Source organism: Zingiber officinale, chromosome 2B (genome assembly GCF_018446385.1).
Source record: "Zingiber officinale cultivar Zhangliang chromosome 2B, Zo_v1.1, whole genome shotgun sequence".
NCBI lineage: Eukaryota > Viridiplantae > Streptophyta > Magnoliopsida > Zingiberales > Zingiberaceae > Zingiber > Zingiber officinale.
Genome location: NC_055989.1, coordinates 102,320,005 through 102,391,358, shown reverse-complemented (window position 1 = coordinate 102,391,358; position 71,354 = coordinate 102,320,005). Strand labels below are relative to the sequence as shown.

The 71,354-nt window shown below is 36.8% G+C and overlaps 7 protein-coding genes across 15 annotated transcripts in view; 6 read left to right on the top strand and 1 right to left on the bottom strand.

Moving 5' to 3' along the window:
* LOC122046562 (25.3 kDa vesicle transport protein-like) overlaps window positions 1-2,139 on the top strand; it is a 4,969-nt gene extending 2,830 nt beyond the window's left edge. The window contains exons 5-6 of the mRNA XM_042607320.1: window positions 690-766; window positions 1,801-2,139. Of these exons, the coding sequence (XP_042463254.1) occupies window positions 690-766; window positions 1,801-1,884 (161 nt within the window). The 3' untranslated portion in view covers window positions 1,885-2,139. The remainder of the gene's footprint in view (window positions 1-689; window positions 767-1,800) is intronic.
* Window positions 2,140-23,303: 21,164 nt separating this feature from the next.
* On the top strand, window positions 23,304-28,509 carry LOC122046559 (WPP domain-associated protein-like). 3 transcript variants are annotated; one of them, XR_006130306.1, is made up of 6 exons: window positions 23,304-23,501; window positions 24,397-26,463; window positions 27,242-27,368; window positions 27,612-27,801; window positions 27,980-28,051; window positions 28,244-28,509. XR_006130306.1 is itself a non-coding variant. In XM_042607310.1 (6 exons), exons 2-5 carry the CDS (start codon window positions 24,401-24,403, stop codon window positions 28,031-28,033), a joined length of 2,346 nt encoding a protein of 781 aa, XP_042463244.1. In that variant the 5' UTR covers window positions 23,305-23,501; window positions 24,397-24,400; the 3' UTR covers window positions 28,034-28,051; window positions 28,244-28,509. The 3 variants fall into 3 exon arrangements, 2 of the variants coding, with proteins under 2 accessions (XP_042463245.1, XP_042463244.1); XM_042607310.1 differs by having other exon boundaries at window positions 23,305-23,501; window positions 27,612-27,713; XM_042607311.1 differs by lacking the exons at window positions 27,612-27,801; window positions 27,980-28,051; window positions 28,244-28,509 and having other exon boundaries at window positions 27,235-27,349.
* Window positions 28,510-29,084: 575 nt separating this feature from the next.
* Window positions 29,085-36,569, bottom strand: LOC122046561 (NAC domain-containing protein 21/22-like). 5 transcript variants are annotated; one of them, XM_042607318.1, is made up of 6 exons: window positions 32,682-34,739; window positions 32,133-32,350; window positions 31,755-31,945; window positions 30,717-30,824; window positions 30,337-30,617; window positions 29,085-29,966 (listed from the first exon to the last, which is right to left on the bottom strand). In XM_042607318.1, the coding sequence occupies exons 3-6, from the start codon at window positions 31,936-31,938 to the stop codon at window positions 29,523-29,525; spliced, it is 1,017 nt and encodes a 338-aa protein (XP_042463252.1). In that variant the 5' UTR covers window positions 31,939-31,945; window positions 32,133-32,350; window positions 32,682-34,739; the 3' UTR covers window positions 29,085-29,522. The 5 variants fall into 5 exon arrangements, with proteins under 5 accessions (XP_042463252.1, XP_042463253.1, XP_042463251.1 ...); XM_042607319.1 differs by lacking the exons at window positions 32,133-32,350; window positions 32,682-34,739 and adding an exon at window positions 34,751-36,569; XM_042607317.1 differs by having other exon boundaries at window positions 32,133-34,739.
* Window positions 36,570-36,978: 409 nt separating this feature from the next.
* Window positions 36,979-40,879, top strand: LOC122046560. 2 transcript variants are annotated; one of them, XM_042607313.1, is made up of 2 exons: window positions 36,979-38,272; window positions 40,460-40,879. In XM_042607313.1, exons 1-2 carry the CDS (start codon window positions 37,073-37,075, stop codon window positions 40,475-40,477), a joined length of 1,218 nt encoding a protein of 405 aa, XP_042463247.1. In that variant the 5' UTR covers window positions 36,979-37,072; the 3' UTR covers window positions 40,478-40,879. The 2 variants fall into 2 exon arrangements, with proteins under 2 accessions (XP_042463247.1, XP_042463246.1); XM_042607312.1 differs by lacking the exon at window positions 40,460-40,879 and adding an exon at window positions 39,146-40,436.
* Window positions 40,880-41,339: 460 nt separating this feature from the next.
* Window positions 41,340-44,525, top strand: LOC122046556. 2 transcript variants are annotated; one of them, XM_042607308.1, is made up of 3 exons: window positions 41,340-41,700; window positions 42,825-44,194; window positions 44,398-44,525. In XM_042607308.1, the coding sequence occupies exon 2, from the start codon at window positions 42,904-42,906 to the stop codon at window positions 44,161-44,163; it is 1,260 nt and encodes a 419-aa protein (XP_042463242.1). In that variant the 5' UTR covers window positions 41,340-41,700; window positions 42,825-42,903; the 3' UTR covers window positions 44,164-44,194; window positions 44,398-44,525. The 2 variants fall into 2 exon arrangements, with proteins under 2 accessions (XP_042463242.1, XP_042463241.1); XM_042607307.1 differs by lacking the exon at window positions 44,398-44,525 and having other exon boundaries at window positions 42,825-44,302.
* On the top strand, window positions 44,523-45,651 carry LOC122046557 (photosystem I reaction center subunit III, chloroplastic-like). Its single transcript, XM_042607309.1, has 2 exons — window positions 44,523-45,292; window positions 45,474-45,651. Exon 1 carries the CDS (start codon window positions 44,581-44,583, stop codon window positions 45,271-45,273), a length of 693 nt encoding a protein of 230 aa, XP_042463243.1. The 5' UTR covers window positions 44,523-44,580; the 3' UTR covers window positions 45,274-45,292; window positions 45,474-45,651.
* A 24,028-nt stretch (window positions 45,652-69,679) lies between these two features.
* The window catches only part of LOC122048500, a 2,547-nt gene continuing 872 nt past the window's right edge, over window positions 69,680-71,354 (top strand). Inside the window, exons 1-4 of the mRNA XM_042610063.1 lie at window positions 69,680-70,201; window positions 70,288-70,513; window positions 70,585-71,050; window positions 71,166-71,354. The exon at window positions 71,166-71,354 is cut by the window's right edge and continues 166 nt beyond it. Of these exons, the coding sequence (XP_042465997.1) occupies window positions 69,680-70,201; window positions 70,288-70,513; window positions 70,585-71,050; window positions 71,166-71,354 (1,403 nt within the window). The remainder of the gene's footprint in view (window positions 70,202-70,287; window positions 70,514-70,584; window positions 71,051-71,165) is intronic.

Sequence of the window (71,354 nt, the reverse complement as noted above, 5' to 3'; positions counted from 1 at the left end):
TTTTCAACTTGTTTTTCCAACCAACCTGAGATGAACTAATAATATCTCTATTTGTCTTTACACTACTTTTTTTTTTTATGTTTTCTTTTTCTCTTTCCCATGAACTAAAACAGGTGCTGCCCCATCCTTGTTAGTTTATTGGCTAATATGCCTAAACCATTCCTTTTCCTCACCTTTTGAGATTCAGGGATAAACTTCAGTCTTGCCAAAGGACAGAAGCTTCTGCCTTGTTGATTAAGCTTGAAGCATTTTTGGACCAGTAAACCAAAATTTCTCATTTTTCTGAACTTAAATTTTCTAATTAGCATGCATCTGAACTCTACTACATCTTTGCAATATGATGCTGGAAGTTATTGGATAATAAGTCTGTTTTTTTTTTAAATGCAAGGGATAGGATAACCTAATCAAGAATAAAGAATTATACAAGATCATTCCAATGTTTTGATAATATGTTGTCATCAGAATTCAGAATCCTTGGCTTTGGCTCATAACAGGCATTTAATTATCCATTAACTATTTGTCAATTGATAACAATAAATCTTTTTGGCGTTCTGTTAATGTATATCTTTGCTTGCACTTCTTTGGTTGCCTGTATTGTTTTGAGCTTTGGAATATAAAGCAATATGTTTTCATGTTTTCTTAAGAAAAAAGATTTACTATTTATGTCCTAACTTATAGAATTGTTGCAGAGGTCAGTGAATTATCCAACCGGTTGACATCTGAGTCCCGAGTCTATGCTGATAAGGCTAAGGATCTAAATCGACAGGTAAGCATACATAAGCCTATTTAAGTTGTGTTTCTTTTTATATGTTTATCTATGCAATTTGAATTTGAAGGTCTAGCTACAGACCTCAAAACTTTTTTGGGGCAACAATAAGAATAAAATATTGTCGATCTGTTCCCTATAACAATCCTGATTGAGTAGATGGATTAATGATATTTTTGAAGGGCTTGAGAAGTAAAGGAAAAAAAAGAACCATGCTTTGCATGAAATATGCCCTAGACAAATAAAGGTTATACTGTAGTTTTAGCAGCTCAGCATCGGATAAATTTTCATGTTCAAGGTGCAAGAATAATATAAGAGACCCAAATCCCCATCCCATGTATTAACTTTCTAATGAAGGGGCTACAACTATCCTCAACCATTAGTCTCATGGTGCATTTGGTTTGATTCATGAAATAGAATTGTTAAGGAATGTAATAATTATTCCCAGGACATACTGTCGACTAAAAATAAAAGAAGAATATTTATTATTATTTTGGTTTATAAAATGACAAATGTTTATGTTTGATATGTAGTGATATTATAAGTGATACTGTAAGAGACATGGAAGTCTTTGCAAATAAAATACTTGTACCCGACCCAATTGACTCATTCTTCCCATCCCGCTCACCTTCCCTATCCAAACAGCCCATTCGGTTCATTTGGTTTACTCTTTTATAAAACTAGATAGGTATAGAATGATAATAAATGTTCTTTGGAGAATAGAGAGAAGTAGTTTTCTTGAAATAAGTTAAAGATTAGAATTGGTATTTATGTTTTTTTAATACCTATTTAATAGAAATTTATATGGAATGAAATAACTATTCATAGAAATCAAACGCCTAGCATCAATAAGAAAAACACAGGCAGCTGTCCCGTGTGAATACTGTAATATAATTTGCAATTTATTTGTTCCATAAAGTCTGATGAATGACATACAGCCATCAATGACAATGCATACTAAATAGATTGTAAATCCCTTCTCTCTCTCTTTTTTTTCGTCATCCACTGAATTTGAGTCTTGCTCCTTGACTCAGGCTTTGATTAGAAAATGGGCTCCGGTCGCCATTGTGCTTGGAGTCGTCATGCTCCTCTTCTGGATTAGAAAGAAGATTTGGTGAAATCTGATAATAGATTCTCTCTTATTGTCTCTGCATTATGGGCCAATTTCGCTGTGTTGACCATTTTGATAGATGTTCAGAACTTCAGACAGACTGTAAGATGTAAAAAGGGGTGGAATTTCTCAGGCCATTCAAGAAAAATCAGGTGCACTCATTTTTACCAGTTGCCAGAATCTTTAAACTCAACATTTATAGAGGTTCATACTACAACAATGCTGAAAATTTTGCGACGAATCCAAATGGAATATTGGTTCATTTGTGTTGTTTTCTTTTGGATATTGTGCAGCATCTTAATCTCCCATAAACAATGTAGAGCAATTTACTAGAAAAACCTTTACAAGTGATATTTATTAAAATGTCTTTTTAATAAAAACAAAAAAACAAATCGCATCTAGATGTGTTTTTCCCCAGATGTTTAACTTTGAGTTTGTTAAAATTGGTTGATCAACCAATTACCAAAAAAATCTTAAATTATTAAAATGTTATTATTTTTCTCTTTATATATGGGTGACGTATTTAATTTAATTTATCTAAATTAATATATGGATTAATTAAATTTTTATATACTCAAGTGGGATTGTTAAGTCGATCGAGACATTTGTTTGTGCATATTCTTTTTCCTTAAGGGGCGTTTACAAATTAATGATCATACTTGTGGCGTTGACTTTACAGAAAGTCAAGTTAGCAAAACGTTGATCACTTTACCGAGTTCTTAAAGTTCGATCCAAAACCGTTCAGGTCAAAACCAATTTAATTCACTCAAACAACATCTTCAAAACATTCGAGTTTGGGCTTCATCACGTTATTTAATTGTCGCAAAGCAGCATTAAGAAAGAAAATAAAAATTATATATTTTTAAATCTAAATCTTCCTTTGTAAGCTATTTTATAAATCAACTTGTGAGAAGTTATCCTATGCGTAGAACTCTTTTTATAAATGAAGTTGTATGATTGAAGGCAGATCAGTGGGCTATGAAGAAGACTGTTGAACCGCTAATTCGTCCTTTGTCGGCGAGATCTTTACAGTAAAGATTCATTTTCAATGTGTTAAATCTTCCACAAATCTGTGAGCAAATTCAGTATTGTTTGTCCTATACAAAAATGACAGTAGCAAACCGAAGCTTCTGATGTGCCTTGGCTTTTTCTGCTAGTGCCAAATCCAATCATTGAACCAACCACAGTGAATTCCAAATAAACCATTTCATTGCATTTTTCTCCCATGTTTCAGCAGCAGAAGCAAAACCAGTGTGGCTTGTCTCACACTTTTCCTCCTAAAGGCCATGCCACTCGACTGTAGTGGGCCCGCTATCTTTTTTTTTATTATTATTATTATTTTTTAAAAATTCTTTGGCAATCCACTCACTCCTAAACCAGTCAGGTGATATGGAGTTGTTCACTCGTGCACAAAGCACTGATCTGATGTTTGTCTAATGTAACAACAAAGGCATCTTTCTATATGTAACTCAAGGATACGCCTCTCGAAACGGTGCGATAATTAAAATATGAAATATTACCATATAAAATCTTAAGAGTTAGAACTCGGTACATTTGAGTATATCTTTCCTTATACTTTGGCTACCCAAACTAATGACTAATAGTCACTTATAATTTACCTCCTTCGTATTAGTCTAGGGAAGGGTTGACAAAGGCGCTGGGTTGAACGAATCACTTTTTTTTATCATATATATGTAACTCAAAGGTGTAACTCAATTATTTTTCCAAGTTATGATTCAGTGGTAATGATAGGATGTTCACATAGTCTTCTAAGTATTTATGATTTAATTTTTAACTACCGTATACTCTACTGTAGGATTAGATGATATATTCGAAATGCTGGATTGTTCAGTCATTCATTATGAATTATGAGTACTTTTAAATTTTTCCTAATGATCAAATAGTAAAATTTTCAGGTGTTGAATAGATTATTTTTAGGATTAATTATTTTGAAGAATTGGATATCTTGCACTAGCTTAAAAAAAAATTAACTCAAAAGTTGAATTTTATACCTTTCATTATGTTAAATAATTTAAATGAAGATTTGGTATTATTTAAGGATAATTTTTTTTAATTATTATTATTATTATTATTATTATTATTATTATTATTTTACAAATACGATAACTTTTTCATTATTATATGGTTCCTTAAGGCGTGTAGCGGCAATATGCCTTCTTAATTTTTCATACATCTAAGGGTATATATATTCAATAATTAAACCTCTAAATGAATTTTTTAATCCCAGTGTCACATTAAAAATAAAAAACCAACTATTTTTTCTATAATGAAAAAATCTCCTTATAATTTTTTTACCCTACATTACAAACATATATCTCTTTGTCTTATAAATCACAAATCACAATGCAATACCGTTTTATAATCAATTACAAATTCCATCTTCAACAGAAAAAACAAGTAGATTTGAATTTTCAAAATCACTCTTGAACTACAAACCTCAAACCTCACCTCTATAATTGTTCAAATTTTTTTATTAAGGTTTTTTGATTTTACAAACCTCTCACAAGACTTACATTGGAGATATTTTAAGAATCGAGTTTCAACTTTGACGAATTAATGGATATATATATATATATATATATATATATATATATATATATATATATATATATATATATATATATATATATATATATATATTTATTTATTTATTGACTAATATATAAATTGAATTATAAGGATGACCCATCTATGACGACAACAAGTAATTGACCATTAAGTATATATATATATATATGAGAGAGAGATATATTACATACATGTGCGTGCAGAACCATCCAAATCAGACTTAGGGCGCCTGGAATTGATCCAGGCGCTTGTTGGTGATATGGTCCAGGCGCTTGAAATGAATCAAGACGCCTAAACTCATTTAGTATATTTTTATTTTATTTTAGGATATATTATATGTATTTAAGGTTCAAAATTTTAGGATTTAGGGGTTGAGTTATAACAGGTTTGAGTCAATAAGATTTTTCCTCTAGGGTTCATACTTCCCTCTTAATTTATAGTGTTCCGGCTTAAAAATTTTAGATGTTAGGGTATATTATATATTTTATGATTTAAAATTTAAGAGTTGGGTTATAATGAGTTTAAGTTAATAAGATTTTCCTCTAGGATTAAGACTTCCCTCTTTGATTATAGTGTTCATGATAAATAATCTTATATGCTCACGAGGTATAATATATATGTATTTAGAATGTTTTAAAGATTTTTTTATTTTTAATTTTTTTAAAAAAAATAGAGTCAAGGTGCTTGGATTTATATATATATATATATATAATCATAACTTTAATTTTATATGTAATTTTCATGTCTAAAAAATTTTATTTTTACTTCCTATATGTATTTTTTTCTTTAACTTTATCATACAAATATTGTTATCTAATTACTCCTCATATTTTATAGATTAAAAAAAAATCTAAAATTGAGTATAATTCCTCAGTACATTAAATTAGAATCGAATATATTTTCTATTAAAATCACCTCTCATATTTATTTTAGAAATAAAAAAAAATCTAAAGATGAATATAATTCCGATTAAATTTAACATTTTAAATTAGAATCGAATATATTTTCTATCAAATTAAGTACCCCTTTTGTTCCGGTTTAACGTAATTCTTCTAAATTCAATACTATTCAAAGAAAATCTATTATATTTTTCATCTAATTAAGTACTAATTAAAGAGTATCTAATATTTTTTCTATCTAATTAAGATGTAAAAAGAGTCCTATTTAATTTAATAAAAAATATATTAGATTTTAATTTAATATCTTAAATTTAAGAAGAATTATTTATTTTAATTTTTTTATATCTAAAATTATGAAAAGGAATTAGATAAATTGATGTTGATTATGTTTAAATTAGAGAATAGAAATAAAATTTGACTGCATGCTAAATTTAAGTTATGATTTACGACTGCTTGTAAAATTTCCCTTGAAAAAAGCATCCGATTATTCCTTTATAATAATTGTTTTCGTATAAACTCTTCGTACCTCTGAATTTAATGCCTTTTTAGGTCAACGTAGTATATATAATAACTTGATTTTTTATATAAAATAATAAATATCTGAAATGGTGCAACATGAAAGGGCTTAATTTTTTTTCAGAAAATTTTCACTTTACTCCTAAAGTTTTTCTTTTGTTATAAATTTCCTTTAAAATTATTAAATTACATCTAAATCGAGCTACTAAACTCTTATTATAAGAGAATATGTAAGAACAATGGAAATAACCTCTTGTAAATAGTAAAGTTGATGTTTTGTGATAAAAAGTTACGGGTTCGAATCCTAGAAATAACCTCTTACAAAAAGTAAGATAAAACTACGTACAATGAATTCTTTCTTGAGACCCCGTATAACAAAAATTTCATGCACCGGACTATCTTTTTATTCAAGAATAATGGAAAATCAAGTTAAGAGTCAATATTTTTTATTCCTTTCCTCCTAAGACCTATGTGATTGTAAAATCTTGGCAAGATTAAATTTTGAAAAAAGGGACAATAATCAAAAGATAAACCTTTTTATTGAAATTATCGAAGGTATTTCTTTTTTTAATTGTTTATCAAAAAGATGTCCTATCTTATCAGCCTCTTATAAAATTACACAACTATCCTTAAGTGCAATATTTGAGTTTCCTCGGAAGAGTTTAGTGGTTAGCGCATGAGGTATTACCATAATGAGGTCTGAGGTTCGAATCTCGGCAAAGTCGAGGTAAATACCTGCCTTATATGCTAGTCACTATTCCAAAGGCTAGTAGCCGCCCGTGATTTACCTCCTCTATGTTGGCCTTGGGATAGGTTGGCGGGGGCGCTGGATGAACGTATTCGCCTTTTGCCACAATATTTGACTAGTTTTGATTTTTTAGCATATTGATTTTAATTTTTTGATAAATTGATTTCAACTTTAAACCCGGAATGGTTTGGATGATCTTGATCTGTTCAATAATATTTACATTGTAGCAGTTATATATGGTTTAATAACTGCTACAATAAAAATCATTCAAGTTATAGCAAGTATAATTTTATAGCTGCTAACAAATTTGAATTGTTTGCCTAACATTCACATTGCATTAGTTACGAAACCATAGTTATTATAATTCAGAATTGTCCTGTTCAACAACATTCACATCATAACTACAAACTGTAGCTGTTACAATTCGAACTTGTCATGTTCAACAATATTCATATTATAACAGTTATAAAATTATAAATATTACATCACGGACTTGTCCTATTCATACAATGGATAAATTGGTTCATGATTAATACGTGTTGTAAGGAATAATAATGCTGAAAATGTACCTACGGATAACCTTATTATTTTATAAGGGATTGATAGAGTGGGAACTCTTTTAATAAAAAAAGAAAGGGAGATGCTCATATATTCCAAATAATAGATGCTCTTTTATTATTATTTATATATATATATAGAACTGACAGATTTACTCCACCATGCGCTTAAAGCTTGTGTACCTATATTTACCTCTCTTTATATTTGTGAGGTTGACATTAGAGGTCGTTAAGGTAGCAGATCTACCTTTTTTTTAAAAGATTAGCACAAATAGTAGTGCAAATCAGTGTAAACCAACACCATGTTGGTACTGATTTGCGCAAACTAGTACTACGTTGGTACTTATTTGCGCAAACTAGTACTACGTTGGTACTGATTTGCACAAACTAGTACTACGTTGGTACTGATTTGCGCAAACTAGCACTATGTTGGTGTTGATCTTTAAAGATTCACACCAATAATGGTGCAAATCAGTGCAAAGTAGCACCACATCGGTGTTGGTTTGCCCACATTAGTATCACGTTGGCGTTGATCTTTAAAGACACTAGAAGAATTCTGACTTTTAGCGACGCATTTTAGCGTCGCCATTTGTACATACAACGCGGCACTAAACATTTTGTGACGCAAACACACATCGCCGATGTGAGTCACAATTGGTTTGTATGCAAAATGTCAATATGATCTTTGGCGACGCATTAAGGTACGCGTCGCCAAAGGTTACAACATTTTGCGACGCAAGTATTGGCGACACCTTCTTTTATGCGTCGCCAAAGGTGCTATCATTTCACAATACTAATATTGGCGATGCCTTCTTTTACATGTTGCCAAAAGGTTCTAACATATCGCGATGCATGAAATGCATCGCGAAATGTATTTTTGCAACATTTTTGTTTTAATTATTTGTGACGTATTCTATTCATTACAAAATATATTGCTCATTTAGTGACAACTTTATAACGTGTCTAAAATGGATCGCAAAAGTACAATTTACTATTAATTAGTCAAATATTTTTAAAACATGAACACAACTAGTCAAATATTGTCTAAAAGAATATAAATAGTGAAATATGCATTACATAATGTTACAAAATAAAAAAACTACATAGTCAATGATGAAGGCTGGGGAGGTGGTGGAGGAGATCGAATTGAAGTGCATGTTGGTGGAATGAGAGGCCAGGAATGACTCGTTGAAGCTAGCGCAATATTGCTTCAAATTTTTGATGTTGCTCACATATAGTCTGATTTTATTTATCAATCGTTTTTTGCATAGTTGCAAATTTTCCATATTAATCATGATGCTTTGAACTGATGTTTGTGGCTTTAGAACCACCCACTACAAATAGTTTAGGTAATGGACCTAAACCCTTCACGTAACGAGACTGTGAGCCTAAGACTTGCATCATGATATCGTCATCCTTTGACCGACATACATTATCAACAATAGAGGTGGATACTCCACTTTCTGACTGAGTCAATCGAAGATCTACCATTTCAGCCTAAAAAATATTTGTATGCAAAACAATGGATTAATGGATTTAATTTTTATAAATAAATATATCAATAATATGTAAAAAAATATAAACAAATTAATCACCAAATATACAAATAAATAACCAAATGCTATTTCATTTTACATTAATTCGATGAAGTGGAAGGAATTATATAAAATTTTTATCAACTAAATATACAGACAACACAATCAAAATACATTCAGATCAAATAACAAGTATTATGTTTAGATATTTATTAATCAGAATTCTTAAAACAAAACATTAAGAAACATGCAAACAATAGAAGCATTCGAACTCCTATTACGTAATTAGTTACATGAGTCTTAGCCAATTCTATGTTAACAACAGAAATTCCTTTTATAAGTCACTTCAGGCTTTGAAAGTACTTTAGAATAAGCATTTACTATCAATGTATCAACATAATGTATCATAATAAATGCAATTCAAAGTGCACATATATCAAATACACAATATGCTTCTCACTTTGGTAAAGAGACTCTCAAGGTGTATAAATATACATTACAAGACATACATACAAAAGACATTGACAAAGAATAGAACTGAATAGCATATGCAATAGTAATTAATGATGTATAAAAGCAAAACCGATAGTTTATGGACTAGGAGTGGCAACTGTTTATATATTATAAAAATGATCATTTTCATCTTCCTATTTATGTATAAAATAATAAAGTGTTTATGTATGAAATAACAAATAGGAAGTGTTGGAAACAAAAATGGAACAACGTTTATTAGCATGTGCCAATAGCCAACACATCAGGAATAGCTTGAAATGCATCATAAGGAATAAAAGGATAGAAAAGATACTTACATGTCTTCAATGCTCACCCTTGATAACATAGTAACAGATACTTACATGTTTTTGTGCAACCCAATCATGTTTCCATGGTCCTCCTTTGTGAATTTTTTTTCGAAGGTGTTGATCATACTCGGAAGCTCTTCCGTCATAGGATCAACCTTAAAAATGAAACAATTTATTATCATATAAATTGTCATAAGAAGTTTTATTTTCAAATAAAACTTACAACTTTGTAATAATGTTGAACCAAAGTCTTCGATCCATGGGCTCCTTCAAGTGGCCTATTAAACCGATTATTAGTATTCTTTTCGGATATTTCCTCAGTGATACGACGCATAAAGGTAGGACTTGGTCAAAGGGACGTGGCAGCCAAGAGTCAAGGGGATGTGACAGTCAGAAGTCAAGGGGACGTGACAGTCAGGAGTCAAGGGGACGAGATAGTCAGAAGTCAAGTGGATGTGGTAGTCAGAAGTCAAGGAGACATAACAGTCAGAAGTCAAGGGGACATGATGGTGAGTCAAGGGGGTCGGGATCGAGCTAACACTGGGTACGGAGTTCCACGCCAGAAACTAAGATAGGTTACTTAGGTAAAAGTCCCAGATCAGAAGTTTACTCAGAATGTTCGGTCGGGAGGTCGAATGGGCGCACTGGTTGAGGTGCTCTGGTAAAAAAGTCGGGAAAGTAACATCAAGAATAAGGAAGAGAGGAAAGGAACCAGTCAGGTCAGGATTTATAGACTGAAACTCCTGGGCTAGGCTATGCAGGGTAGGATTTACAGGTCAGGATTTACAGACTGAAACTCCTGGGCTAGGCTATGTAGGACAGGATTTACATGTCAGGATTTACAGACTGAGACTTCCGGATCAGGATATGCAGGGCAGGATTTACAGGTCAGGATTTACAGACTGAAACTCCCGGTCCAAGCTATGCAGGACAGGATTTACAGGTCAGGATTTACAGACTTCCCGGTCAGGCTATGCAAGACAGGATTTACAGGTCAGGATTTACAGACTGAGACTTCTGGGTCAGACTATGCAGGGCAAGATTTACAGGTTAGGATTTACAGACTGAGACTTCTGAGTCAGGCTATGCAGGGCAGAATTCACAGACCAGGGCTTACAGGTCAGGACATGTTAGTCAGGATAGATCGGTCAACCGGAGCTTTTCCCTGCAAGACGGTAGGTCACTACACGACAATTAAGCCAGAGAATCACAACTACCTGTCAGAGAATAACCACTGTGTGTCAGGGTATATTCCAATGATCCATGACTCATTACCAGAAGAACCTTCTTGTAACCTATGATAGGATGTCACGTGACACTTACTCCCAGATAAGGTCTGACACCCGATATTCCCTAACATTTGTCAGAGACCAGAAGTACGCATTGTCATATAAAATGGGGGTCCTCTCCCTTACGCAGGTACACTCTCTCACTTTTCGCATATGTCTTTTACTTTATGTAATTTTACTATTCTTCTGGGGAAAAAGTACCTGACTTGAGCGTCGGAGGGCCTGCTCCAGGGACTTTTTCCCTGATTCTTGGTCCCTAATGTGAGGGGGGCTTGTCTAAGTGTGATCAGGGAACTCCCGCTTCTGGACCCCCATCATCACTCCCTGTCAGCAGCCCGTGGAGCTTGACTGTGCAGCCTTGTCCTTGTGGAACATCTCCGTCGATTTCCGTCAACGCTAGTGACAGCATAGACGACCTCCGTCTGACTCAGATTCCAGACGAGATCACTCAACAATCACTAAGCTCATCTTTTCATATTCAAATTTATTATGCCAAAAAATTATAAATACATAAATTATTATATAATAAGAACACAATACATTAAAGAACATAATGTAATTTTCCAATCTTACATCAAGACAATCAAAGATGAGTTAGTTTTCAACCAAAGAGGCATCCTTCCAACCGTAATACAAGGAGATATTGTGTCTCGAACTATTTGAGCTATCAAGTTATTAAACTATTTTCCATTTTCTCCAAGATTACCCCCGATATGCTCTTCAAATTCAACCTTCAATTTATCTTTTTTTTTTTTTTTTGCTTTTTTAATGCCTTCTCGAGAACTCTACTATAAGATTGTTGTCTCCATGTTGTTTGTCTACCTCTTCCATCACCTCTTGATCCACCCTCATTAACACCTGAACTACTATCATTCAAACTAGACATCCTGTAAAAAAAGAAAGATTAATAACACGAATAAATGAATGCAATCATAAATCATGAATGAATGGACTATATATACAACATGAATAGAATAAACAAACATTAATTCATATAAATATATTTCTTACTTCTTCTGAAATTGTGCCATTAGTTTCAATATCAATATTATCATCATCGTCAATTTCAACAATAACGTCATCTTCTTCATCATATTCTTCTAATGTGTGATCTTCAAAATCGTCGTCATAAACTACAAAATCACTTATATTTTGCTACAAATGATCGATATTGATAACCTCGGTTGGTTCGATATCATCACGATAGAAGTTGACATTCTCTAACTCTGGTAATTCTACCACTAATTACAATGGTTGTGAATTAACTTCTTGCACTACATGAGCATTGGTAGTATTTCTGTAAACATTATTTTCAACTTCAATATTTGGATAGTCCCACACATTATGCGGGGCATAAACTTGCACAAATTTCCACATGGGGCCATTCTTGATATTAATCAAGTAATACACAGATTTCGCCTGCGAGATAAGTATAAATAGATCATTCTTGTACCATTCTGCCCCAGTATAGATGCTCGTGAATCTATTGTCTTCTTGAATTCTTCTTCTCCTAGGATCTATGTCAAACAATTTGCACTTGAATATCAATACTATACAATCTTTTAAATAACACAACTCTATAACGTCTTGAAGAACACAATAATATTTCTGCCCTCCTATGTCAAGTACAAGAATATCGCTATTTTGTGTGGTTCACCTAACATCTCGTTGTTCCACAAGAAATTTAACATCATTGATAATAACACCAGAGTATGAATACATACTAAAATTGGTTTAAGGAACTAGGGCGCTAAACACGCGAAAGCGCAGTGGAAAACATCTAGTTCATCCAGAAGATTCATGTGAAAGGAAATCATATACTAAGATTACATGAGAGGGAGTTATACCTTTGTTGCGTGCTCTTCGCAATCCCGACATCAACATTTCTTTAGATGCGGATCTTAGCGCAATCAAGTGACCGCGCCTATATGGTATCCACACGAACAAGCCTCGTTTGTGTCAAAAACTCACAAAGTGGAGAATGAAACAACCAAAGGTTGTACTAGTAATTCTTCTTGGGAGTTTCGACCAAGTGGAAGAGAGGAGGAGGAAGAAGAGCAAGAACACCAAAAACTCATCATGAAAATGAATCCAAAAATTTCTTTTTATAGATTCATGAAATTGCCTCATGCCTTAATGTCAATTGCCTTAATTGACATTAATATTTATCTTCATCCAATGAATCCAATGCATCCAATTCATGAGCAATTCAAATTGTTCACTCTTCATCAAATGCATCAAATGCATGAGTAATTCAAGTTGTACACTCCTCTTTCTTCATATATTCAAATTCATGAAATCATTTAATGAGTCCAACTCATTAATCATCAATCCAATTGACTCAATGAGTCTAATTCAAATTTGACTTAATCCAATAGTTGGATCCAATTGAGTCTAACTCAATGAGTCATATTTGAATTAGACTTATTCAATGATCCATCATATGAATCCATTTCCATTGACTTGTTCTTTGTGTGTGATCCAATAGGTTCTCGTAACGTTGATAATGTATCCAAATTAACATTTATATACATAAGCAATGAGTGAGATCTAGCAAGCTATCATTGCTACCCAAGTGATGAGAATGTCGAGATCCGACTTAACCTTTCCATGACTATTATCTTGTATGACTCAATCTTTCTATCCTTGATATCTAGATTGATCAATGAGGCATAGACCGTACTATCCTCTTATCAATCTTTGTGTTTCTTGATCTCTAAGTAGACACACACTCAATTAAATAAGCTCAATATCGCATATTGACTCATTTAAGCATGACCATGCATTCTTGTGTCCTACTAATCAAGGGACCCACATATATCACTTCCGTTATATGAAAGGGATAGATCTCATCTACATCACTCATATCCCTCGGCATAACTTATTGTATACTGAGTGATCGACTTTATGATCCACCCTGTTACAGGTGACGTTTGTTGATACCAAAGTATACAACTCCTTATGTAGAGAAGCGTAGTGACTTCAGGTCTAAGGACTATTCATACTAATAGTCACATGAGAATGTTTATGACACTCATATAACGATCCATGAAATATTCTCATGGTGGGTCATTCAGTATATATTCTCTAATATATACTCATGTGTCAAGCTGATATCTCATATTCATGACTTATGAGATTAAGTCATCCGTTGACCTATATACTAGTCTTAACGCATTAATATTGTCCTTGCATATTAATATTTGACTAAGAATAGTTAAGAGTAGTATTCTATGTATATCTACAATATCACTATCAATTCAACCATTTGATATGTTATAAATTAGAACCTCCTACTTTAGGACATTATTATACTTATTCATTCAACACTGAATTGAAGTAAATATAATAACCAACTATACCTCTATTAACAATGAAATATGATACAAAAGGAGCTCTTTACAATCATCTTATAATTGATATAGGGCTAATACTAACAATTGGATCTATTAGCTAATGCAAACAATTCATCTGTGGCCTCAGATGATCCAGCTACTCGCATTTCATTAACCTAAAGATTTTTTGGAGAAGTATTACATAGAAATTTTATTCGATTTCTAAGATTATTTAGAATTGAAGCATTTATCATACTTATGTAAACATGTCTTTTTACTTGCCTTATCCTTAAACCCCAATGGAAATTCAACTTCTTATTGTTGCTCCAAATTATGCACTTGGAGCACTCCCCTTGCTAGTAGACCATTTCGATGTTCTCTACATGATATTTAAAATAGTATTATAACTAAAAATATGCATTTAGGTAAAGGAAATACTTAAAAGAGTTATATATGACTTACTCAAGGTATTTTTCAACTTCTTGGCAATTATTTAGCACATATCACTTTGCCTTAATTAGTAACCAAGGTTCAAGAACTATGACCTCATTCTTGCCCAAAGGTCGACCAACATGCTTGAATATAGAAATAACTCAAGACGGGCAAGTGTTCAACCTATCATCATTTCATTCAGGGTGATTATATTGGATTTCAATATCTCGAAAATATATCGAGCAAAAGGTTAAAACCTCATTTACAATGTAAGCTTCGACAATTGACCCCTCTAGACATGCTTGATTGTTAACATATTGTTTGTAGATACTTATAGATCGTTCATTGGAATACATCCATCTAAAATACATAGAGCCACCCATCATTGCCTCTTATGGTAAATGAAGAATCAAGTGAACCATAATATCAAAAAACGCCGCAAGGAATATTCTTTCCAACTTGCACAAAATAAGAACAACATTTGTCTTAGACAATTTAAGATCACTCACATTTAATGTCTTGGCACATATTTGTTGAAAGAAATTACACAATTCAATAATAGTTTCATGAACTTCTTTGTTCAAGTATGGCCTGATTCTTGCCGGCAATAAACACTGGAGCAAAACATGACAATCATGAGACATATGTCCTAAAATTTTACCAGTGACCTCATTGACATTTTTTGCTAAGTTGGCGGCAAAACCATCCGGAAACTTAACTGATTTGATAAATTGACAGAATAATCTTCTCTCTTGAGAACTTAATGTATATGTTGTTGGTGACTTCTTTCATTTATTTCCATCTTTGTAGAGATGCAACTCTTTCTAATCCCCATGTCTTGAAGATCTAGTTTCATCTTTTCTATGTCTTTTGATTTTCCTTCTATATTCAACAATGTACTGAGAACATTATCACTTACATTCTTCTCGATGTGCATTACATCTAAGTTATGCTGAAGTGGTAAGTGTTGCCAATATTCAAGCTGGAAAAATATGCTCTTTTTTGACCAATTAAGCTTGATGGGAGAACGCTTGCTCTTTATACCTCCATATTGCTTACGTTTTCTAGGAATACCAACATGCACATGTTCTAACTGAGCTAGTATTTCTTCAATAGTTTTTTCTCTAGGAGAAAATCTCCTTTTCGTTTGACCATCAAATTATTTGCTTCGTCTCATTGGATCATTTAGAGGAAGAAAACATCCATGTCTAATATAAGCTATCTTACTCCTTATGCCTTTTGAAGGAGTTTCTTCATTACAAGTTAGACATGCTTTATATCCTTTTGTACTCCATCCATACATTAAAGCATACGCAGGGAAATCATTGATGGTCCATAAAACTATTGCATGCATTAAGAAAGTATCACTAATCACTGTATCTCGAGTATTCACACCTTCCCATAATTTTTTAACTCCTTTATAAGTGGCTGAAGGAACACATCCATGTCTTTTCCGGAGATGTCGGTCTAGGTATTAATAAAGACAACATCATGTTTTTATACTTCATACACTTCCAAGGTGGCATGTTATATGGAACAACTATAACAAGCCACATATTGTAAGCAATATTCATGCTGCCAAATGGATTGAAATCGTCTGTTGCCAAATCAAGATGCACATTTCTAGGATCCATGCCAAATACTGGAAATTTATCATCAAACATCTTCTAAGCAAATCATTCGCCGGGTGTCTTAAAATACTATTCTCTTTTGGCTGCTCAACATCATGTCATCTCATATCTTTTGCGGTATGCCTAGAACAATACAAATGCTTTAATCTAGGAGTTAAGAGAAAGTATCACATCACCTTTTTTGGTACATTTTTCTCTTTTATATTTTTGTCAACCCATCTACTCGAGCCACATATAGGACAATTCTTAAACCCAATATATTCTTTCCAAAAAAGAGCACAATCATGTTCACAGACATGGATTGACTCGTACTCTAGTCCAGTTCACGGAGCTTTCTCTTTACCTCATAGTGTGAGTTCGATAATATTGCTTCAGGAAATGCCTGCTTCATTAACTTTAGTGACCTATCAAAAGCTTTGTTACTCCACTTGTTGAGTACTTTCACATGCATTAATTTTACCAAGAAATTTACAAATTCCGGATACAATTCTTTCTCAATTTCCTCTAACATATCATCAAAATTCTCAGTCTGGAAACCTTCTTGTTGAACAGGCTCACTAGATTCTCCAATCTCTACTGGTCCAATCAAATCAACTAGAACACTTGTCAAATCCCATACTTTGTATGATTGTTGTATGACATGTCATACTAGGTGTATCTCTACTAAGCTCGGTGGCTATAGCCGATGATTCAAACAATTATTACATGGACATCTTATTTTCCCCTCTTCATTGGTGTACTCGACAACACGTGCTATAAACATCCGAACACCATTTTTATATTCACGAGAGATTCAATTCATCAAACTCATTCAACTTTTGTCAATCGTCATTTTGTGAAACTGGAGTCAATTCAAAATATATAGAACAATTGAAAAATGTTAAGATGCAGGTAACATCTAATCTATACACAAGCAGAAGAACATTCAACATAAATTTTAGTAGAAAAATCAATATGCGAGAATAAGCAAGGTTGGTAATTGTAGAGAACACCATAAATATCATCCAACTTAAAACACAAATTGCCAAGAGAAAAGAGAGAGACACAATTTCAGTATGATGACATGACATAGATTTAGTTAACGAATTTTAAACTACTTTCTTAGTTGTTTCTTAAATGCCTACTTAAGTATATCACTAATTTGTCAAACATGGATCAAATGATAAAGTATAATCGATGTTACATGAACAATCACACTACACAAAATGCATTTATATTTCTATTTTTGTAGATTAATTTAGTAGAGAAATCAATATGCAAGAATAAGCAAGGCTAGTAACGGTAGAAACCACCAAATATATCAGCCAGACTAGAAAACTAACAGTGGCAACGACTATGGCTAAGGAGGCGGTAGCAGGTCACTGTGATTTGGTCGCACATTGCCAAAGGGGCCACTAGTTGCTCGCCGCCAAAGAGGCCACTAGTCATGCGCATCTGCTACCAAGGAGGTGGCAGTAGGTCGTCACGATTTAGTCGTGCGCCACCAAAGAGGCCACTGGTCGCTCGCGTCTAATAAGGGTGTGCAACATGACAGTGTAAGGAAGAAGAATAAACTATGGATTACCTGTTGAGAGAGGGCACCGGATCCTCGGCGAGCAAGATGCGCAGGGGAGAAGAAATCGACGACACGATAATACACGAACGAACAAAAATATATATACCAGGTTTCAAGAGAATAGGGTTTTAATTTATTAAAGTAAAATAAATAAGAATTATTCAATAAATTTTTTTATAATTTGTTTTCAAATGGTATTTATTTTGATTTATAATTTTTTTAAAAGAGAGTACACTAAAGGTGAATAAGATTTTAATTTATTAAAATAAAATAAAATAATAATTATTTAATAAATTTCATTTTAATTTGTTTTCAAATGATATTTATTTTAATTTATATATATATTTTTAAAAATAATACTTTCACATATAGAGAATAGGGTTTTAATTTATTAAAATAAAATAAAATAAGAATTATTTAATAAATTTCTTTCTAATTTTAACTTTGTATACCATTTGTTTTCAGATGGTATTTATTTTGATTTATATATTTTTTTAAAAAATAGCTTCATTTTAAATAAATTCATTTATGATTTATTACAATTTAAAACAAATTTTTTTTTTTTTTACTTTTGTTTAAAAAAATAAGTCTTTGGAATCCTTATTTCTACGGTGAGTTCTATAGACAATATCCAACATCGTAGCCAGCGAGTCCTAACATCACGACCTCACCATAACAAGGCGAGGGCTTTTCATAGATCGGGTTGGAGCGAGGTCTTTTCACATACCGGGAAAATTTTTAATATTGGATTTCATTTTAGCGACGCTTAATGTCTCTATGTCGCCAAATGACCACAATTTGAGGTGGGAAAAATTCCTACTACTATTAGTGATGTTGAGTATAGAATGCGTCGTCAAATTGTCACATTTGGTGATGTATTTTCTGTGTTGTGTCACCAAATGATCCAAATTAAAGGGGGGATTTACGTTACCTTTTAGCGACGTGGAGTAATGTGTGCGTCGTTGAAGGCCTTCGTTTGATGACACGTATTTTTTAACACGTCGCTAAATGATACAAAATAAATATGAAAAAATTCCCTCCTAATGTTCTATTTTTTAGCAATGCAAAACGCTCCAAGCGTTGCCAAAAGGTCACATTTTGCGATGTTGATCGTGTTGTGCGTTGCTAAAAGTCATAATTCTTGTAATGAGATCAGCACCAACAGTGATGCAAACCATCGCAAATCAATACTACGTTGGTGTTGATTTTGCATTAATTTTACGAAGAAATTAAGCACCGAGAAATTTACAAATTTCGGATACAATTTGATCCTGTCTGGAAGCTGAGAAAACGAACCTGCCGGCGTGACGTGTCTGGAAGGTTGACCGCATCCCCATGAACCGGTGGATGATCTGTCCGCTACGTTGACCGAGTCGTCTGGAGTCCTCCTCCGGTCAACTGTACCTGTATCCATCGACCGGGTTGCCCCGGCCTCTGGTACCTCGGTGCTCGAGGCGAATTCCACAAATATATAAATATCCGGATGGATCAGTGAGCTGACGGAGTCGTCGTGATCCCGAATAGTAGATAACTGTCCACCAAACGCGTAGCTGGCTCCAGTAGCTCGAAGCCGGAAGCGATATAGATCCGCAGGACGGAGCACGGTCCGACTGCATGATAACAATCCGAATAATGAAACACCACACGGCTCGATGGACGGAAACACAACCGATGTCCGGAAACACTGCACTGGGTCAGATCTGTGCCGCACGCGGCGAGGACAGCGGCGGTATCGCCGTCGAATCGACAGTCGGGAGACCGGAGGTGCTGGCCGTCGTCGTCGGCGAGTGGAGAGGAGGAGGCAGCTATGAGTGCCTGTCGCCGGTGGCAGTGCCAATCCAACCGCCACCTCCCAAAGATTTCCCCTCTCTTCCTTTCGTGCTCCCCCTCTCTGCCGCCGCCCCCTTTTTCTTTTCAAACCCGAGCTTTTTTTCCCTTTCCAAGCCCTAGCTTCCCCCTAAAAGACCTAAATGCCCCTCTACTTTCTCCTATCTCCTTTTCTGCCCCTTACACAACCGGATCACAATTCTTTCTCAATTTCCTCTAACATATCATCAAAATTCTCAGTCTGGAAACCTTCTTGTTGAACAGGCTCACTAGATTCTCTAATCTCTACTGGTCCAATCAAATCAACTAGAACACTTGTCAAATCCCACACTTTGTATGATTGTTGTATGCCATGTCATACTAGGTGTATCTCTACTCAGCTCGATGGCTATAGCCAATGATTCAAACAATTATTACATGGACATCTTATTTTCCCTTCTTCATTGGTGTACTCGACAACACGTGCTATAAACATCCGAACACCATTTTTATATTCACGAGAGATTCAATTCATCAAACTCATTCAACTTTTGTCAATCATCATTTTGTGAAACTGGAGTCAATTCAAAATATATAAAACAATTGAAAAATGTTAAGATGGAGGTAACATCTAATCTATACACAAGCAGAAGAGCATTCAACATAAATTTTAGTAGAAAAAACAAGATGCGAGAATAAGCAAGGTTGGTAATTGTAGAGAACACCATAAATATCATCCAACTTAAAACACAAATTGCCAAGAGAAAAGAGAGAGACACAATTTCAGCATGATGACATGACATAGATTTAGTTAACTAATTTTAAACTACTTTCTTAGTTGTTTCTTAAATGCCTACTTAAGTATATCACTAATTTGTCAAACATGGATCAAATGATAAAGTATAATCGATGTTACATGAACAGTCGCACTGCACAAAATGCATTTATATTTCTATTTTTGTAGATTAATTTAGTAGAGAAATCAATATGCAAGAATAAGTAAGGCTAGTAACGGTAGAAACCACTAAATATATCATATCAGCCAGACTGAAAAACTAACAGTGGCAGCGACTGTGGCTAAGGAGGCGGTAGCAGGTCATTGTGATTTGGTCGCACATTGCCAAAGGGGCTACTAGTCATGCACATCTGCTACCAAGGAGGTGGCAGTAGGTGGTCGCGATTTAGTCGTGCGACACCAAAGATGCCACTGGTCGCTCGCGTCTAATAAGGGTGTGCAACATGACAGTGTAAGGAAGAAGAATAAACTATGGATTACCTGTTGAGAGAGGGCACGGGATCCTCGGCGAGCAAGATGCACAGGGGAGAAGAAATCAACGACACGATAATACACAAACGAACAAATATATATACCAGGTTTCAAGAGAATAGGGTTTTAATTTATTAAAATAAAATAAATAAGAATTATTTAATAAATTTCTTTATAATTTGTTTTCAAATGGTATTTATTTTGATTTATAATTTTTTTTAAAAGAGAGTACACTAAAGGTGAATAGGATTTTAATTTATTAAAATAAAATAAAATAATAATTATTTAATAAATTTCATTCTAATTTATTTTCAAATGATATTTATTTTAATTTATAATTTTTTTTTAAAAAAGAGAATACTTTCACATATAGAGAATAGGGTTTTAATTTATTAAAATAAAATAAAATAAGAATTATTTAATAAATTTCTTTCTAATTTTAACTTTGAATACAATTTGTTTTCAGATGATATTTATTTTGATTTATATATTTTTTTAAAAAATAGCTTCATTTTAAATAAATTCATTTATGATTTATTACAATTTAAAACAATTTTTTTTTTACTTTTGTTTAAAAAGATAAGTCTTTGGAATCCTTATTTCTACGGTGAGTTCTATAGACAATATCCAACATCGTAGCCAACGAGTCCTAACATCACGACCTCACCATAACAAGTTGGGCGAGGGCTTTTCATAGATCGGGTTGGAGCGAGGTCTTTTCACATAACAGGAAATTTTTTAATATTGGATTTCATTTTAGCGACGCTTAATGTCTCTATGTCGCCAAATGACCATAATTTGAGGTGGGAAAAATTCCTACTACTATTAGTGACGTTCAGTATAGAATGCGTCGTCAAATTGTCACATTTGGTGATGTATTTTCTGTGTCGTGTCACCAAATGATCCAAATTAGAGGGGGGGGGGGGGGTTTACGCTACCTTTTAGCGACGTGGAGTAATGTGTGAGTCGTTGAAGGCCTTCGTTTGACGACGCGTATTTTTTAACACGTCGCTAAATGATACAAAATAAATATGGAAAAATTCCCTCCTAATGTTCTATTTTTTAGCAATGGAAAACGCTCCAAGCGTTGCCAAAAGGTCACATTTTGCGACGTTGATCGTGTTGTGCATTGCTAAAAGTCATAATTCTTGTAATGAGATCAACACCAACAATGATGCAAACCAGCGCAAATCAATACTACGTTGGTGTTGATTTGCATAAATCGGCACCATGTTGGTACTGGTCTTTAAAGATCAACACCAACAGTGGTGTAAACTAGCGTAAATCAACACCATGTTGGTGTTGATCTTTAAAGACCAACACTAATGTGGTGCTGATTTGCGCAAACCAGTATTAACATGAAAACCAACACAAACACCAACACGTTGGTTCTGGTTTGTACAAATCAGTACCATGTTAGTGCTGGTTTACACCACTGTTGGTGTTGACGTTGGTATTGATTTGTACAAATCAACACTATGTTGGTTTTGATCTTTAAAGATTAACACCAATGGTGGTGCTGGTTTGTGCTAGTTTGTATTGTTGTTGATCTTTAAAGACCAACACCAATGTAGTGCTGATTTGTGCAAATGAGTACCAATATGGTGCTGATTTGCACTATTTTGTATCACTGTTGGTACTGATTTTTAAAGACCAGCACTAGCCCCAGGGCGTAGTGTAGACGGTGAACGTATGACATCTCTGGCGTAATGGTCAGAAGTCGATTCTTAGGAACTGACGATTTGAGATTTATCCCATATGCGCCTATGATCTATGTACCTATATTTACCTCCCTCCATATTTGTGGAGCCGACACTAGAAAGCCGCTAAGGTAGAAGATCTATTTTTTTTAAAGACTAGCACCATTTGCTGATTTGCGCCACTGTTGGTATTGATCTTTAAAGATCAACATCATCAAGGTATTGTTTTGTGCTGGTTTGCACTACTGTTGATGCTGATCTTTAAAGATTAGCACTAATATGGTGCGGCTGGTTTGCACAAACCAACACTAACGTGTTGGTATTGATTTTCATATTGGTACTAGTTTGTAGAAACCAACATCAATATGCATGTAGGAAAGAGAAAAAATCACTCAGGATAAATTGTTCAATATATATATATATATATAATTTAATTTTTTAAATATTTAATATTATAATTTATCATCTAAATTCTAAATATAAAGTTTTATGAGATATAACTAGAATATTAAAAAATAAATAAAGAAATCATCATTTTTACTATTGTGAGAGGTGCTCAGCGCTGCGCTGCCGCTGCCGCTGCCGCCCAAGATATTAAAACCGTGTGTGTATATATTATAGCTTTCAAATTTTTTAGGGTGTTCTTAAAAGTGTGTAAAGTTTTAAGGTTGAACTGCAAGTTTTCCTTAATTATTAATATCCGACAGATTAATCGCACTTAATTACTAATTATTTAGCAATAATTAAGATGGCTTCCAGCGGCCACTCGCTTGTACTTGGACTCCGCAGGCTTTCATCGAAACCTCTGCGGACTTTTTGTCTACTCTTTTCCGCGTCTTTCGCCTTCTCTCTTCCTCCACTTGTGAACCCTAAATCCTCACGTACGAGATCAAAAGGTGCGCAAAATCTTCCTTTTTGGCCTCCCGAACGCCAGAGCATAGCAGAGGCCTGGCAGGGAGCTCCAGGTTGGCTCTTTTTTTTTAGTTCTTTGGTGTTTTTGTTTGATTGCTTGTTGTGTGCTATGGTTGTGCGTTATAGTTGTTTGTGTTGGAGTAATTTTTGAATGGAGTTCTGTCTCTGTAACTATTTTTTTTCCATTGCTGGCCTGGAAGTTTAGGTCTTTGAATGATGAGTAATGTTTCTGGATTTCGTGAATTGCTACCACAGATTTGAATTGGTTCCCCCTTTGTCACTTCTAAATTTTGCTCCCTGCTTGAAATTTCTCCTTAATGTTTTGTAATTAGACACTGCGACTTCTCCTGATTGATAGGACAGGATCTGCTAATCATTTTAAGTTTTGAAAATTTCTTTTTTTTTTTTTTTGTTGAATTTCTCCTTCATTTTGATTATTTTCGAGACACTTCGTTTGGAATAATCTACTCCTTTGTCATATAGTCTACTCTTCTTGTTTCTGGTAGCGTTCCTTAGTACTGATCTACTTCTTGAATGGAGTTAGTGTGATAGATCACCATTTCACAATTTGTTCTGTTTAAGTACTCAGGAATTAAATATTTGGATGTTGGGAGCAAGCAGAAGTATAAAATCACTGTTCTATTCATTTTTTTCAGTTTTTTTTTTCTTTTTGCTCTCAATTATTTGTTTTTTCCCAAATCTCAGTAAACTTATCAACTTCAGTATTTAGTGTTGTCTTTCCTGAATTTGGAAACTTTCATCGAATTTCAAGGTGCAAGGATCAATTATTTTTATCCTTTTTGAACTCTTTAATGTTGGTATTAGTTCTAGGAGATGTTGACAGTTATTTTTAATTATTCCCATTAAGGTGGATTTATTAATGCACAATTTGTTTATTCAGTAGATTTCTATGTAGTCTAATGGTTCTTAAAACTTTTGTTGTGCAAGTTGAATGGATAATTCTGAGATATTGGACGAAAAGGTTGGTCTGACAGTTAACGGGAACTTTCTATCTAGTGATAGTTTTAAAGAGAGTGATCATACTGCTAGCGACTCAGCTTTATATGAAAAGTTTATTCTCGACATAGATTCCTATTGGGACGAGCTCAATGACCGTTTGAATGTCTCAAGAATGGTGAGTGATTCAGTAGTTAAGGGAATGGTAAATGCGATAGTTGAAGAGGCTAATGAGAAAATTGCTTTGAAGGATTTAGAAATTGCTGTTTTGAACAAGAAGTTGGAGTCTTGTAATTCCAATGTAGTGCTAGTCCCAAACTCTGTGCCAATTACAATGCTTAATCAGTCTTCGATGACGGAGTCAGAAATTAGTGACCGATTGAAGTCATGTGAAAGTTATTCAAGTGCTCATGGAGATTTCAAATTTTCTGATAGTTTCAGTCAGTTAAGAATGTTAAGTGAATTTCAATGGGAAGATGGGCTTCAAAGCCAAGTTGCCTCTATTGTTCTTCAGGATTTTATTAGAGACCTTCAAGATCAGTACGAAACAAAATTGTATAACCAAACTCTTTCTATCAAAGCTTTAGATAAGAAGGGACAGGATAGGGTTTCCGAGCTCAGTACCCTGCGTGGTGAACTCCATGCTATTTTGGAGGAGTTGAATAATCATGATAATTTTGAAGAATGGAGTGTTGCTAAGAGGAAGGAACATTTTCCTTCAAAATTAGTCCAAAACCATATGGTTCCATCTGAAGTTGAGGAAAATGGTATATTCCTGATGGATAGGTCTGGGGAGTTTGGAGAACACATGTTGGACATTGCTGATCTTCCTCAGTTGAAGCACATGAACAAGGAGGAGCTGCTTGCATATTGTAAAAATGAAATGGTGAACATGAGTAGACGGCATGATTCAGCCTTGCAAGAAAAGACAGAAGAGTTGTTTAGGCTCAAGAGAAAATTTCTCAAGGAAATGGGTTCTTCACCTTTCAGGAAAGATAAGGAGATTGAACACTTGAGGAAAAAATTACCAGAATTTATTACAAAGTTAGATGAAATTCTCAAGGAGTTTAAAAAGCCACGTCCAATGGATAACCATGACGATGAGTTGCAGAACTTTAAGGAGAGAATTCAAAATTTATTTTCAGAGAATAACCACATGCAGAGTTTGCTTATGAAGAAGACAAATGAGCTCAAGTATCTATCGGCAGAAATCTCAGATGCAGAAAACCAGGCGTCACTCCATTCATCTATGGAGGCAAACTACTTTAGACAAATAAGGAAGTTGGAAAGTGATCTCGAGGATGTACAGATGGAAGCTAAAATCAGAGATTCATTGTGCAGTACTATTTTAAGAGGGTTCATTCACGAGTGTAACCATACAATGAAGGATACTGAAAATGAGATTCATTCTACCATTGAAATTTATACCACTATATTCAGAGTGGTTATTTCAGAGGTCATTTCTAGTATGAACCATGCAGTGTCACAGTATTTTGAAGAGAAAGTATCCCTTGGAGCAATGGCTTTGGAGAAGGAGAAGGCATTGAAGTTGGAAATGGAAGAGAACCAGAAGCTAAAGCAACTTGCATCATCAAATTCATTGCTGGCAAAAGAAAAGGAAAAGCTTGCCTCTGAGGCTGGATCTGCAGTAATGCTACAAAAGCAGCAGCTTGATTTTGCCAAACAGGAACTTGACATGCTTAGAAATCGCATACATATGCAAGAATTGCAGATTTCAGATTACGTTAAGGAGTCCACTTCACTGAATTGTAAATTGAATGAGGCCTTACAGAAAATTTGTTATAATGAGCTTGAGACGAATAAAGTTAAAGAAAATCTCAGAGATGTCTCAGATGCCTTAAAGGAAGCAGAAAAACAAAAGGCCATGCTTCTCAGTGTTCTTGAAGAGAAGCAGAAAAAACTATCATCCTTCCTGCAGGAGGACAGAGAACATGTAAAGCAGTTGGCAACTATCGATACTTTTATGAGCGTAATATCTAAGAGTTTTGAAGGTTTAGAAAGACGTTTGACGGAGAGTAGTAACAAAAATGGAACAAGGTCAGTATTATATTTTTAATGGAAGCTGCTTTTTGTGAATAGTTTTCATATGTCATTTCCCCTTAATGAAAAAAAGGAACATATTTTTAAGCATTTTCCTGTGGTTCTATTCATGTGTATCATGTTGTTTATATGTTAGCTACTCAATCCTTGTTGAAAAGTTAGCTGTCTCTTTGAATCAAGTAGTGACATGGTTTTTATTGAACAATTGGATGTTCTAATAGACCAATGAGTCCAGTTAGTGAATTGATCAATCATTGTCATACTCACAAGTTGGAATACCCAAATCATGTTTGCAAAAAATATTGATGGTATCTTATTACCGTTAGACTCTCGAACGTGCTAGTCATCCATTGAAGGTGCCTATACAAATCATGGATGCACTTCCTAGTTGCTTCCTGGATTAATGTTGCCTGAATGAAAAACACTTAATTCTTTCCCTTGAACCAAATCTTTTTTGCTTCTGTAAAAGTGTTGAATAATACCAGGATTTCATCGGGTATCACTTGTTCATGTGTGGCAATTGCAAACACCAGCTTCCATTAACCTGAATTGTGACTGAGGTGAACAAAAAGTTCTAACTTCATGCCTTTGTTTGTATATAGGTCCTCATTGCATTTATTTAAATTGTTTATAGAAAGAGTTTAATGTTTTTTCTTTAATGTGTCTGTTATGACTTGCACTAAATATTTATGACGAAAATATTCTTCTTCTGTTTGGCTATTATTACATGAAAAGTGTTTTTTGAATTACACTAGTGACCTCTTGTAGTTTGCAGGTTGAAAGTCCTAGATCATCAGTTGAAGTTGCTGCTGCAACTATCTAAACAACAGGAGAAGAAATGCTCGTGGTACCAAAATATTCTCGAGATGAGATGTTCTGACCTGCAAAAAGCTGAAGCAGAGGTATTCATTTAAGAATTTTATTTTCGTCTTGTATCAAATACAATTATGGAAAAAATTGGTTGATGAATCATAATCCCATAATTTTACAAAGTCATAAAATTAATACATAGACTCGTATTATGTGTCTAACAAGCTGCGTTCGTAATTTTCAAGATTTGACTTGTTTGCTTAGTGTGGAGATTAAATACTCCTCTTGCCATGTTTTATAGATATATTGTTTCTTTTTTTTTTTTTCTGTCCCAGGTTGATATTCTAGCAGACGAGGTAGAGGTTCTTATCGGGCTTCTTGGAAAGATATACTTGGCACTCGATCATTATTCTCCGGTACTGGAGCACTATCCAGGAGTAAGATGCTCTCCCTGATACTTATCATTGTGGTGCAGAATAGATAATCTCAATGCTACTTGCTGCGTACCAGAGAACTAAATTTCAAGTAAATTGATTAGACAATGTCTCTCGAACTCTTGATGCATTGAATTTTTTCAATCATTTGCTGTGCAATCTTGCAAGAATGTAGGCCTTGAATCATAATAGCTGAATTTGGCATCTGTTTAAAGCCAGTTATCCGACATCAAAATTATTCTTTGAAATTAATGTGTCCATTCTGACAGGTAATGGAAATTCTAAAATTAATACGAATGGAGTTAAATGGAGAAAATAATTGAAGTTCGATCGACAACCAGGTGAGTTGAAAAAAACCATTCTAATACCGTACACGTTCTTTGTAGAGAACCAACTACATTTATTTCATCGTTTAGTCTTAAAATCTTCTAGTCTTTGATCCCTTACTTTCCTTTTCCCCTCTATTTACATTCCTGTTCGAAGTATATTAAGTTAAAGTGGTTGTAGCTGCTGATTGTGGTATGTCTTTGTAGATTTTCAGCCAATTATCTTGACATTCCAAGTTCACAGAGGAAAATGAATGCAGTTGATTAGTTACTTTCCGCTCGATTTATGCTCAAGCCCCATTAGTTCATTGTGCAGTGTAATTTAGAGTATTTGATCAAGAAAAAAAAATGTATACACAGCCATGTTTTTCGTTCTAGAGAGTAGTCGTTCGACATGTAATTAAATTAGTTATCCATCACCCCTCTAATTGTATTAATTGTGTAGCGAAAAGGGACATGTGAAATTCTAGTAATTTTTGTAGAGCAGATCACTAGAACAGATTAGTGAATTTGTATTCTTTGAAGATGTACCATGGGTTTTGATGGTGAGAGGCAGAAAAGAAAATTGAGTGACTTAGCATTGTTTAAGATCAAAAGACAGTTGTAAAATGTCATTCCTAAACCAACCTTATGGAGTCAAATCATGTCGAGCAAGGAATAGATAATACCGGCGACTCAGCCAGTTGACAGCTCAAGTTCATGTACCTAGTGGCTGACCTCCAGTTGCTTTCTGTGATCTTAGAAGATAAAAATGAGATGCAAGTAGGATTCTCCTTTACTTCACTGAACATCTTTGTTGGTTGAATAATCCATATCACCTAACTTTCTGTGACATGAAATCTGATCTCAAATCATAAATAAAGCTGAAGAGCTATTAGGTGAAGGAATGAAGCAAAGAACAGCAATAGAAACCATAAGGTCCAATTCCATAGTCAGTAATGTCACATCTCACCATCCACTTGCCACGCACTGATTGCATAAGATTGTATGTGATAGTTGACTGCAACTGAGAATTGGATAAACTTGAGAACCACTAAAAGATAAGATAATGCTAAGCAATCATTGAATCCATGTCCATTGTCAATTATGACTATTATACTTGTGGATCAATCATGGAATCCATTTGTCCTTTGCCAAATATGACTATTATACTTTTGGTTCTTCACTAGCTTATTACTAGAGACACAGGAATCTGCTCATTTTGTGTTCACCATGATGTAATGATATCACTTTCTACACATAAGTCACCTCATTTTATGTTTTCTTTTATTCTTAAAAGAAAGTAAGCTAAAAGTAATAATATCTAATGCATAACTTCCACTCAGTAAGCAAACTGAGTTGAATAACACAACTTGCATAATCAAACAGTAGCCTTCATCTTCATGTTCTGCAATGTTCTTAGACTTATCCAATCATCAAGCATTTGGGGGATAGTTGTGGCATAGACATGTGGAATACTTTTATTTGTTATAATTCTGCAGCAGCCTTATAAAAAAGGATTCCAAGCTGGTGGGAGGCCACGCTGTGTTGAGCAACTGCCAAAGCACCCTTCCACTAAATTTTGCACCAGTGCTTGCTTTGGGTCGCCTTCCATCTTGGCTAAGCAGTTCAGTACTGATTTCGTGAGCTTTCTGTCACTGTCGAGCTGGTTCAATCGATAGCCCAAGTTAGGCAGGCCAGTCATTTGATGAAAGCATCTTGTTAGTGGCATGCCCCTTTCCGACGACGACAGATGTGGAATTATACTGGAGAAGCAGGGCACCTGCCCAAACCCTTCCATGTTTAGTGGGGTTTGGTCAATGTTAATATAGTTATCGACGAGAGGGGGGAGGGTCCGGCGGCCTGAATCATATTGGCTTGTCTCCATGCTGGGCTTGGTGGGCATCTCTCTGCTCTTGTAGAAAACTCTACAAAGGACCCAATCATCCTGCTTATAGAAGAAACACAAGCGTCAGTGCATACTGATTGGAGAAATTGTGTAATATATTTGACAGTTGAACATCGAGGTGACCTCCTATCATGCAGAAGTTATATTGAAGACTACCACAAACCATCAGCCACTTAGTCAGATGAATTTTCCAGATAATATGAAAAGAATAAGTAGCCAAATATGATCCTACATATAGTCACACCAACAACACATACTTTTATGTAGTTTCGTACTCCTTTGGGTCCACGACTCAGTTTTCTATCTCTTTCTCCATAAATTATAGATTAGTATCTCTATCGTTAAAAGTCAATATCTTTATCAAGCTCTATATTTAACACCAATCAAAGATTAGAGAGATATTAACCATTACCTGGAAGGAAAATATCTTTTGGGTTGCAGCAACAGCAGAATCTTCCATGCGGTATTCATGCATGACCCAATTTGTCTTCTTTCCCTTGGGAGCTCTTCCTTGGTAGAACACCAAAGTCTTCCTCATCCCAACATGTACATTCTGCCGTGTCACTGACCTATCCTTTCCGGTGGCCTTCCAGTAGCCTGACATGGTTGCACGGTTTGTTCTCTGTCCTGTCGCATACTTTCGATCCCGGAGATTGAAGAAGTACCATTCCTTCCCCCCCACACATGCAATAGCTTACCCAACACAACAAAATTCATATAGTTAGGCACATATGCCATGTAAGCTGTATATAAACAATCAAGATAGGAAAAGAAGCTAAGCTAAATTCGTACCAAGCTTAAGGTTTAAACCAAAGAAGTAAAGGTGTAGATGGACTTGGTGACATGAGACAAGCACTAGTTCAATTCCATGACAGTGATTCCTTGCACCATTGTCAATTCCTGACTCATTATTATCACATGGAAATCAGACCAATGAGTGTCACAGCACAAGGAAAGATGTCAGCTTCAACCCATTTAGGGGATTGCTTTAATTGGATACCAGGCAGCTGGATTGACACAAAAGCTAACGGGGCATGGATGAAACAAGTTCTTTGTAGATCCACAAAAGCAGGTAGCATTCAATCTTAATCGAGATGTGGTGCTCGAATATTGGTCAACATCTTTAGAAAATTTTCTTTGGATTAGCAAATAGAAATCAAATTATGCAGCATGATTTTCCTTCTTAGAGGTGATGAAGATATATGGAAAGAATGAACCTTTAGTGAAAAGACTGCAGGCCATTTTTCTCTATTGATATCTCAATATGGGCGAAAGTAATAGTCCAGAAAAAGAAGATGGTAACAATGTTGAAGGAATAGAACATATAAGGAGGTTAAAAAGTGGGTGAAAGGTAGGTGCAAGAACAATTTCCTTCGCCTGGAAAGTATGAAAAGACGCACTCAAAGTAAGCCGAAGACAGGATAAACGAATATGTTGCCTTAAAAGAGGAAATTTTAACAATTCCTTCAAATAATCTGAATCATAAATAACTTGAAATGACCAACTAAAAGTCCTCTATAGAACTGGAATTAAGTCAAAGGATGATATTATGAACAAATTTTTTTATGTAATTTACAGACACCACAGAAGGGTACAGAAAAATAAGGAATTTAGTAGAAGAAAAAGTTTCACACATGGCTTACAGATTTGCTTCTGATAGAAAGGTGAAACTTAGTCCTAGGAAATATAGATAGAAATCTGAAACAGTTTGAAACTGTGAAGGATTGCATGCTCAGAATTGGAGGGGAGTGTATAATAGATGAGCAATTTCATCAGAATCAACGCAAAATAACAAACAGTTATGATGTTTAAAGATAACACTAGCCTCACCAGGGAGATCCCATGGCTCACACATATTAAGATCAACATCCACCATCATAGGACAGCCATTGAAGCTCCTGATATTGTTTCCAGTGAGCTTTAATGCAAGGTAATCGCAGATGAGCTCGTCATCCCTTGGGTGGAACCTGAACCCTGGAGGTAGCTGTGCCTCCACCATGCTCAAGATGCTCATGACGGCCCTGATGAGAGGGAAAATACAATCAAATGGTGAAATATATAAACAAGGAGGATAATGATTAACATGGAAAGTCAATTCAACCTTCCAAAGGAATAATAGATAGCATGGGTCAGTTTGGTACCACAACTTTATTCTTTTACTTGAAAAGTTCATTCTTAACACGTGATCAGGTATCGATGTGGACTTACCAGATGTTGCCTTCCAACCTCCATCATACCCTTACGAGTTTCCTTTCCATTTTGAAACAATATCTAATAAATAGGATCCAACCTTATGGCTCGCCATCAACCATGATGAGTAGGAAGCTTGGCTAGTTGATTGTGATGTCATTACATGACCAAACTGGCTGAATAGGCATGCTTATTACCTCTATGGAGCTCTACTTTATGCTGCTATCACAACCTATCTGAAAGAACACAAATGAACTATCTTGGGTAAGCGCAATAACAAAGAGGCAGACTTCGCTAATCTTTGTCAGGAATCAATTGCCTGTTGCTACGTGCTAGAACAGCATCAATATATGAAGTCTATTATCAACAATCAACTACTTGTAGTAACTGCTTTGGAACAACATCTCATTGTTCTTAGTTACATACACAATTATATGTAGTAACATGCATGGTTTTATATCTCATTCCGTGCCGGTTAGCACAGGTGTAATTTTTCTTTCCACCTTCAATCAACACACAAGAAACTATGAAACTGCCGATATGCAAGTGGATGAGTGAAACTACTACCTTTATCACTCATCCTTCACCACGAGAAACTCAGAAAGCTAAAATTTCACTCATTCTTCCTCGTGAGAAACTCCAAGATCTCCGAATCCACTCATCCACCATTTCCCAATTGCTAATTGCTTGCAAGAAGCTCTTGAATCACATGTCCTTCACGAGCTTCTTCTATGAGCAGCCAGTGTCTTCCGCAAGGACCGTAAAAGAGCATCTTTTGATCTCAGCTTCCACGAGGTATGTTGTACGTGACTACTCCACCTTCTTCGCTTAGTTCTCCTTCTTCATCACCTATTACCAGACATCCTCCCTCCTTTGTGCCTAGTTCTCTTCTCTGCATAGGGTCATAGTCAACACACCCATAGGGACTGGCATTGGCACGGGCACCGGCATAGCCAGCAAATCTTGTGCTGGTTGAGAACCAAAACCCTAAATCAGAACAAAGATTTCAAACTTTGCTTTCAACTACATCCTGACAATAGTTTGAAGAGAGAGAAAATAAAAGAAAATCTGTGTTGTTTCACTTGCATCAATTGATATCCAACACATGTCCTTGCAGCTTCCAAGCAATCTAGCTTAGGCTCAAAATATGAAGCAATTTTCCTTGGTGATGTCATGCAAGAGTAAATTCCGCCCATGACAAACCGGTCATGGCCGGTCCCAAATCCGAATAAAGGAGGAGGGTTGCGTTATGTTGCCACCGGCGTTAAACTATGACAAATGTTCAAAAAAATGTCATGCAAGAGTATAAACACTGATAGGTGTAATTTCCCTAGCTAGTTCCTCAACAACAGAGGTAGAAAGTGAAATCAAAGCAGTTTGGACTTTGGAGAATGATTGGACAGTGAATGGTTCTGAAGAACAACAACACCCGCCAATAGCATGGGTTGCGAACCTGACCAGTTCATTTCTACATCCACTCCAGTGGCCTGTACTAGTCCACCATTGCCTATCTCCACCCTGATTAACTAGTCAAGATTGATAAGACACTGGAATAGAAGTATGAATTGGGCAATGGTATGACTCAGTTAAAGTGTCTCCTGCAAATGACAAGTTCACCAATCAGGAGTCGACACCAACATTGACTTGGAAGACAACATCAATATGGAACGATATGAGTGATGGACCCTGTTGATTATGTCAGCCAAAACTGTCATGAAGATGACTACAAACTCCAGGAATGAAACTTAAGGTGATTAGTATTTTTAGTCTGTTTGAAAGTTGTATATAGATAATTGCTTCCTGTCATATTCTACTGTCCATATAGCCCCATTATTGCCACATTTTCAAGCATTTAGTGTGAAGACTATTCTTTCAAAAACACTGCAGAATCAGTAAACGATTTGGCTGAAGATGTCAGCAAAAGCATTGATAGATAGTTATAATCAAGCCATACACCACTAGGCAATGGGAAATAAGATGCTATCTGCCAATGCATCTGATGTCTTAAGACGATGCTACCTGTTATCAATAGTAAGAAAGTATGAATACGAAGTTCCCTTAATATGAGCAACCAAGGTTTTTCCTTGAACATGATCTTTTAATTCTTTTCTTTAAAGAACTTTTACCTTGAGGAATTGGAATTTTCTGACTTCTAATTTGGTAATGATCATCTGCTAGTCCACCAAAAGTTTAACATTTTAAGATATAAATGTATAGAGACTGGGAGAATGCATCATTTCACATCAGAATGGATCTTCGTTAAACATCATGACCTGGGACTTGATAAATGATAATAAAACATTATTGCTGAAACTTTGTTCCTTTATTTTTTGTTTAGAGTTTTCTAGGCTCTAATATTGAAGAAAGATATATATTTAACCTTAAATTTCCATGAGCAAAACCCATGTGAAATGCCAATGAACAAAAACAAATTATCAAGAGCCATGTCATTAAACTAGTTCAAACTTATCATCAATGGTTTCTTCGTAATAACATTGGAGGAAATGGACATTTATAAACCATGTAACAAGATATTTGCTTGCAACATTAAACTATTATTTTTGACAATAGAAAAATCATATGTAACATTAAACACCTTATGTTGTTATTCTGAACATATAAGCCAAAATACATACCTTTAGGAAATATTGGAAAGAGTTTCTTGCCTTTTGTTCAATGTCATTAAGATGTTGCATCAACTTGCTGCTTCTGGGTGAAGAAAGAGTCAATATAATTCATGACAGGTTTACTTTTGATTTCCACACTTCGAAATATGAATATCATAATGATGTTAATAATTTGGAAGGATATCTACTGGTCTTCCTGTTTAAGAGAATTTTATTTCCATTTGGAATATGCATAGAGTAGATAATGGGCACGCATGCAAATCATCACTGAGCAGATTGTCAAAGATAAAAATAATATATATTATTACTGCACAATTAAGTTGTAAATAAATAAATGGCAAAACCACTCAAGAAAATGAAAAAAAATGATAAAGGATATTAGCCAAGCACATATGAAGAACTCTATAAGCCTTCGTATAAACTGGCCAACCACGCTACTGAAAATGCAATGTCTAGACAAGGTTGATGAGTGGGGTAAGAAAGGCTATATGCTTCTCATTTTGATGCTGCATTTCAGGACGAGAAATGGTAAATTCATCGACGGGCATCAACTTTGATTAGAGAAGTATAAGACATTGATGTAATGGAAAACAAGGGTTAAATCAAGACGACGACAACAACAACTAAGTCTTATCCCACTAAGTGGGGTCGGCTAAGGGTTAAATCAAGAATGGACATGAAATTGAAGGTATAAGATCTGGATTGCCTTCCAATTTGTAACCTACAAATAGTTATAGATCAAACTGTTGAACAGGTTTTCAGGGAAAAAACAGAAAATGCTTTCAACAGATAATAGATCAAACTTCCAATTTCTTCAACAGACCAAATGTGTAGCCATTATGTAATGTTTGTCCTAGAGTTACAAAAGAGCACCCTGAGTCACTGTTTGGGTTCTGATACAAATTCAATATGATTATTAACTCCATTGTATGGGAATAAAACAGTCACCCCAGTTTCCTAACTCTTCCTGAAAATTTAGAGTCTGACAAGGAATTTCCATAATTACCGAGACTAGCAATTCATATATTTTTTGCATTCTCGTTCTGGGAACAAGTTTCTAGACCAACTATTTGAAGTCAACCACAACAATCTTATTCCTCAATTAAAAACTATCTAAATAATATCAATTGATTTTCAATATTCAAGAGAAATCTTAAGTTCTATGAGATCTTGCTAATATACACGTAAGGTTTTTCAAAAATTGAAAATATATTTCTTCATAGAAACAATAGCCTTTTTATCTAAATCAACACACGTCCAATTTCATAGCTTGACTAAGCCTAGACTATGAGAGCAAATGTAAGATGCTCTAGATGATGAACGTGATGGAAGCATTTGAATGCTGTATCACAGTATACATCCACATGACACATGGTTTTCATACTGTATCTCCAACAACGAGGTTGGCGAACGAATCAATGCTCACGAAACAAGACAATAATACTTTTCTCAAACTAGTAGCAATAGCACTTGTAAGTTCTCGAAAACAAAGATCCTAACAACGATTCACTTAATCAACCTTTGCCATTTATGATATAAACACATATAAGATCAACATTAAGCAAAAGAGGCCTCCATTATAAATATGAGAAACCAATAGCAGCATCAGGAGTCGTGTCTTTCGATCATATGGCATAAATCCCCTAGGAAACAATGTTTCTTTTTTTTTTTTGGCTGAGATAGAAAAAGAAGCACCCGGAGGTTGTTCGCGGACACGAAGAACGAGCGGCAGCACAAGGGCCCTTCGCAGCTGAACCCCGGCAGGCGGCCACCACCACCGCCAGCTCCGGCCTTGGCACGAGCCCGATCTGGAACGCGACTCTGCAGACTATTGGAGTGGGCCGAAGATGCACAACAAATGGACAAATTCCCACAAGGAAGCGACGAGGCCCGTATCCGGCTCGATAACGGGCCGTTTCAGCCCAATAACGACTTAACTTATTATTATTATTATTATTTTATGTTTATTGATGGTGAGATATATCTAAAAAATTATATTGATTATTATTATTTTTAAATATATTTTAATATTATAAAGCGAGGTACATGGAAATGTTTCGGAAGTAACGGCATGATTCTTCGTCACGTGATGCATTCAATTCATTTAACGAAGCAAGTGCGTTCTGGGCATCAAGTAGCAAACAATTAACTGCTACCACGTGGACGGCTATGATGCCTCTCGTTCCAAAGTACGCCTATTTATACGGATCCACCGCCTCAACGCCCTTTTTGTCGATTAGCCACTTCACACAAGACGCCTCTCGTAACGGTAACTCGATCGTCTCCTGATCCGGGTGGTGCGGCTGGGAAATCCCGCAAAGATCGCCGGAGATGGCCTCGGCCTGCGTCAACAATGTATCTTCGCGGCCGGACTCCGCCTTCCTCGACTTTGCTGCACCTTGCCTCAGGGTCGCCTTGAGTCGCAACCTTGAAGTCAACCTAGAACCAGCTGCCTCAGAGTTGAACAGATCCATAGATCCAGATGATTCAGGCGAGGAGCTTCCAGAGTTCGAGTTCCGTATTGATGATCCCGTCGTGATGCTACCCGCCGACGAGCTGTTCTCCGAAGGAAAGTTGGTTCCGCTCCGAACCGTGGCGGTGCAGCTGTCGGTGGAGTCCGCAGACGAGAAAAACTCGTCGGAGCTGGAGATGGTAACGGAAGTTCTACGATCGGATCCTTACCAGAAGTCGTTCAAGGCGACGAGGAGCGCCAGCCGGTGGAGGGAACTACTCGGTTTGAAGAGGAACCATAACGCCAAAGAGGAGACCCATAAATCGACGTCTCCATCGCAAAAGGGCGAGGAGAACCATAAATCGACGTCGCCTCTGCAAAAGGGCCTGAATCCTAGCAACAGATCTTTTCGCCGCCTCCTCCGCCACGCGAAACCATCATCTTCCGTAGATTCCTTCGCCACCGTTCCGCTCCTCCGCGACTCGCTCTCGGAGCCGGCATCCATCTCCGCACGCCGCTCGCTCTCCTCCTCTTCCTCTTCTTCTGGCGCCGACCACGACGAGTTACCGCGGTTCTCTCTCGACTCCGAGAGACCGACCCAGTCACCGATTTTGCTCTCCCGAGCCCCGCCGGCGGTTCGACTCTCACAACCGAGGCGCGCCACAACAGAGCGGCAGCACCAGCCGGAGAGAGGGGAGCAGAGCCCGGTCAGACGCCGGTCGGAGGCAGGACCGGCGCCGTTGGTGGCTTCAGTGGACAGCCCGCGTATGAACGCCTCGGGTAAGGTGGTGTTCCAGGGACTGGAACGGAGCTCAAGCAGCCCTGGTAGCTGCCAAGGGGGAAGCCACCGCCAACGGGTGAGACCATACCAGGGAATGGAGAGGTCCTACTCGTCCAATGTCCGGGTCACACCGGTCCTCAACGTGGTCCCTGTGGGTTCCCTCCTGATCGGCTCCTCCAAGCCTGGCTCGGTGTTCGGCTTGGGCCAACTCCTGTCCCCCAGCAAGAACAGCGTTGGTGTCCGCAGAAACAAGATCGTCGAGAGAGACAGGAACCCTGAACAAAAACAGGCACTTCAGGTATCGTCTCAAAAACTAAGCAACTAGCTACAAAATTATGCTCATTTTGGTACAATTCTCGTCGTGTATAATCTTTGATCTCCGTAATTTTAATTCTGTCAATTCTGTATCTTCACAACGATTGATTGCTGCAACTGCTTTGTTCAATTCACCAACACCCAACACATCACACTTCAGAGAGATTGGTTTTCTGTTTTTTATAATTTTTGCACGCGAGTCTGGTCGCGAACTCCGATGAGAACCTCGTTCATCGGGTGGACGCATGTGATGGGTGCAGAATCGAGTCAAAAAGTGGATTGATGTCGAGGGAGTGGGGAGGGCGCAGAGTCTGACGGGGGTCTTCTTTCTCGATTTTAAAATGAGTGTTTCTGTGCCAGGGGAGCAGGCTTTTCAGTATCCTGCACCTATTTGTAAGTCCAAGATTCCCTCGAGCCTATTTTCCTACGCAGCAATTCAAATAAAATAGGATCAACCAAAAAGAATACGTATACAAAATAAATTCATCTGATTACCTAGTTGTTCAGAACAACAAAATTAGTGAGTTCTGAAAGTGTAGCAAACTTACTAGCATTAGAACTTTCTTTTTCCCCTAAAGATAGTTTATCTTTTTTACTTTTAGTGATAAAAATCTTTCAGTATGGACAGAGGTTTTGGAAAATGAAAGATGATACAGTAGCTTAATAAGTTGATTATTAATTGTTGAGCGAGATTGTTTTTATCTGGGATCGCCTCAAGGAAATAATATTATATCTTTTCTCAATTAAGTATAACTTATGCCAGATAAAAAACTTTTCTATTTGTAAGCCATTGAGAATTGTTCAGTAACAATTTTTTCTTGACAAACCATTTTTATGCCTGATTTGTCCATTGTAGGTCAAGTGTGATGAGTATGCTTCTGATACTCATCCCTCTTCATGGATCAAACAAACTTTGGTCTGACAAGCTAGTTAATGTAACTTGCAAATATGCAATCATCTGGCTCTGGCCTGACTCTGACCCATCAATTTTCCTGTCACCAAAAGGAAAATGATATCTATAACTTGGCAAAAGTGGGTCCTTTACTTGAAAGTTGAAGGAGTTAGGTTAATTCAGGCTTTTGGTGCAGTAATTCCATTTCCAGTCGTTGCTTGATGGTGAATCATGGGTAGACTATGCGAATGAAATCTTTGTTGGAAGATGAATAATAAAAACTTGTTTGCTTCCTGCTTTAATGGTAAGAAATATATTTTATTTTCCAGTTGTCTCTAAGTTACTGCAAAGAAAGGAGTAATGCATCCATGGTGCTGGTTCTTTCAAAACCCATAATTTGCCTTGAAGAAATTCCCCTTTGATGGTTGTGCCAAGCACAAACTGCCAATCATCCATAAGATAGCTGGTAAAATGATTATTTAAAACACTTTAGAAGTGAGGACCCATTGTCACTCTGGATCCCACTTATGGATAGAGGAGTTAAGGAGATAAACAATGAGCAGTGGGCATGATGTGAATGGGACCTAGCACTGCCATCCATCTCTTTCACACTTCCAAAATCAATCAAGAGAAACTAACAAATGCAATCAGGCTTTCTCCAGTCAAGGTTTTTTCTTTAGTACTGTGATGGATCCAATATTGGGACACTCAATCTCTGACCTCCTCCATCAATAAGTCATGTCGCATACACTAGAGCAGATATGACATTTATAGGAAAGGTATCTTGGATGACAAGTGATGAGAATCACACTTAGGAAGGTAAGATTTCGAAGACAATCATTTATATGCGTATTGTGCAGAAATAGCCTAAGTTCATGCATCCATCATGAGCATGAACTGATCAGGCAATGCCTTGATCTTCTGTGGAATTTATTTAGTAAAATACTATTTGGAAATTTTGTTTAATTCGGCTGATAGATTTTGCCGCATACAGAGAATACTTACAGTTGCAGTTGTTTTGCCTAGTTGCATTCCTTGAGCATCAAGATAGCAAGTTAACCAAGTAGTTTGCACAATGAACCTTGTTTTGTAGCATTTTCTATATTGAAAGCCAAGGTATAAACTACAATCTAGATGGCATTTATGTATTTGCTCACTAGGAACACCGGCCTAACGAAAAGTATCTTTCACAATCATCACTAGGAACTACCTATTGATGTTTTTCGACTTTTGATGATGGAACATTGTCATTGCCTCAAAATTCCCTGGTTTTTGTAGGAGAAAATGAACCTGTGATACTTGAAGTTTGAACTGCATGATGCACCAAGGGAACACCTGGAAGCATCAACTGCTAGAGAATGAATTCCAGACTCCTGAACTTGCATTTGGAGTGACTTCAAATATTCAATTGTCTCTGAATGACGGTAGACAAAATCAAAGCCTGCATTCGCAAATAGCAATGGGGAAAAACCTAGAGATATCGAAAATTTCAACAATGGGCTATTGTTTATCGGTAATTTCATTCCATAGTTCCTAAGATAACCGTCTTTGAACAGGAAGCAGAATGTTTTAGTAGTAGAAATTGTTGTCTCTCGCATATGGAAAGATTTGTATGTTTTTGTAGGTTGACTTATTGATCTTTTGATCCTGCATGACTTGATAATTATGTATGAAAACAAGCTTCATAAACATCTAACAAATATCTACTGTTACATGAGCCTATATTATGAAAACTCAGACGATAAAACAGAAATTTCAGGTGACCTTAGGTAATCAAGATCTCACAAACTGAAGATCTGAACTGGCCAACTTTGCTTGCGACCATCTAAGCTGCGATGGTCGATTCTGCGATGAGCTGACGACCGAACAATGCTGAGGCGAAGATTTTATGGCAATTCGATAGCAAGTGCGTCTCGACCCTCGATCCAGAGAACAATTCGATAGCAAGAGCGTCACAACTCACAACTCACAAGAATCGCTTAAAGCGGTTATCGGATACTGATCTTAATCAGGGATGGGCCGGATCCGGATTATACAAACCCGAACCTGATCAGAAACTGAATCCGGTTTCTCGGATTTCGGATTTGTTCTCACTTCTCAGTTCTCAGCGATCTAAAGATTTTTGTTTCGGCGCCTTGAAAACAGCATCCGAACCCGAAATGGAATTTCGGATCGAATTACAGGAAATAGGGCTGCTCCTCGCTGTTCTCCCTTCTCGCTCGCCCCTCGCGCCGCCGTTCTCATCACCCATTGCCCCTCTTCTCCGGCGGCGCTTCGTTCCTTCACCCTCTTGTGCCTCGTCCCTGCTCTCCTCTAGCCGTTCGCCTCCCTTCCGCGCTCGATCTCTTCGTCGTTCATTTCTCACCTTCCGCGCGCACATAGCGAGTTCCCGCTGTTCACTCTGCTCGCGCAATTTGAATATTTGCTGGTAAGGTGCTGCAACTTCTCGCGACCGTCGTCTGTAACGCGGTCAGTACCGACGGCGTCGTCGACTAGCCGTTCGTGCTCTCTCTCCACTGGTAAAAGACGGATCTCTCTCTCTCTCTCTTCTTCTTCTATCTCCTTTCCGCCCTTTTTCTGGATGTCCGGGGACAGCGTCGTTTCCCTGATGCATTCGTATCTTTTAAATAGGGCTTGTAGTTGCTCTGCTACGTTGTGCTATATTGTGTGCATCCAATCGCTTATCATCGTTTGCATTTGATTCTTTGCCTAGATTAATGACAACCATAAACCGAGTTGGTAGTGGTTTCATTAGCTATTCTAACAGAGTTACGAGTTCAGAGTCGTCATGAATTTGCAGGCATACCTCTGTATGCGTGGCATTGCTCGGTCTAGAATATTGACGTTCAACTTGATCTGGCCTTACCTTTATTATTGCTGTGAAGAATGATTTTAATTGTTATCTGGCCTGACTTCTATTATTATACTGGACAATGATGTTCTCTAAGATTCATCTTGGTTTTTGAATCAAGCTCTGATCTTTGTGGTACATAGTACATAGAGGTGATGTTTTTGTCACAAGGCAACAATGATAATAATTTCTAAATTGTTCTGTAGATATTAGTTAACAGTTAACTGGCAAAATTCGTGGTTTGAGTAACATCTAATATCTATTTAGTATTTAATACCTATAGCTAATAAACAACATCAATTTAGTTGTTAGAGACTATTCAACTAAATTAAAAGTATAGCAAACAACCTATTCAATCCCTGCTTTGCGCCCTGGTGTCTCCTTCAACCTCCTGCTTTTGTGCCTTGGCCTACATTATTGAGCGTCTATCACTGCTACCAATCTCTGCATCATGTTTGACTTCGCTAAAAGCTCTTTTTACTAGCTCCATCTCATGTATGGTTTTACTGCAAACCAAAGGCATAAATTGCTGTAGATCGGTGTTCCCTTATCCATGTTTATCCCAAGTGGAGATGCAAGTACCAGGGGGTTGGATGGACTTTACCTCTAAACTTCTTTTGAACAAGTTTCATGTGTTGATGATCCTAGCGCGTCATATAATTTGTTGCACAATGACTCTGCATATCTAATGGGTTTTCAAATGTATTCCTGACTGCTTTAACTACAATGTTTTGTTTACTTGTTGTGATTGATTACTGTTGCACTAACATACCTAATTTGCTTCCATTGCAGAAGTCGTCTGCATCCTTTCTTGTGACTATTTTAGAATTGCAGAATGATGTAGAACTCTGGAAATTAATATTTGTGGCACATGATTCCATATAATTGTGTGTTCGATCTCAAATGCACAGTAAGAAGATCTATCGTTTATCTTCCATGTTTAGCATTCTACCATCAAATTGTTGAACTTGATGGGGAAGAATTGCTGCCAGCGGTATGGTATAGAGCTGCCTATGCTAAGATAATCAAACTATCACCTGTTCTGAAAGATTTGAAGCAGATTGATGGTAAACTCATAAATAGAAACGACAACTCTGTCATTACTGATGACTATGTTATCAGCCACAACCGGTTGTTCAATTCCATTGCTAAAATGTTTGTCAGACCTATCTCGTTGCAGTTTTCTCGAAATAATACCATCCCACAACCTGTAGAATGTTCATCTCCAGTACTTTTCAGTAAGCCTAGTGAAAGAGATTCAATCATTGTAGATTCACTTACAAAGATCTGTGATTTCCTCAATGTGTCTGTTCAAAAGAGGAAGTTTGTTCGTTTGGCAGTGTGTCCGCAAGTTACACAGCGCCATATATGGAGGGGAGCGCTTGAAGAGATCTTTGGAAACTTAAAGCAAGAAATGCACTTCCTGCCATGCTGTTCAAAAGATTTTCAGATGAGTGAGCAGATACTATCTAACTGTGTCAAGTTTTTGACCGAAATCAAGGACCCATCAAGTTATGCCTCTCCATCTTGGATGCGACCGGCCCCTTTGAACAAGGTCGTGAAGATGCAGCCTTCACGCAATTGGGAAGAACTGCTCGAGATGATAGATGATCTTTTAGAGGTTTTGGGAAAAGAGAACAACTTTGCACATCATGTATCAAGGCTTGAAATGATGAAAAAGGGATTGTTCCAGATCAAAGACATCATAGTCGAGAGAGATATTACTCACAAGGAGGTTCGGCGGCAGGATTGCCTTCTCCAAAAAAAGTTAACAAAAAGTTTAGGGCACTCATCCAAGTGTTTATTTATTTTGTTACAATATTATCTGCACGGAACTGTTGAAGAAATCGAAATTGAGGTTTGTGGAGGGCTTCACCGTTACGGTGGCAAAACATATTTATGCATGGGAAAATTTTTAACTTTCTCCGACGAAGAGTCAATAATGAGTGCAATCATGCAACTGAACAAAGTCCTGAGCGTCTTCAAGTTTGTGTGGGAAACAGCAGCCATGGAAGGGGTCTTGGTGCTGCAAGGGCACGTCTGGTGCCCAGATGTTGACGAAAGGTCTCTCACCTACAGAGGCAATGTGTATTACTTGCATGGCATAAGGTTTTCCTCATCTTTCCAATGAAGTCAAGAAATAGCCCTTTCCACCATATAAGGTAAAATTAGTTAAACTATCAACTTTCTTTCAGTATCTTCACTTTTATTGCTCTAGTCCATCTCTTTTTATACTGTATTTAATTACCTTTTTATCTTAGTATTATTGTATTTGGAGACACAAATTGCATTATATATATATATATATATATATATAGTGAAATAATCTTCCATATCTAATAAGCTCACCACAACCACAATTTAGGGACAAAATCTTAGCAATTTGTGCATCTTCTCTCACTTCCCCAATCTCCTTCCTCCAACTCACCTTGTTGTTCCCCACCTTATCCTTTCCCTTCCCCACTCATATCCTTTTCCTTTCTTCTCTCTTTATCCTCTACAATTGTACACAGGAGAGCAAAGAAGGGAAGGAGAAGGAGCAACTCCAATGGCTTCTCTATCCTCCATCCCCACCCTCTCCAAATTCCTCTCCCCGACGCCCAAAGCTCTACCCTTTTCTAAGCCTCGCTTTACCATCTCTTGCTCCTCCCTCCCCCAGCACCCGCATGAAGAAGACGACTCCTCCGTCGCCTCCTCCCTCAAGACCTTCTCTGCTGCCCTCGCCCTTTCCTCCCTCCTCCTCTCCTCTGCCGCCACCCCTCCCCCTGCAGTCGCCGACATTGCCGGCCTCACACCCTGCAAGGAGTCCAAGGCCTTTGCAAAACGTGAGAAGCAGTCGATCAAGAAGTTGGAGAGTTCACTGAAGAAGTATGCGCCTGATTCGGCACCGGCCCTTGCCATTAACGCGACCATTGAGAAAACAAAGCGGCGATTCGAGAACTACGGCAAGTTTGGCCTCCTCTGTGGCTCCGACGGACTGCCCCACCTCATCGTCAGCGGTGACCAACGACACTGGGGTGAGTTCATCACCCCTGGCATCCTCTTCCTCTACATTGCTGGTTGGATCGGGTGGGTTGGCCGGAGCTATCTGATCGCCATCAGGGACGATAAGAAGCCCACCATGAAAGAGATCATCATCGACGTGCCACTTGCCACCAGGCTGCTCTGGAGGGGCTTCATCTGGCCCGTCGCCGCCTACAGGGAGCTGGTCATTGGCGAGCTCATTGCTAAAGACGTCTGATTCCGTCCCGTGTATGAAGGTGAGATGAATTAAGATGGTTCCTCAATCATTGATTTCAATAGCTCCAGGTTATCTCTTTTCGTCTATTTCAACTCCAATCCTGATCGTTTTGTTACGATTTTCCAAATCTGCTACTGAATTCAGTATATAGAACAAAAATTCTAACGAGATTGTTGTTTTTTCTCGCTTGTATGATCCAGTTTGGTGCATTAGGAAGGCTGGATGCTCGATCTACTTCCATAATCAAAAGAAGGCTTTGCAAAATGTTTTATATTCGTTCCTGTATCTGTAATTTATGACTGTAATTTCTCATGTTTGAACTTTTCCCTTTTCCACCTCCATATCTACCAGTAAACAAACCCCTTTTTTTTTGGCCCATTCGCGTTGATTTTAACTTCGATCTATCCACAAGCAAGTGGGTTTGTCGGCAAATGAAAGAATACGATGCAGAAACCATTTATCTATTCAGAAAATAATTCACCCTTTCTTCTGGTCCAGTGAATATATGGATCACATCTTGAGTAATATATAAATTTTGATTTAATCAAAATAACGGATGGAATTAATTTAATTTAAAATTTTAATTGAGTTAATTTGAAAATTTGTTCTTTTTTTTAAAAAAAGTAAAATCTTGATTATTTGGGTTTATTCTCGATTATAAAATTTAAAATTTAATTAAATCACACGGTCAACAGTCAATTCATCTATTATGGTGAATTGTGATAATTCAAAAAAAATCTATGATCGAATGAGCCGTCAATCAAACAATGTAGTTTTAGTTGATTGATCGAATTAATTGTTTTTTTTGAATTGGTATTTTATTTCGATTTGGTTTTCCTTCACATAATCTGGGACGGGAAGTGTAACTGATAACCTAAAGTATCTCTAGCTGGCTGTGTTCATTAACTTTGCTGTGATATTAATAAGTATCACAATCAACTTAATCGAGAGAAACTAGCTCCGACCGTCGGCGGTTGTAGAGAGCTCCGACCCCACGAGCGCGATCCCCATTTTTCTCTACGTCGACGGCGATGGCGTGGAAGACGACGCCTTTCTCGAGGCAGATGCGCCGCCCGATCTCCTATAGGGATTGCACACGACGCCGATCTCATCGCTGACGGCCATGGTGGAGACGAGGGCGGAAAGGGGAGGTCAGTGACCTGCTGGAGCTGGCAGCGGCAAGAAATTGATGACGCGCGTGATCGGTCCGGCCGGCGGCAAGGATGATGTGGGGTGCGCTGAAGCCGTTGACGAAGATATTGTTGGACTATGTGGATCATATCGATTTGGCCTAGTGAATCCATTGGGCCTGCTAATGGCCCAAAATAACACCAAATTTCTAAGCAATTAGTAATTCACAATTAATAATCCGTCCTCCTCCTCTCTCTCTCTCTCTAAAACAAAGGGACCCATTCTATGAGTGCGTCAAACGTGTTCAGATCGTCTAATATGTAATCCTTGAGTTTTTTCTTAATCCTTTCTACCATATCAGAATCTCTTTTTTTTTAAAAAAAATTAGTTGTAATTTTCCTTAAATTTATCATCCCATCTAAGTTATAATTTAGGTCGAGCCAAGAGGCCGGAAGTCGCCAGTGGTTGGACGGACTGTATGACGCTGACAAGTGGACGACCCATCTACGGCCTGTGGCCTTCGGCCACCTGACTCAACCTAAATTATTGTTGGAGATCGGCTACATTGCGAATAATTTGCAACGTTTACGTTGAGGAGATGATTGGTTCATCTTCCTCAACGTACACTGCAATTAAGAGAGCCATCAAAGCATCGGTTGGGAATCGATATTTGCATCTTATAAAAGGGCGTCCAAGAAATCTCGAAAGGAAGAGGCAACGGTGATCAGTATGCACAGCGAAAGCGACGGTGAGCAAAGGAGAACATCTAAGAGGAAAGGGATTTGGCTCGTGAAACTCGAAGAGCTTTCCGGTTCATCTGTGATCGCGGTTCTGACAGCAGCAACATCCAGCAGCATCTTCTTCGATTTCTTCGCGAGAGATCACTGTGAGTTGTTACCGTTTTTATTTTGTGTTTGATTCATGCTGTTAAAAAGACAACATTGGTATCAGAGCGATTTTTGAAAGCATGAAGAAATCGCGACGTTGCGATTTCAGCTATCTTTGCCAGAATCGCATCCCAAATCACGATTTCCACCCGGCTACATGGAAATCGTGTAGTCCTCGGCGGCATAGAGTCGGGGTAGAGGAGCGCCGACGACCGCGTTTAAATATCGATGAAAGTCGACCGAGGGAAGCCTTGCGTTTTGTAGGATCGAAAGCGCTAGAAGAGGGAGGGGGTGAATAGCGCTCGTAACTTTCACGTCGTTTTAAAACAATCGATCGGAGTAAATGTTACGCAGCGGAATAAAAGAAACAATGCAAACACCAAGATTTACTTGGTTCGGAGCTTGTGACAACTCTTACTCCAAGACCTACGATCGTTGATCGCTTTCGGTGGACAATCACTATAAGTTCAGAAATTCTTTACAATTTGAAGTACAATATTTAAAGTAGTAATAAAAATTATACTGACAACAAAAAATAGTAAACTTGAAGCTTCTGGTCGTCGAAGTCTTGTTACAGCTTTGTTGGATCGTTCTTTGAGTAGAGCACAGAAGGAAGATTGTGATTTCGAGTTGTATTAATGCTGCTGCTCGAATCTGCCTTAAGTAGGTTGTTGAGGGCACCTCCAACCGCATGGAGGGCGTCCTAAAGCCCAAGTCAACCGCGTGTAGATAAGCTCTGCACTGCTTGCTGCTTATCCGCCCGAAGGTGCCTCCAACCTCCATGGAGGGCACCCTCCACCCAGCGTCGAGGGCGTCTCCAACACCCCTGGAGGGTGCCTCTTGCTCTGTTGAGCGGACTCTTCAAGAACTGTACCTGAGGCGCCTCCAAGCTCCATGGAGGGTGCCTCAGGTACTGTTCATCCGAGACTTTAAGGCTTTTTCACTCCCTGCAATATGTGTTTGTCCAAAATACAAAACATAGCATGCAAAACAGAGTTTAACACAATAATATAAGAAATAATAAGTCGTTTTGACAGTCTCCGGACTGCTCGGTTCTGACTTTAGATTTCTCCTCCGAAAATCCTAGGTCGAATCGACACCTACTGTTCCCTCACCGGGGAACACATCCTCACCTACTCCACTCAGGAGAATTTACCTGTTGCCAGACCGATCCTATAGACCGACTGAACTTTTGCTCAGCGCCCGAGGCTCCAGGACTTTCTGCTGGATGTTCGCTCCACGACCCGTCCAGTCTTTTCACCTAGTCCGCGATCACCAGGACTTTCCACCTAGAGTCCCCGACCCTAGGGTTTTTGCCAGAAGCCCTCGACCCGCCAAGACTTTTCGCCTAGGGTTACCACCCCTAGGGTTTTCCCTTTGCCTAACCGCAGCTAGGACTTTTTCTTACCTAGGGTTACCCCCCTATGACATAGAGTTACCACCCCCTAGGGTTTTCCACCTGCCTAACCGCAGTTAGGACTTTTACCTAAGTACACTTAGGACTTTCCTGCAAACTTATTCAAAAATGTTAGACCACAAATAACCTTAACTTTGAACTCTTTGCCATTATCAAAACTCAGGTTCGATCGTTGGATGTTTCCCGCACCAACAATCTCCCCCTTTTTAATTATGACAATAAAATTTAAAGTTAAGTAAAATATGAAAGTAGTATAAATGCGTACAAGCATAAAATCAAGATTCAAGTGAAAAAATATGTAATATGTAGGTGCAAAAAATATAAATATTTAGTTGCAACTTGTTATATCTGTTGCATCTCCCCCTTAATTACTTATTTAATTACTTAACTTACTTAACTTTCTCTTTCCTCTCTCCCTTTGTCATATATAAAAAATATTACTTAAAAAATAGAAAAAAATGGAAAGATAGGAAATATTTAGCTCCCCTGAAGGGTAGCTCTTTATTTGAAAAATATTAGTTTAGCAAATTTTTTTAAGCTTTTGAAGAGATTTAGATAAAAAGGATAGTTAAGTACTTTAGCTTTTAAAAAGATTTTAATAAAACACTTAGCTTTAAAAATATTTTCTTCTAAAAATACTTAGCTAAGAAAATGATTTCTTTGAAAAATACTTTATCAAGTACTTAGCTTTTGAAAAGATTTTTAAGAAAAACTTAGTTAAGTACATTGAAACTTAGTGAAAAATACTTTTTCAAAATTTTATTTTTTTAGATACAAAAAATATTTAAATTTAATGAAATATTTAATATTTATTTTTAAAATTTGAAAATTTTGAAAAAGAATTAACGCTTTAACTTTCTTTTACATCCCTTTAATTAATGCCAAAAATATTTTAGGATATCCTAGAGTTCAGGCATGAAAATTCAAAATAAAAATAGAAGTAATTATTTATTATCCTAATTTTTCATCTCACCCTTTCTAAATTATCAAATATGTTCAGTTTATGAGTTTGTTAGATGAACTTAAGTTAATTTTTAACTTAATTTTAAGTTTATAAATATTTAAAGATATTGAAAATGTTTACGTTTGAACTTAAATTTAGAGAACTTTGAATTTAAATTTGACTTTAAATTTGGATTGCAGAAATATTGAAACTGAGATTTAAAAACTTAATTTGACTTTTGGATGAGTTTGAATTTTAAATTTTAAAATATATGTGCAAATTTAAGGATTAATTAGCATTTGGAAAATAATTAAGATTTTGAAGGTTAATTATACTTTGAAAATCAATTAACATTAACCCTGTAAAAATTAATTAAATTTGAAAGTTAATTGATATTTGAACTTAATTTGATATGAAAGTTAATTACTTAAACTTTTGAATTAAAGTTTTGAAATTAATTGAAGTTTTGTAATTAATTAAAGTTTTATAATCAATTAAAGTTTTGAAATTAATTAAACTTTTGAAATTAATTATAGTTTCGAAATTAATTAAGGATTTTGAAATTTAAGAATGTTGGAATTAATTAAGAATTTTGAAATTAATTAAGTTAAGTTTATTAAGTTGAGTTAAATTTATCCTAAGTCCACCTCACCATTTTCTAAATTATCAATCAGGGAACCTTTTGGGTTATTGTGAGATGATTAATTTTATCTTAAATTTAGATTGCAATCTAAGAATTGGTTTACATTTCAGTTAGACTAAGGTTTTAAAGTTAGTTAATTAAATATTTATTTCGATGATTGACTTCCAGGCCGTGGCGAGACACTAGGCCTTCTTGGGTATGAGATCATCCGCCACTTCTAGACAAAACCTTTTAAAGAAATTGAATATTTAATTTTCTTACAATAACTCCTAGGTCTAACTAGTCAGGTGTAAATCAAGCCTAGGTCCTTACTAGCTTAGTCTAAGCATGTATAATAAAAGCAGTAAAAGAAATCATCAAACAAATCTATTTATTAATAAAAATAGTCTTTCTATTGGCTTCCCCTGGATCATAGCCTCGATAAGGTCTATCAAGGTAATGAATTTGATCATTAGGGATCTAATATTGGCCAAGTCCAACTTGATTAATCAAGTTAGACTTGGGGACCCATGATTAAACTACTTTTCTATTTGATCGATTTACTAATGATAAGTATGATTTAAATCTTTGTTTGGCCTTAAATCCAAGTCCAGTTTGGTTGTATACGACCCTTTGTTTTCCAAGAATTAGGTCAAGGTTCTTGGAACCCAAAGTGAACCGCTCCAACGCGTTTTTAAGTTCTTTGACTTGAATTTTCAAATTAGAATTTTCTTCCTCAAGTTGTTGGACTTGAGTTGAACTTCCAATTTGAACTGACTCAGTCAAAGGACTCAATTTAGTCTTCTCCTTAAGGATTGTTACTTCCTTTTGGAGTGACTTGACTCAGACGTTGGATTTGGCCAATTTCTTTAATAAATATGAAACTAAATTTTCTAGATCGTCAACTTGAGTACTGTCGAATAGAGAACTTATAGTGGGGTTAGCCCCTTCGGAAACGGATACAGATCCGTGACTTCACTTGGACTCGATTTCGAATTCGCTCTCAATCTCTGATTCGTCGACTTGTTCTCGGGTCGTAAGTACAAGGAAGTTCGTCTGTTCGAGCTCTTCGTCGAAATCTTCTGAAGAAGACTCATCCAACGTTGCTTGCAGTGCTTTCTTTTTCTTTTGTTTCTTTGCTTCCTTTTGGTTTAGATATTTAGCTTTGACGTGCTCCTTTTGGTTGCAGCCGTAGCAGGTTACCTCGAACTTCAGTTTCGGACTTGATTGTACCTTCTTGGACTGAATCACCATTTTGATGTCCTTCTTTGTGAATCCCTTCTTCTTTTTGTAGAGTATGTGTACTAGGTTGACGAGTTCGACTGCTATCTCATCGTCGTCATCTTCTGAGTCTGGTTCATCTTCAGACTCAGGTTCAATCTGATGCTTCTTTCTAACCTCCTTTGCCTTGCTTATACCTGCAATCAACGCAATACCTTTCTCGACCGGATGTGCATTAGTCTGTTTGTGCAATTCAAATTCGGAAAACAATTCATCTAATTTAATTAACGACAAATCCTTGGATACTTTGTAGGCGTATACCATTGATGCCCACAACGTATTCCTCGGAAAAGTGTTTAGTGCGTACCTTATTACGTCTCGATTCTCCACCTTATGTCCGATTGCGTGGAGGCCGTTGAGGAGGTCTTGGATGCGTGCGTGCAATTGACTTGCCAATTCACCATCCTGCAATTTTATGTTATAGAGTTTATTCAAAATTAGATTTCTTTTACTTACTTTAGTATCGAAGGTCCCTTCATGTAGCTCAATTAGCTTCTCCCACAAATCTTTGGCACTTGTGAACGGATCAATTCGGTTCAGCTCCTCCTTTGTTAACCCACATTGAAGAGTGCTATTTGACGACACTATTTTTTTTCCCTATTTTAATCGATTACTCAATCGATTCATTTAGTTGAATTGATTGATCAAAAAATTGAATGGATTCATCAATCGATTGAATTCATTTTAATCAATTCATCAATCGATTGAAAAGAAAAAAAAAACTCGAGATGAATAGTGCATAAACAGTATATACATGTGTAAAATTTAATTAAATATATTTATTAATTAATTAAATACATAAGAAAATGTATTATTAATTAATAAATACATATTTAATTAATTTAGGATTCAATTAATTAAAAAATTGAATGAGACCAACTTGTCCAATTAAACCATGGTCTAGTTTAAATTATTAGTTGATTTAAGCAGACCAGTTTGATTCAATGATACCTAGATCTGGTTCAAATTATTTGTTGGTTTAACCAATTCGGTTTATTATTAAATTAATTGGGGTGATTTTTATTACATAAGTTGGGATGGTCAGATATGATCAGATTAGTTCTATTATATCAGATTGATAAAAAAAATTAGATTTGTTCTAATAGGTCAGACTTAATCCAATGGGCATTGGATTGATCAAACAGACCTAAGTTTGATTAATAAGTCTGAAATTGATTCAAATGAGTTTAAACAATAACAAAATATAAGTCAGAAATCCATGTCCAATTAGATTAGTTCTAATGAGGACAATAAATTAAGCTTAAGATCTGAATTCCTGATCGACTGATCCAATATGTCAGTCACATGATACTCCCCAAATAAAGAAAAATTTATTTTTCTTATTTGCTTATGCATTCTGTATATATTTGTTCTATATGTGGGAATTGAATTTGACCGATTTTTGTTACTGGTCTGTCGATTTTGTACTGATAACATGATTTTCAATTCTAGATATCACGAACAATATACACGATGACTGGTCGCTATAAACGACAATATGAGCTATGGGAGGAGATCAAGAAGCTAGAATATGACACGCATCACGGAGTCAGTAAACTTATTAGTCGGCTCGATTGGTTGTTCTGGAACTTCGAGCGAGAAGGGTATTCAGTCTAGGACATAGAAAGAAGATGGGCTCTGGTTTATTCATTGTCAGAACATCTTAGGCAGATAGCATTCCAACTTTGGGATGACTCTGAAGGGCACATCTCATATTTAGAGATGTGCAAGCAGTTACTTCATTTGGAATGAGGTCCTGAAGAATTTGAAGAGGATCCAGAAATGGATCCTGAAGATTTTGAGGAGGATCCAAATCCCGCAGAATTTTAGGATGATTCAGAAATGGACCTCGAAGAATTTGAAGAGGATCCAGAAATGGATCCTGAAGATTTTGAGGAGGATCCAGAGATGGATCCCGAAGAATCAGAGGAGGATCATCAAGAGTGTGTAGAAGATCCAGAAATGGATCTGATGGATACATCTGAGGCTGATCCACCCATCATAGAGTCCGAGATAAACGAGATACAATTTCCCACTTCTCTAGCATTTATCCTAGTAGGAGTGGTGTTAGTATCTATGTTACTAATATTCTGTTTACTGTCGTTATGTACGAACAGTGTTAGCTCATTTAATTTTTGAGTCATGTAATAATTCCTGTCGTTATGTACGAACAGAATTATATAATGAAAAGTTATGTTATATATTAACAAACTTAAAAATGATTAGTTCATTTCATGATTCGTTAATGTTCAATAAAATGATTAGTTCATTTTAATTATGATTAGTTCATATATATGATTCGTTCATATTAAATGATTCATTCATTAGATGAGATGTGTGTGATATAATTGATCCATGTTGATTAGATTGACACATACAAATGATGAGTAGAAATATAGTTATCACTTGATTTTACAAACTAATTCTAATTTACACTGAGTCAATAATTAATTGCATACATATGAGTTATAATGAAATAATAAATAATATGTTTATTTATGTAGATCATGACAACTAAAAACATCATAGCTGAACTCAATAAGGGAAAGAAATTATATGAGGATAACTACAAAATATGGCACCTCAAGATACAATACGTTCTTGACAAACAAGAAGTTCTAGAGGCAGTAAATCAATTCATAGATGAACGAGCTAATGCTTCAACAACACAGCATAGCACAGACGTGACCTTGATGCCTATAAGGCATGGAAAAGAAAGGACTCCATTGCTAAGGGAATATTGATTAGTTCAATGGTGGATGACCTGATATTTGAGTATGAGCCATTAACATCGGCTCATGCTGTCTGAGCATCCCTTAGAGAGAAGTACAGTGGAGTAAGTATAAGTAAGCTCCGTCAGCTCACTACAAGAAAATGGATATTTCGCGATGAATGTTTTCGTCGCTAATATATGTATTTTCGTTGCTAACATTTATTTGCAACGATAAAATTTCGTCGCCAGAGTCGTCGTTATAAGCTTGTCGCAAATACATTTTAGCGATGAAAGTGTAACAAGTGTCGCTAATAATTTAGCAACGGTACAATATTCGTCGCTAAATAATGATATATCGTCGCAAAGATATTGGCGACGACATTTACCATTTCGTCGCTAAGATTTATGTTAGCAACGAAATAAATAGTATCGTCACTAATATCTTGGCTACGATGTGAGTTTGTTCGTCGCAAAACACATAAAATCTTGCTGCAAATAATGGCCCATTTAGTGACAAAATAATCAAAATTTGTCGCTAACTATTTTTCTACGAATAATTATCGTCGTTAAACAATAAAAGTTTGTAGCAAAGTTTACGATGAGTTTAGATATACCAGGATGGTTAGCGACGATTTATAAAATTTCGTCGCTAAACCACTATTTAATTTTTTTTTTTTTGATTTGGTTTATATCTTGTATATAGATTTACAAATATACATTATCATCACAACTATAACAACAAATTCATAAATAAACCAACAAATAGCTCATACTTCAGCACAAATAAAATCACAACATTCACAAACCAAGTTCAAAACATGTTCACAACTAACAATCCAAACAAGTTCAAAGCAGGTTCACAACCAAGTTCACAACCAAAAATACAAACTAGCACAAAACAAGTCCAAAACAACATCATGCTCACATCCAAAAATCTACACCATTAATGTTTAAGACCGAGGACGAGGTGGTGGAGCTGAAGATGAATCATGGATCAAGGAATCTAATGCTCCAGGTGCCAATCGGTTAAGAATTTGTTCAAAGATGTCTTGTCTTGATTTTATTGATGCTAACTCATCTTGAATGTTTGTTAACTGAATTCTGGTGTTCGCTAACTCATTTAGGATGGATTCAAGTCTTTCATGTAATTGAGTGTTAGTTGATCTGGATGAGGATGTGGCATCTGAAGAAGTAGATCTAACTGACTTCGGCATCTGAAGAAGTAGATTTAACTGACTTCGGACCACTTCCAAGTCCTCTGATGTATCCAGACCGAGTATGAAGGACCTGATATAAAATTTTAAATATAATAAAACATATGATATGATGATATATTAAGCATATGAATACGAGTTTAACTCAACAGTAATTACTTCTATATGAATCATATTGAAAAGCATGATTCTAAAAACATGCCTCTTTTGACTCTGCAAGTTTACATCAGTGTGTAGATCTAAGCTCACTGGTGAAACTCGTAAGCTTTTCAAAACTCGTAAGCTGCACCAAAGCTTTGCTTGATGTGATTTCATTAAGTGACAACTCAGAGTATCTAAAAGGTCTCCTTCAATCTTTTTGTTTTTTATTTTTAAATATATAAGTGCACTTAGAAATTGCTTTAGAACTAGTACAATTACATGCAATAAAAAGTAAATTGAGTATAAGAGGGGTAAATATATTCACTAAAAGGTCCGAATTCTTTTATAGGTTTGTCAGAATTCTCCTTCCACGTTTTTACAGATTACTATAAAAAAAAGTGATAACTATATCTGCGGTAATTAAATAATATTTTCAGAGATCTGATCACAAATTGTATCTGTAACTTGGACTATATCGATGTACTTTTTTGGATTTTGTGATATTATATACTCATCGCGTAGTCTCATCATATCATCCTAGAAAAAATAAATATGTTAAAAAGTTTATAAAAAATAATTATGCACTGTTAAAAATAAATTCATTAAATAAGATCATAACATACATATAAAGTTTTTGCCGTATTCCCAATCCACCCTTTTTTTTTAGCTATAATGAGTTTCATTAAATATAATAATCCGATCTTTTCTTTGTGATTGATCGGTCTAAAAAAAAATGATATGTAAATATTTTAATCAACAAACAATATAAGATAACTATAAAATTAACATTTACACTATCGTAACTATACTGGATGAATGATTTAGAACCTCCATGATGGTTATATGGGAGTTTTCCTCAATTTTCGACATTTATTGCACATCGTTTCTACAACACAAAATTTTGTATAAATATAATAATAGTTATAGAACAAATAATTAAAATTTTATATAAATAAGACATTTGTTATAGAATGAGTTACCTAAAATGCCTCAGATTCAAACAAAGCACACATGTAGTTCCAATCATCTTGAGTCTCACAGAACTCAATCAGAATATGCTGTCGGCGCTCATCAGGAGGAAGGTGTGATAGCTTCTTATAATGGTTATGCATTTTAACTCTATTGTCTCTATATCGTGCACTCATCAATCGGTCGGTCTCCTTCATGACCAACGATGAACCCTCCTGAAAACTTATATCAAAAGAAGCCTAAAAAAATTTATTTTGCACATGATTAGTAATAAATGAGTGGTTATAAATATATCGAATTACTCATACTTACTGATAGTCGATCGTATATCATCCTCTTATTCTCTGCAGGGACGTGCTTCCAACTCTTAGATTGTAATGGAGCAAACTTCTTTACCGAGAGGCCTAAATCGGTCATAAATGAAGAAGTGTTAGGGCCAATGGGATGCCCATCACTCTGACGGAAAGTAACGGGCAATCTACCCCTATCACTGATCTAGCATCGCAGTCGATCCAAATGGGTGCCACGTGTCTCCCTGCGTAGCGACCGACCTATAAATGCAATAGTGTTAACAATTAATAGATGAAATATCTAAATAAAATTTTTATAAATTAAATACAAAACAACTAACCACTGGAAGAATTATCATCTGTAGGTGTCTCCAAAACTGGTAAATGCTCAATCCTCTTGGGCGGCATGACTGTCACTTATTCATCATATATATATCAACAAATATGCATCAACATCCATAGGTATCTACAAGTAATGAATTAAAAATGAAGAAAAACATATTTACCATGTTCATAAAAATTAATCATCACTATCATTTGAAAGAGGTAATTGATCATCTGCGTCACTATCAATTTCATTATCTTCATCCTCATCATTAAGAAAACTTTGAGCATCCTTAGCTAGCTCCACTTGTGCATTTGACATATTTATATGTTGATGCCCAACATCTAATCTACAATGTTGGGATGTCTCTAATTCTTCACCAACTACTAAAGTTGCTTCATTAGAAGAATTATCTTAGTTAGTCTCAATATTGAAATTATTTCCGGATTCAATTTCTTCAGATACTTCATCAACTTTAGTTACTTCGTATATTTCTCGATGTTGAACCTTTTGCACTATCTTCCAATAGCCTCCACGCTTTATATCATTTAAATAATAAACTTGGCTTGCTTGGTTGGCCAAAATGAATGGGTCATCAGTGTATCATGTTTTAGAAGTGTCAATAGATAAGAGACCAAACTCCTCAACTATTGATTTTTTTTTCGGATTACATTGAAACCATTCACACCAGAATAATTGTACTTTATATCTGAAAGAGTAACATAGTTGAACAACATCCTTCAATACTCCAAAAAAAAATCTAAATTGCCACTGTCATCAGATGATGGTACGCTAACCCCGTTATTCTGAGTAGTTATGCGAAAATCACGGGACCTTGTATGGTATCGAATACCATTTACAATGTAGGCTTCATACAGTTGAACTTCAACATCAGGTCCCATTGCTAAATAATATAATTTGTTTGTGATTTTTGAATTTATTAAATTCTTTAACTTTATCATTCTATCCCTAAACCATTGTGGAAAATCTCGCTTATGATATTGGAGAAGTTGATTTGAATGAACTTTATGTGACAGAAGTTGTATATGTTTGCTGCATAAACAAATAATTATGTTACAATTGTATGATGAAATATAAATAATAAAATGACATAATAAAAAAAACTTACTTCCTATATTGATCAATTTCTTTACAATTGTTGAGAAAAAACTAATGTGCTTTTTATACAAAGTCAAAGGCAACTTCAGATTATGTGGGTTTCCAAATACTCTTGTTTGTTGTGAGAAAACACTTAAATTTCATGTTACGGGTTGAACATCTTGGTTTCATTCTGGTCTACTAAATCTTGTCTCAATTTTACTCATATATAAGGAATTGAAAGTCAATGCCTCATTTATAATATACCCCTCTGCAATATATCCTTCAGGCCTTGCTTTATTACGAACATAATTTTTAGTCTGCCCAAATATCGTTGAAAGGGATACATCTATCGTGAAGAAATAGGTCCAGCTAACATGGCTTCACGGGGTAAATGAACTGCCAAATGAATCATAATGTCAAAAAAATGCTGGAGGAAATATTCGTTCCATCTTACACAATATGAATATTATTTCCTCCTCCATTTTACATAAGTCCACTATGTTTAAAGATCTTGCAGTTATCTTTTTTAAAAAAATCACATAACTCAATTAGTGTGTCGCATATGTCTTTTGGAAAGAATTTTCGTACAACCGCTAGAAGTATTCTTTGCAACAAGACATGACAATCATGTGATTTTAGTCCATGTAACTTTCCATCATTTACATTCACATTTCTAGATATATTAGCATCATATCCATAAGGAAACTTCACGGATTTTAAAAATTGACAAAATTCACGTCTTTCTTGTAATGTCAATGTGTAACTTGCATATGGTTTACTAAATTTGTCTCCAACTTTCTTTAAATGTAGCTCACTTCTAATTCCCATATCCTGCAAATCTATCCTTGCTTTAAATGTATCCTTTGACTTTCCATCTATATCAAATAATGTGCCAACTAAAGTATCACATATGTTTTTTTTCAATGTGCATCACATCTAAATTGTGTCTCAACTTTAAATCTGGTCAATACTTTAACTCAAAAAATATAGACTTCTTTACTCAATGTGTATCATCCAAAGATCGTTGCCACTTTTTACTTAATGTAGGATCCTTACTGAATGCCACTTGGGGTAATGCATCTAACTGTGCTAGAATCTCATAACCATTAAATCTTCGTGGTGATCCTTCTTGTTCAACCTTTCCATTGAAATCCTTATTTCTGCGCCATGGGTGTTGCACATTCAAGAATCGACAGTGACATATGTAGCATATTTTACTCCGTAATCTTTGAGATTTAGTTTCATCAAGACATACTGGACATGCTTTATAACCCTTTGTACTCCATCCAGATACTGTTCCATATGCTGGAAAGTCATGAATGGTCCATATCACAGCAGCATGTAATTGAAATACTTGTTCAGTCGATGCATCATATGCTTCCACCCCATCATCCCATAGCTCCTTCAGTTCGTTGATCAAAGGTTGTAAGTACACATCTATCTCTTTCCCAGGTGATTTAGGCCTAGGAATTAAAAGAGACATTATCAAGTATGATGACTTCATCATTTTCCATGATGATAAATTATAATTCACAAGTATAACAGGCCACATACTATAAGCATTTGACATGTTTCCAAACGGATTAAAACCATCAATAGCCAACCCCTAAGCGAATATTTCGTGGATCACTAGCAAATATTTCATATGAAATGTCAAATTCTTTCCATAATTCACTATCTGCTGGGTGTCTTAACACACCATATGTTTCAACCCTCTTTTCTTTATGTCATCTCATATCTTTTGTTGTATGTTTGGCAATAAACAACCGCTTAAGTCTGGGCTTCAAAGAAAAATATCGAAGAATTTTCTGAGCATTCTTTTTCTTATTCATCCCATCATACTTGTATCTGAACTCCTTGCACACTGGACATATATCTTTATTCTCGTGCTCACCCCAAAATAATATACAATCATTCTTACATGCATGTATCTTCTCATATGTCAATCATAACTCTTTTAACATTTTTTTTGTTTCATAATGAGAGTTTGGAATCACATTTGGTTTGGGAAATGCCTCTTGCAATAACTGAAGTAACATATCAAAAGATTTATTGCTCCATCCATTTAACACCTTCACATGCATTAACTTGACCAAAAAACTGAATGTAGAAAAATTAGAACAAGTGTGATATAACTCTTTTTGTGCTTCTTCAAACAGTGAGGTAAAACTTCCTCTAATATCATCTGCATTAATATCATCTAACTGATGCCCACTAGTATTAATATTTTATGCATTTCTTAAATCAGTAAACATATTTTCAGAATCATCTTCTTCAAAATCACAATCATGTTCTTCTTCATTGATAATATTTATATTAATAGATGATGTAGCAGCTTCTCCGTGAAAGTTCCAAACTTTATATAATTTATCAAATCCCCACCTATAAAGATGTCCTCGAACATAATCCAACTCATATTTAATAAATTGCCACACATTCGACATGGGCAACGAGTTTTTGATAAATTCAAACTTATCATATAATCCTCTGTCACCTTTAAAAATTGATTTAACCCATTTATATATTCAGACTCAATCTGATTCTCAATTATTATCCAACTTTTATCCATACTTATAACCTGATTAAACATATAAAACATTTCATATTATTCAATAAAATAATTCTAAAATTAATTAATAACATCAAAAAATCCTAAAATTATCATCTAAGGTTGAGGTCAACAAAGGAAAAAATAATTGGCTCAAAGATTTGAAGTCCGAAGGTAAAAAGAGTAAAAAGGTATCACCATCTAAAAAGTGAACATGGAGACATCTAATAAAATTGGAAGAGGTACTAGTTAACTATATTTGACAGTGAAATATGATAGCCTGAAATTGAGGAAGATAAAGTGTTAAACCATGTGAGTTTGCCTTCCCCGAACAACAAAATGTAAAACCACTACATGGCCTCTTCCTTCTCTTTCTATGTAATTGACATTAACTACTCTCGGTCATCTTCCCATAAAAATCAAGAGAGGTTTAGAAGGTTTTGAGTTTCAAACCATGCATTCTTATTTCTGCAAAATTAACATTACCTTCTTCTGTCTACTATGTACTTTCGAAGCAAATCAAAAACTAAGGGAACTAGAAGCAGAACAATGCATGTGGTTTGAATGAAAAAGAGAAAGCTTTGACGCAGAGAAGTACGAGTATAATAAATACTACATTATGAACTTGTTTCATGGAGAGAATTGATGCGAAGCTCGTTCAAGAGGAAGAACACAAATCCACAGCAATAACAATAAGGGCGACAATCGCCGGAGCAGGGAGGAGGGAAGAGTCGCCTTGCTGGAAGGAGGGAAGACTCGGGGCGTCCGGAGGAGACAGGCCACCGGAATGAGGGAAGAGTCTGATGGTGCAACCTTAGGTCAAGGTTGACCTGGTTGACCTGAATCGAGTTGACCTGACTCGAGTTGTGTTTTGATGTTTGACGATGTTTGACGAGAAGAGAAGTTCTATTCTTGATGTTTGACAAGAATAGATGTTTGGGAGATTGTTGGTGCAACCGTAGGTCAAGGTTGACTTGGTTGACCTGATTCGGTGAAAAGTCCAATTATGGAGACTTGGCACTGGAAAAGTCCAAGTATGGAGACTTGGCACGGGAAAAGTCCAAACAGGGAGTTTGGCGCAGGGAAAAGTCCTGGTGAGTGAAGCCAGGCAGTCGGGAAATCCTGGTGAGTGAAGCCAGGTGAAAATCCTAGTGAGTGAAGCTAGGTGAAGGTGAAAGTCCTGGTGAGTGAAGCCAGGCATTCGGGAAAGTCCTGGTGAGTGAAGCCAGGCAAGGGAAAGTCCTGGTGAGTGAAGCCAGGCAGATTGGAAATCCTGGTGAGTGAAGCCAGGTGAAAACCCTAGTGAGTGAAGCTAAGTGAAAGTCCTGGTGAGTTAAGCCGGGCAAGGGAAAATCCAGATGGATCAAGGGTGATCGGACATCTGGTGTTGGGAAGTCCAAGTAGATCAAGGGAGTGATCGGATATTTGGCACGAAGAGGAAAGTCCAAGTGGGTCAAAGGGATTGACCGGACACTTGGTGGGGAGTCTTAGCAGGTCAAGGGAGTGACCGGATGCTAAGCATGATGTACCAATAGGTCAAGGTTGACCGGATATTGGTTTGGAAGGTTTGAGACTTGGTTTGGGTAAAAACCAAGCTCTGGATCGGTCTGCAGACCGATCCATACATTGATTGACAAAGTTTGAATCGGAGAGAAAATATTTAGAAGCTATTAAAGCAATCGGTGACGTAAGATTAGAGTTATATGTACTTTTATAGTTTTCAAACTTGACCAATTTTGATTTGGACCAGTATTGACAAATTTTGATACAATATTTTCCCAGGAATCAGGCATCAAGTAGAATGTGGTAAGAATGAATCAAGAGAATCTTGGACCGATCCTAATTCAAACAGAACTTTGAATGGTCGTCTGATTTTTAGAATAATTGTTGGACTATAGTTGTTTTGTTCAAACTAAAGCCCACTTGTCTTGGCTTCCGCTTCAGATATGTTAGGCACTTCTCTTGGCTGTTATAAAGGAGGGCTGCTGCGAGCCTCTGCTCCTCTTTTCCCTTCTTCCTGTCCCTAAGTGCTGCTGTGCTTGAGCTTTGTTGAGCTCCTCCAAAGCTTCGCGTGAGCTTCCGGCTGGATCATTTGCTGTTGTAGGCGCTTGGAGTTGTTGCTTCTTCCAGTCGACGAGAAGGCAAGATTGTTTTTACACTTGTATTGTCTTCTGCTTTCTTGTATTTCTTGTACATTCATCTTGCTGTTGCAAGAGTATTGTGGCGAGGTTTCTCCACCCATAAGGAGTTATTTTTAGCCGGTTTGCCGGGGACTCATCCACCGACGGATTGACTGGACTCGTCCACCTTACGGACACGCCGAGGAGTAGGAGCCCTAATCTCTGAACCTCGTTACATCAGTTTGTTTGAGGTTTGTCTTCTTTTCCTTCGTTTCTACGTGTTATTTTTCGCTGCGCTAACCTAGTTTGTAGAAACGCGACGATTTGTTGTCGGCTATTCACACCCCCCCTCTAGCCTCCGTACGAAGGATCCTAACAAGTGGTATCAGAGCGAGGCGCGCTCTTCGTCGGATTAACACCCGTGGGAGCACAAGCTAGAGAATGGATCGACTCGGAGAAGACATCACGTTTCCACCCTTCTACGAGTGCTGCGACTTCGCGTATTGGAAGGTAAGAATGAGGTATTTTCTTATGACTAACCTTGAAAATTGGAGTTGTGTTCAATTAGGTTTCAAGCCTCCTATGGACAAGAAAGGAGAAACCCTAGAGAAGAAGGAGTGGACCAAGGAGCAAATCCACCAATCAACCATCAATGATGAGGTAACGAAAATCATTGAATTCTCTTTACCTAATGATGTTTTGTGTAGGATAGGTGGATATAACGATGCCAAGGAGTTGTGGAATAACTTGGCAAAGTTCCATGAGGAGAACTCCACTTCAAGTCATGAAGAGGAGTCAAGTGAGCCAAGGAGTTCACATCATGGAGGAATGGATTTAGAAGTTGAGGGCCACTCAACATCTAAAGAAGAAGAGGAGAGTTCTTCTTCAAGTTCGGAGCAAGAAGAAGAAGCTTCTACCTCTGGAAGGGATGAAGGAGAGAGCGTTCATCCATCCTCAAACCTAGGTAACTCAAGCATTTTAATTTCTAGCAAATTACACATAATGTGCTTTGAGTGTAGGGAATTTGGGCACTACAAGAGTAAGTGTCCAAAGAGGGTTAGGAAGACTCCACCGGCGCCAAAGGTCAAGAAAGCCGGAGTCCCGATACGCAAAGGCAAAGAGCACGTGGTGTGCTTTCAATGCAAGCGAAGGGGACATTATCGGAGTCAATGTCCGAGGGGGAGGCAATCTCACAAGGACAAGAGACCGAGCACGTCGATAGGGGGAGCTAAGGCAAACCCTAAGGTAACATTTAAGGCGCATTCTTGCAATAATAATAATAAGACTCATGCTAGTAGTTTTATTGCACTTGTCAAGAATGATAAGCATGATAATCTTAGGAATCAATATATGTGCTTAGGAGCCAAACATGTAAGCCTAGATAAGGATAACACTAGGAAAGCCAACCCTAGAATTAACTCATCTAAGGCTAAGGAAAACCTAGGTAGGAATCCCAAATCAACTAGACATATGCCTAGGAATGCCTCAAAGAACAATGACAAATTAAAACTTGAGGTATTAGAGAAAGAGAATCAAGTCTTGAGGTCAAGACTTGATACTTTGGAAAAGGCTCTTAAGAACTTGGAGAAGTCATCTCTAGGGTTTAAGGGTCAAAAACCAATGTCCAAGGACAAGAAAGGTTTGGGTCACAAACCTAAGTCCCAAGTGGTCAAGCCCACTTATCATAATGTTCCATTCGATTATGGAACAAAATCTAGGGCTAGGAAGACCATCACCAAGGTCACAAGGGGAGTCACCCCTAGAGTTGATCTTGATGAGTCCCAAATGACCAAGGCTTTAAAGCCTAAGAGGGTCATTAGGAGGGTTGCTAGGGAAGTTATCCCTAGTGAATATTTAGTGAACCCAATGAGCTCAAATAGGTATTGGATTCCTAGGAGCATCTTCTCTACCCCATAGATGAGTTAGAGAGTGTCAACTCCGATTAGAAGGGTAGTTAACCCAACTTTGAGGAAATTAACGCTCAAGGAGCATTTTCAAGGTTTTTGGGAACCTTTAAAAATGAAATGGAATATTTACTCCTTGGAAGAGTAAAATGTGTCATCATGGAAAATGATGATGTTAATTTCAATTGGCACAATTTGGGAAAATCTAGAGAACTCTTGAGGAAAAATGAAACATGCCAAGATTTGAGGATAAATTTGATCTTTAAGTGGCATGGATGAATCTAGAGTTCAAGAAGTGTCAAAATTAGGATTTTGGCATATTAGGGCAATCAAGGGTTAAAGCTTAAGTATTAGCTAAGGCTAAGGATACTTAGATAGGTAATCTAGGTATGTCTTATTCATGCTAAATCTTGCCATGATTATTTGCCCTCACATGTCATGACATCATGTTTAATTTTATCATTTGATATGTCATGATAAAGCTTAGGTTCTTTATATATATGTCATGCTTTAGTTAAGTTTCATACTTTATGCCATGACATCATGACATTGGCACATGTTTTCATTTATGATATTATTTCATGCCATGTCATCATCTCTTGTATTAATAATCAATGAAATTGATTTAAGGATAAAAGCACATTTTGATATTGAGATCAAATTGGTGTTTAGAAAATGCATGAGAACTTAGCCTAAGTTGACCTAAACCCATATCTCACATCAAAATTGACTTGAATGTGTTTGATACACCTTAGATGTGTGTGAGATATTAGGATGATGAGTTAGGATCAAGGTGCATAGTTCTTGTACCTAGATAGACCTAATTCAAAATTGGGGGATCATAGAGAAAGCTTATGTACAAGTCATGTACATTTAGCCCTAAGATTATGGTCCTAAATTAAAAGGTTTAAAATCATTTTGAAATTGATTTGAAAAACCTTGATGAAGCTTTTCTAGTGATAGCATTCATCATTGAACAAAGTGATACAAAGTTTTTGAAACTTTGAGCTATTTCAAAACTTTTCAAACTTTGTATCAAGATTTGAAAATGGAAGTTATTTTTATAGAAAACTATTTTTCCTTGATAGTATATGTTATGAGGAATATATCCTCAAAATTTTATAATTTTTGGAATTTTCTGGAATTTGTTGTGAGTTTCTGAATTTCGGGAGAAGGAAATCAGAACTCGAGTCTGTCCAAGGCTGGATCGGTCACTGGACCGATCCAGGGAAGGCTGGATCGGTCTGGGGACCGATCTAGAGGGGTCCTGATCGGTCCGGTGACCGATCAGGCGTGCTGAATTTGCTGAATTTCGACTGTGGTATGAAATTTCAGCTGTGGGAGTTGAGTTTCTGGTTTCTAAAGGTTTGAAACTCTCCAAGACATTGTTGGTGCAATGGTCAAGGGGGAGTTGACCTTTAGGGGGAGTCTTAACTAATTGTCAAGGGGGAGTTGACTTTTAGGGGGAGTTTTTTTACTCCTTAAGACTTTTGAGGATTAGTGATATGAGATTGTCACTAAGTTGAGTGTTGAGTTTAGTATCAAGGGGGAAATTAAGGGTTTCAATGAAAGGTATGGGACTTTCATTAGGAAGAAACTCTTGACCTTGATTCCCTCTTTTTGATGTGTGTCAAAAAGGGGGAGAGATGTCCCAAGGGGGAGAGTGTAGGTTTTGGAAGAGTGTTCAAGGAAGAACATTGGAAAACCTAAGTTAGGTTATCGGGTTAACCTAACTTGATTTTGGATTTTGTCAAACATCAAAAAGGGGGAGATTGTTGGTGCAACCTTAGGTCAAGGTTGACCTGGTTGACCTGACTCGAGTTGACCTGACTCGAGTTGTGTTTTGATGTTTGACGATGTTTGACGAGAAGAGAAGTTCTATTCTTGATGTTTGACAAGAATAGATGTTTGGGAGATTGTTGGTGCAACCGTAGGTCAAGGTTGACCTAGTTGACCTGATTTGGTGAAAAGTCCAAGTATGGAGACTTGGCACTGGAAAAGTCCAAGTATGGAGACTTGGCACGGGAAAAGTCCAAACAGGGAGTTTGGCGCAGGGAAAAGTCCTGGTGAGTGAAGCCAGGCAGTCGGGAAATCCTGGTGAGTGAAGCCAGGTGAAAATCCTAGTGAGTGAAGTTAGGTGAAGGTGAAAGTCCTGGTGAGTGAAGCCAGGCAGATTGGAAATCCTGGTGAGTGAAGTCAGGTGAAAACCCTAGTGAGTGAAGCTAGGTGAAAGTCCTGGTGAGTTAAGCCGGGCAAGGGAAAATCCAGATGGATCAAGGGTGATCGGACATCTGGTGTTGGGAAGTCCAAGTAGATCAAGGGAGTGATCGGATACTTGGCACGAAGAGGAAAGTCCAAGTGGGTCAAAGGGATTGACCGGACACTTGGTGGGGAGTCTTAGCAGGTCAAGGGAGTGACCGGATGCTAAGCATGATGTACCAATAGGTCAAGGTTGACCGGATATTGGTTTAGAAGGTTTGGGACTTGGTTTGGGTAAAAACCAAGCTCTGGATCGGTCTGCAGACCGATCCAACGATACGTTTGTGTATCTGATCGGTCTGGTGACCGATCAGATGACAAACAGAAGGCGATCATGGTTCTGTGGGCTTACTGATCGGTCTGGGGACCGATCAGGCTCCAAGCTGATCGGTCCCCGGGACCGATCAGGGACGCTACCACCTGAGGTGGGATCGGTCCGGGGACCGATCAGATTCCACACAGAGAGTTGGGTAACTCTCTGTGAAGCCTTCTGATCGGTATGGGGACCGATCAGCACAGGGCCTGATCGGTCCCCACGACCAATCAGGAGGTTCCCTGATTGGTCTGTGGACCGATCAGGAGGTTCCCTAATCGGTCCATGGACCGATCAGAGACGGAATAGAAGCGAAGGCTAGGGAATGGATCGGTCGGTGGACCGATCCACATGAAGCCTGATCGGTCCACAGACCGATCCAGGCACTAGCCGTTGCGTCGCAACGGCTAGATTTCTTCTGTGTTTCTTCGCTTTCTTCGCAGGTTATAAAAGGAGGGCTACTGCTGCGAGCCTCTGCTCCTCTTTTCCCTTCTTCCTGTCCCTAAGTGCTGCTGTGCTTGAGCTTTGTTGAGCTCCTCCAAAGCTTCGCGTGAGCTTCCGGCTGGATCATCTGCTGTTGTAGGCGCTTGGAGCTGTTGCTTCTTCCAGTCGACGAGAAGGCAAGATTGTTTTTACACTTGTATTGTCTTCTGCTTTCTTGTATTTCTTGTACATTCATCTTGCTGTTGCAAGAGTATTGTGGCGAGGTTTCTCCACCCATAAGGAGTTATTTTTAGCCGGTTTGCCAGGGACTCATCCACCGACGGATTGACTGGACTCGTCCACCTTACGGACACGCCGAGGAGTAGGAGCCCTAATCTCCGAACCTCGTTACATCAGTTTGTTTGAGGTTTGTCTTCTTTTCCTTCGTTTCTACGTGTTATTTTCCGCTGCGCTAACCTAGTTTGTAGAAACGCGACGATTTGGTGTCGGTTATTCACACCCTCCCCTCTAGCCTCCGTACGAAGGATCCTAACAGAGTCGTTGGAAGGGAAGAGTCGCGGAGATGAGTCGCGGAGGTGTGGCGTTGGGTTGGGGGGCGACTTAGCCTCTGTTTGGGAGCAGGTGAGGGAAGGGGAGGGAAGGGTAAATAAAGGGTAGAAGATTTTTTAACCTTGTTTGGGAGGGGGTGAGGGAAGGGAAGGAAAGGTAAGGAAGGGTAAACGTTAACCTTCCTTACCTATGAATATAGAAGATTTGCTTACACCCCAATTTGGGGTGTAAGGAAGGGTAAGAGGGATTAAGAAAATTTCTATTCCAATTTTATCCTTATTCATTCTATTAATTACCAAATGTTATTTTAGGTTTCTTATATTCTTTTTGTTTTAGCGTTGGTTCATCTTCCTCATTCCATTGCCGCTACTACACACTTCTCGCACTCCACGGCATCGGTGCCGATCGACGCCGAACCTTGCAGCATATCTCTCCAAAAATAGGTAACCCTAATCTTTTCTTTTTCTTTGTCTTCTTCTTCTTCTATTCTCTACTGTGTCTTTTTCTTCTTCGTCGTCGTCTTCTTCGTCTTTTTCTTCACTGTGTGTCTTCTTCTTCGTCGTCTTCTTCTTCTTTTTTTTCTTCTATTTTCTACTGTGTCGTCTTCTTCTTCTTATTTTTCTTCGTCGTCGGCGTCGGCGTGGTCTTCTTCTCTACTGTGTAGCACTATTTTTTTTTCTGCTACCCTAACTTTATGCTCAATGATAATGAAGAAAAAGAAGAACTGCTCAATGTAGCACTATTCTTCTCTACTGTGTAGCACTGTCTTCTTCTATTTTTTTTCTTCTTCTCGTCGTCGTGGTCTTCTTCTCTACTGTGTAGCATTGTTTAGACTGTGAGATGAGCGAAGTCTGAGTGCTATATTAAGGATAAGTACTATATTTCTTAGCACTATAACATTAAGGATAGTATAACATCAACAATAGTAAACAGTTAGTTCTATTACAGGGACTGTTTAAATATTTGTGCACTGTTTCAACACTATATTAGTACTATATGGTTCGTTGTGAGCATTATTTTTTTTCTATTTCTTCTATATTTATTGATGGTAATCTAACTGTTAGTGCACCCCTATATTTGTTTGTTGTGCACTGTTTAATCCTTAATCGTAAAATAGAAGGGCAAATATCTGCTATATCTACTAGTAGTAATACTAGATGATATAAGTTCACATTGTTTAAAGCATTACCTATTTATAATTTATTTATTTATTTTTTCCATTTATTTGATTATAGATGGGTGATGAAAATGGTAAACGGAATGATTTCATTAAGTTGCATCGTATGCATCAACTCGCATCGGCACAGGTTGCTTGTTTAGTTGCAGCTTGGTATGCACAAAATAGGTACAAACAAAATAGTCAAATTCCTCGTGTTGTACAGTTAGAAGGAGAACGTGTACGAAATGAACTAATGACAAAAGTGCTAACTAATGATCAATGTCGTAATATAATTAGAATGAGTCCTTCTGCATTTGTGGAATTGTGTAATCTTTTAGTCAAAGAAGGTGGTTTACGACCTACAACAAGAATCACTGTGGAAGAACAAGTAGCAAAATCACTCTATTTGCTAGGTCACAATGTTACAAATCGTGCACTTGGCTTCTTTTTCTATCGATCGGGAGAAACAGTCAGTCGTCATTTCCATAATGTTTTAAGAGCTATAATGGAATTAGAGGATAAATTTCTCAATCAACCGGATGGGTCACAAGTTCCTTTAGAAATCTTCAATAGCAATCGATTCTACCAATTTTTTAAGGTAAAAATATTTTTCTTATCTTTTGACTAGTATAACTGCATATCTATATATTCAAAATTATTAATAATTTAGATATGGTATATCAGGATTGTGTTGGAGCAATAGATGGAACACATATTCGTGTTAAAGTTTCTCCCATTGATGCCCCAAAGTTTCGTGGTCGAAAGGATTTTCCAACTCAAAATGTTTTAGCAGCATGCACATTTGATTTGAAATTCACTTATGTCTTAGCCGGATGGGAAGGGACAGCATCGGACTCGAGAATAATTAAAAATGCATTAACCAGACAAGAATGTCTTAAAATTCCAGAAGGTAAATTAAATGACATATATTGTGATTAGACTTTCCTTTTACAATTTATTAACACATAATTTTTTTGTTAGGAAAATACTATCTTGTTGATGCTGGATTCATGTTAAAAAGCAGTCTTATTACACCATATCGAGGAGAACGTTATCATTTGAAAGAATATAGCCGTAATCCACCACGAAATGCTCGGGAGTTATTTAATCTTCGACATTCTTCTTTGCGCAATGCAATTGAAAGAGCTTTTGGAGTCGTTAAAAAAAGATTTGCTATTATAAGAAGTTCAACGGAGCCACATTATGGAATTGAAACACAGAAACAAATTATTCTCTGTTGTTGTATTTTACACAATTACTTGATTAATGCTGATCCAGATGAGGGTTTGCTTGCCGAGGTTGATGCCGAACTTAATAATAATAGTGAACATCAAGAGGAAAATCATAGTAATAGAGATGACAGTGACGATGCAAGAAGGGGAGAATTTCTTAGAGATGTGATATTTATGTTTATTTGTTTATCTAGTGATTTTGGACAAATGCTCTTGTAATTGGATGACTATGAATGTTGACATTTTAATTTATTATGTGACTTGAATTTTATATCTTATGGCTATTTGTGTGATTGTGTGTTTGATTATTACTATATTTTTGTTTTTAAGGATGCGAAAAAAGGACTTGCAAAATGCTAGTGCAAGCAAGGCGAATAATCAATGTATTTGGACTAAAGTAATGGATGATGCTCTTATTGATGCATATTTGAATCAGCATAATATAGGCAATAGGGTTGGTGGAACCTTTACTACACATGCATTTGAAAATATTGTGAATGAATTGAAAGCAAAATTTTC

Excerpts from the sequence above, each read along its gene's own strand:
- LOC122046559 (XM_042607310.1), top strand. The coding sequence starts at position 24,401 with ATGGATAATTCTGAGATATTGGACGAAAAGGTTGGTCTGACAGTTAAC. Across the intron at positions 26,464-27,241 it reads AGTAACAAAAATGGAACAAG|GTTGAAAGTCCTAGATCATC; the intron begins GTCAGTATTATA and ends TGTAGTTTGCAG. Across the intron at positions 27,714-27,979 it reads TACTGGAGCACTATCCAGGA|GTAATGGAAATTCTAAAATT; the intron begins GTAAGATGCTCT and ends CCATTCTGACAG.
- LOC122046560 (XM_042607312.1), top strand. The coding sequence starts at position 37,073 with ATGGCCTCGGCCTGCGTCAACAATGTATCTTCGCGGCCGGACTCCGCC. Across the intron at positions 38,273-39,145 it reads AACAAAAACAGGCACTTCAG|GTCAAGTGTGATGAGTATGC; the intron begins GTATCGTCTCAA and ends TGTCCATTGTAG.
- LOC122046557 (XM_042607309.1), top strand. The coding sequence starts at position 44,581 with ATGGCTTCTCTATCCTCCATCCCCACCCTCTCCAAATTCCTCTCCCCG.
- LOC122046556 (XM_042607308.1), top strand. The coding sequence starts at position 42,904 with ATGATTCCATATAATTGTGTGTTCGATCTCAAATGCACAGTAAGAAGA.
- LOC122046561 (XM_042607315.1), bottom strand. The coding sequence starts at position 32,097 with ATGAACTTTTCAAGTAAAAGAATAAAGTTGTGGTACCAAACTGACCCA. Across the intron at positions 30,618-31,754 it reads TGAGCCATGGGATCTCCCTG|CTATTGCATGTGTGGGGGGG; the intron begins GTGAGGCTAGTG and ends GTGTTGGGTAAG. Across the intron at positions 29,967-30,336 it reads AAAAGATATTTTCCTTCCAG|CAGGATGATTGGGTCCTTTG; the intron begins GTAATGGTTAAT and ends TTCTTCTATAAG.